Genomic DNA, 62,873 nt, shown 5'->3' with positions numbered 1-62,873 from the left:
ATTTTCAGTACAAATCGGCAATTTCATACTTTAACCCCTATTATATTTACATTAGTTTTAATACCCTGTTCAACTTGACGACTGAAGCTTTGTGTGTAATACTGAATACGACAGAGGTGCTTTTTTAAATAGGACAAGCATTTTAAAATAAAAATTCCACATTTTTTAGTTGATATCCTGTTCATCTAAGGCAACGATATGTAATGTATAACAAAACATTTTCTGTCTACGTGTCTTCATAGATCGAGATGCGATTTAAACGTACAACCGTAACCATTTACACAGTTGATGGTTTTGTATAAGGTAACAAGTGTTTCCAAAGACACTTGTCTCTTAATTAGCCAAACATTAGCGAAAGTTGATCTCGGCAAACTTTACTTAGTTAGTCCGTTTGAGACCTACTTACGTTCATTAAGTAACTTGATGAATGCGCAACTTAGGCAAGGGTGTAATTCTGTGATAATATGAACGATCCTGTGCAATTAGCTGAAGTCTCTCGTATTTATTGAGGGTAATATTTGTCATTTCTGCGAACTTTTACAAGTTCTCTAGCAACAGTGTTAGATTCATTATGTAAAAGAATATTTGAATATAACGGTTTAGCTTCTAAAAAATTGCATTAAAGTGTCGTGATTCGAAAAACCTTTAAGTGACGAAAATACCTATGAATGTATTGAAAATTTTACTATTTTATCAGACATAACATCGCTTATATTTCTATATTTCGGGGAAGATAAGGCGTAAAAGTCAATTTTATCGAAAAATATCTATAGTTTAGGCGAAGAAATTAATTCATTATTAATATCAGTAGAGCTTGTAAAAGAGTACGTTCAGAGAAGTACCTGCCACTTTCCCTATTTCTGCCGTCCAACAGTAATATGAGCATTCGTTACGTTCCGATTTTGAAGGGTAAATAAAAGTGCTGGTGAAATTACAAGCACATGTGACTTGTCAATTTTATGTCTCAGAGTGACGAGCAGTAGTCACCCTCTGATCTTGTTATTTAACACTCTGAGTAGCACTGCGATCATTATAGACGTGTCGCTTACCACCATATGCACGACTGCTTGAAAATAATAGTAATTTTGTACAAAATATGAATGAATTAATGAATGAAATTTATTTGCTTAAAATATGGTTTACAATAGGTGGTACAAGTATACATAATAAAACAGTACTCATATTTTACCGCCGTCAACATATTGGCAGCTAAACAATTCTAAAGCAAGTCCTATCACAGTAAGTTATTGCCATGTCATGAAGATGTCAAAAAATATAAATACATTTCTTATCAAATAAGTTAAGTGGTCAAATTTATTGAGAATTTTAATTGAATATAATTTTTTTTCTCTTAGCCATGACATCAGCTGACCTTTAAATCGAAGATTATTATTTATCATTTTTATATCAGAGCGTAAAGCATTATATATCCTCACACACATGGCCCCGCACTGTTTCTGGTAGTAACTTAGTTTAGTATAACTATTACAAACTAATCTGTCTGGACCCCTTACATTTATATTGTGAATGTCTCGCGTTTTTTTTTAAGTTTATTATTATTTTTTACAAAATTGGATACTTGAAAGATGTACATACAAGGCAGCGGCAAGATGTTAAGATACTTAAATAATGAGTCAACCACTAAATAAGTGCGTTTGGAGATCTCATTATCATGTGCAGAATTAGTACACTTACTTTTATTAAAGATCGATGTCGTTACGTCCGAAAGGATTTCGGAGTAAGTACAACGTACCAAGTACGCGATGACTTAAGTAATGACTTTTGTTGCGGACGCGATATTCGTATATCGTATTTCGTGGTAAACCTCCTGTTTCGTTTTCTTATGACTTCGCGTGCGTTTTACTTTATACGATTGTTTTTTTTATTCTATTAATTATCTATTCCCGTCTTTAATGAAAGTATTTTTTCGGGTATAAAAAATAGTTTATTGTATATAGTAATTTCCAATGTGTGCCGACTGCGAAAACCCAAGAACTTGAATATGGACTTTACCATTAACCATGATCCATTTTACACTATTTCCGAATGTGGTAAAATAAACACGACTCCATTTAAAAGTAATAATGAGTAATATGATATTAAGTTCATTGAACATTCTATGTGTTACTACCATGATTATCAATTATTTTTTTGTGAAATTATTCTGCCAGTTTGCTATAATTATAAATACAAAGATCGAATACAATAAAAAATCCTTCGATCTGCTGGATTCGAACCGGAGCGCCTTCAGCATATCGGACCTGACGCTCTCCCAACTAAGCTACGGAACAAACCAATAAACCTTACGCATTTTTCTATGTGCTTGTTGCGTATCTTTCTTTTTGGTTTTTACGACTTTTTTGTTATGTTTGTTACGCGATAACTCATTTGTGAACCGATTTTGATAATTCTTTTTTTATTGGACAGAGGCTACCTCAGTATTGGTCTATTTAAATTTGAAGGAAATATTCCATCTTTAGGGGTGGCAAACTAAGGGATGAATCCGGTTCCGCGCACTTTCCGGTAACCGATTTCAATAAAACTTAGCAAAAATATATGTCATTCCACAAAATTTTGCGGTCGTTTTTTTTATATAAAAAACTTACAATTATTTCAGATGCTGGTCTGGATATGGTCAGTTTGCCTCTTGACTGCAATATATCTCTACTTCCGGCAAGTTTATGGCTTCTTTAAAAAGCGAGGTGTGAAGACAACGGGAATAATTCCACCTTTCGGCACTATATGGAGCGTTTTGGCACGGCGAGAGCATATTAGTGACCAAATTATCAGGACCTATAACCAATTTTCAGACCAGAGGTAAGTACAAGCAAGGCGTAGGAAATTGTGCTTATCAAAATCTTTAGCCAGTGTGCCCTATGTTTTATTCGTCGTAGTATTAGAAATACAGCGATCATTACGTACCTAATAATTCATCAAATTATACTTTCTTAGTAAATGTTTAAAGATATCGCTCTACACGGTGATAACTCTGTGCGGTAACAAACAAAAGTCAAATACTACCAGTCCAATGCAAAACGCCGGGGCCGGGTTGAAGGTCGTTCTACCATATACAGATATAAAAATGTCAAAATAACAAATACTTAAAAGTTTATTTTTGATACATTGAAGGTAGCTTAACTTTTTAAATTAGAAATTACGACCAATATTTTATAAAGATTTCGATTGTTTAACATTACGATAGTGTGTGTTTTGGCGATAACGGTTCTTGTAGTAATCGAGGCTTAACGCCTTTCCATTGTTTGTTTATTCCATGGTAAAAAGTAATAATAATAAATAATTTTATTTGCGAAAACACAGTTTATGAAGAAATGTAAAAAATGTGAAAAATAAATATAGTTTCATTGTGGCCGGCTAAACATTAGGCATGCAAATATTGAAGGTATAATAATACATTTACTCCCATACACTTCGGCCCATATATGGCCACATATGAATTTAATAAGTCGGTCAGAATTTGAACGCGATGATTGTTATATGGGTCAATTTTAACTGTAACTGTATGTCAAAATAATATCGTATTATGAATCATGTCAATAACGTCAAATGTCAAAAGTTAGGAAATACATTTCGGGATTCATAATTTAAAAATTCCATTGAGTATAATTATAACCAGAAATAGAGACGGAATAAGGGCCATCCATCACTGGCAAGTCATGCAAATGGGCCTTATATCACTTTTAAATATCAACTCTTGTTTGCCCTGAAATCACAAGTTAGAAAGGTGAAATAGTACAGCGCCAATAATTGACCTGTGTGCACGTCCCCGTATATTCCAAAAATATTCTGTATTTATTGTAATAAAGATAATACCTCTAACAATGGGGGTTCCATTCGGTGGTGTGGGAAAAACTGCAAAATATCTAATTACAAAACAAACGGAATCACACTTCATCGGTAATTAAATATGTAATTTTTCAATTTTCGTCCATTAAAACAAAGCTCAAGTTCAACTAGTCTATTTGAAGTGAAACAATTGACAACAACCGTCAATTGTTTCGAATTCGGGCTGGCCAATCGGATCGCAGTTGTCGCAGTAATGATATGGCAGAATAGTTTTCAAACAAATTAAATTCGGAGAATGTGTAGTGCATTTTATTAATCAAGAAATATTGTTTAATTTTTTTAAAGTTAATGTATTTGTACAAGTAAAAATCATGGAGCAAAAAATGTTGTTTATGACGTTAGGAATATAGTTCTGTGAGGGTGTTAGTATTTTACAAATAACCATGAACACTCAACACTCCTAAATATAGTATGGTTTTGTCTTTTAATTAAATTTTTATTGAATTGATATTCAATTATTTTTTGTGAAATTACTCCACTAGTTTGTTAAAATTATTAATACAAAGATCGAACACTCAGAAAAAACACTCAAAAAAAATTCCTTCGATCCGGTCGGATTCGAACCGAACGTCTTCTTGTATACCGTGCCAGACGCTATACCAACTAAGCCACGGAACGAACCAACGGACCTCACGAATTTTTCTATGTGCTTGCGTCGTGTCGGCATGCATATGTTAAAAGTTAAATAAATGGTTAGATGGAATAAGAAGGGCTATCCGACTTCTCTATGACGTGTACATTTCAAATAGATAATTACCTATTAACGTGCCAATAAAATATATAACAAACAAACAGTCAACTACACTAACCCATTATGTTGTGCCTGCTATGTCACGACAAGAACATCTAGATGTTTTAAAATTAGGAAGTACCGCTTATTATACCTACGGCCTTTATTAGCCGTAATAAGACATAGGCGCCGCTTGAGTCGTATAAAGGATTAGTCACGTCTATTTTAAACTCTGTTCTAACATTGTAACGGACGTACGGTATACTCAGCTTAACACATTGCACCTTCATTTATTCGTGGCATAGAGTTCAGATTTGAGTAAAGTTTAGCGTGCTGTTAAGTATAAAGTGTAAAGGAAGTATAAAGGATAGTGTAAAGGAAGATTTTATTATAGTTAAGTTAAAAGACAAAACACTTAGAAAAAATTCCTTCGATCCGGTCGGATTCGAACCGACGTCTTCTTGCATACCGTGCTAGACGCTATACCAACTAAGCCACGGAACGAACCAACAGACCTCACGAATTTTTCTCTGTGCTTGCGTCGTGTCTTTGTATTTGGTTTTTCGACGACTTTTTAGTCGTAGCGCCATCTATGGGAAATCGATGGAAGATTTATCACCCAGTTAGTACCTTTACAGCTACCAGTCCTGGCGAGAGATGTCGCTATTCACTGTATTAATTAAATTTTTATTGAATTGATATTCAATTATTTTTTGTGAAATTACTCCACTAGTTTGTTATAATTATTATATAATTATTAATACAAAGATCGAACACTCAGAAAAAAATCCTTCAACCCGGTAGGATTCGAACCGACGTCTTCTTGCATACCGTGCTAGACGCTATACCAACAAAGCCACGGAACGAACCAACGGACCTCATGAATTTTTCTATGTGCTTGCATCGTGTCTTTGTATTTGGTTTTTCAACGACTTTTTAGTCGTAGCGCCATGAAATCAACGGATGTGCGATATCAATAAAAATTTATAATATCAATTCAATAAAAATTTTATAAATAAAACAGTTGCCAAATCAATTAACAATACTTCAAGAAATATTTTTACCGATGGCTTTGAAGAAGATCATTTATGACATATAACAATTAATAGTGATTGTTTTCATCAAAGTTTACAATCAAAAGTATAATTACATTGTGCAGTCGGTGTCTCTAATCTAAAAGGTCAAAATAATAAAAATAGTATTATCACTAGTTACGTGTTCCTCGCCACGTTATGACGTTTTTTATTATCCCGATACACGCTCCAAAAATATGGGAAGAAACCAGTAGCTGGTGACAATAATTTAGTAAAACACCACGAAATTCCTAAAACCCTTAAAACTGCTGAATCGTAATCTTCTTCTTATTTCATCATTATAATACCAAACTACACACATCTTTACAAAGCCGTCAAAAGCCATTGTAATTAAGATTGAGACATGTTAACTCTTGCGCCGTATTTGTCCGATGTAGCCCTTCAGACTTCCACAAGTTTAGGTGTTTACAAAAATCTTTGACTGGACACGACTCTGATAACGAACAGACCATCAAATGACTTAACGCTGTGTTTTCTAAGTAAAGACGTAATTTTTCATTAATTATCCAAAAGATTAAAATTTAAGACTTATGTTTTCAAATGTTTTTCATTTATACCTTGATGCAGCATAAATGTTTTAAGGTTTCCATGTGAAGAACATTAACGCATGTATGAAATGTAAAAGATATTGTTATATATCCTATATCTTCCATGAGTTTAGTGAAATTTGTCTTCACTTACGAAAGTTACTAAAAGCTTTCAATATAATATTTACAATAATAGAATTATTTTATTAGGTTCTACGGTTCGTTCCAATTAGTGAAGCCGTTGGTACAGGTGAGGGATATCGAGCTGATCAAAAATATTAGTATCAAGGACCTCGAGCATTTCCTCGACCATAACCAATTCCTCAACACAGAGATCGAACCGGTTTTTGGAAGAAATCTTTTCGCTTTAACAGGTAACGATAGTTGTGTGTAATGTTGCCGTTACTGCTGCAAATAGAACTCGACTAAATGTCTTCCCAGTTACAATTTTTTCTAAAAACATTTATTATCTCATTCTCAACTACTCGCTTATTTTGATTTAGCAGGTGAGTTGGCAATCATGTAATAAATCACAAATATCATTACGATATGAAGTAAAAGATTCAAGTGTAATCTGAAGGAGACACAATGCCACGTTGGCTTTTGGTGTCGTATAAAAGTGTACAAAAAGTATCAGCTTCAATTTGACCATCAGGACAAGAATGGAAGGACATGCGATCGACCCTCAGCCCTGCTTTCACCAGCTCCAAAATGAAAATGATGCTGCCACTGATGGTGGAGGTCGGAGATCAGATAATTGTACCGCTTGAGAAAAATATCCAGGCATCTGAACGTAAATAGATTTTGAGTATTTATACCATAAAACCAAAACATTCCGTGATGATAGACGTGCATGTTCGTGGGTGTTTGTTTCGCTATTTAATGCAATAATTGTTAGATAATTGATGGGAACAATTGACAGATAAAGAAAGTGTTACAAAAGGGTCTAATTTTTTTCGACTTTCCATACAAATTTATCGATGATTTAGCACAAAATGATATATAGCAGGTGAAAGCTGTGATAATGGTTTGACTTACCGTCTCTGAAATAGAGGCCGTTGATTTCAATCCGGGCTCGCAACTTATGTGTGAAATTTAATTGGAAATTTAACATGAGCTTTTCGGTGAACGAAAATATCGTGATGAAACGTACACGTCGACGACTTCTATGGCCTAAACCCTCGCTGGAGAGGAGACTCTTGCCCAGCAGTGGAACGTAAAAACGGGTTAATGATGATAATGATGTTTGAATTACCTGTGTTTGCGTTTTTATAGTTCCTTTTATTTACAGAAGGTTATTTGGATGTGGATGTGAAAGACCTAATGACCAGATACGCGAATGACGTAATTGCATCTTGTGCCTTTGGCCTGAAGGTGAATTCTTACGTGGACGAAAACAACCAGTTTTACGCGATGGGAAAAATCCTTTCTAATATTTCTTTGCGTCAAATTTGTTTGCTTTTCTTGGCGCTTTGTTTTCCGAAGGTCATTAGAGTGAGTATCTTTAGTCCTTCCTTAATCGTATCCCGATAATCTTTACAACGACGTATCCGAAGAATTTTTCATGAATCTTATAAAAACCACCTACAAGGACCGTGTAGTATAAACAAATGTATTATTATATAAAGATATTCATGAACATTTGTTACCTATTTTTGTTTCTATAATACAACTCCATGCAGACAAAACCGACTTCATGCAGTCGAAATCGACTGGGCGCAATCGACATTAACTGCAGGCAATTTTCGCCACGCGTTTAGCTCAGGAGCTCAGTGTAAAAGTTGACTTCGAGATGGAAGCACGGACGCTACTTCTGTTGTAATTGGAGCCAAAAACAAAAGCGAGCTATAGAGAAGGTGATTTTTATATACTGTACCCGAAATTAAGACAAGATGAAAACAAATTTTCAAGTACTTTAAAATGTCGATTGCTACATTTGATAAATTAAATGATACATTAAAAGCATCACTTTCTCATCAGAAATAAATATCCTTGTAAGAAAGTCAACTACAACTACTTTTGATCGGACTCTCGGACTATCATACACACCGACGCTCGAAGTCGATGTCTCAACTGCATGGAATTGAGTTTCAACTGCATGCATGCATAAAGTTGGTTACGACTTCACGCATTAACTGCAAAAATGCATTCAATCTGTTAGCAGCCTTAACGCTTTTCCATGAAATGACAAACGACATCACATTCCGTATATTTTGTGTTGTGTGTTTCACGTTGATGTTTACATTATTCTCCAGTGTCCATCATGGCGCTGTCGCCCGGTTTTTTATTGTGATAGGTAAATCATTATGTAGCAACCTATAAATTTCAATTATATAATAATAAAATATATATTCAATTATATTTTCAGACATTAAAATTGACTCTGTTCCCCAAGGCGGTAGAGAACTTCTACAGGACGCTGGTGACGGAAACGATGCAAACCAGGGAGTTAAAAAACATCGTTCGGCCTGACATGATACATCTGCTAATGGAAGCTAAGAAAGGTTTTCTTTATTCGCTAGTTCATCGGTATTGATAAATATAGTAACTGGTTAATTTGCCAAGCGCGTGTTTTATAACATCTGTTTGTAATAAGAGTGAGCCCGCCTATTACGTCATCTCAAATTGTGTTCGGACCGAGGCTGAGAGGCTCCGGCTGGGCATCAAATTCGACTAAGTGTGAATATTATGTACCAGCATACTGGTACAAAAATGTAATTACTCAGTACTCGTGTATTAATTTCTATGTAGTGTGTTTCTTTTTTAACTTATTGTTGCTGTTACATTTCCATGGGAATAATAAATTTTGGTTTAAGATATTTATTTCTCAAAACAATACAAATTCACTTAGCGAGAAATACAAGGTATTATAATAATTTCTACAGAGAGTCGTGTCGACAAAATATTGAAATGAAGGTATATTACGGAAAAAAGTATTTATGTGGTCTGTGAAGTATTCAAATAAAATTTCGTGTTCTAGTATAATAAGAAAAAAAACAAAAGCAGGATCGTAACCAAATACATATTTTAAATCAATTGCCATGGTGACAATAGTAATTACATAAATAAGTAAAAATATCAAATCTGCCAGAAATTCCTCATAATGTGGAAATTAAATTTATTTTACAATAATTGGAATGATTGTACTTCCTTAATATCTTTCGGTAATTTGTTGCATATTTAGCTCCTTCGTGTATTATGTTTTTCTTTCCATAATTCCGTAGTAAACCATCTAATAGGTAATTAAAAAAATTGCTGCTAGCTCCTCTACCAGCTATTCGGGTTAGTAGCAGATATGTCAGTTGAAGTATCCAGTAACAATGTTCGGACATAGCTTCCAACTCAAGTGGGCAACTCACTTGTCCCGCGTGTCTCCTCGCCTTAGACCCTCGTCTAAACCGCTATTAAGACGCGCTAGCTGCGCACGAGACGACCCGGCAACACACCACCGGAGCAGACGAACATGTCCGTGTCTGCTGCTAACACAAGAGTTCACACTCAGAGTCCGGGACGTATCACTGGCGGAGGGCTAGGCCGGACGTCCGCCGTACCCTGGTCTTATCGGGAAATCCGTAGTCTCCTCGTAACTCTATCTCTCGGCTCGGTAGACATGGAGAAAATACAAAGTGTAAAGTACAGTAAATAAAGAAAAAAGAGCTGTGATTTAAAAAAGTCATAACAAACCGCAGTCGTCGGCTAACTTATAGGAGCTAGGAAAATTAATACCAAACATATGTACAAAAAATAGGAAGATATTCAAGCTAGCTGCTAGCTACCGACTTATTAACAAAATGACAAATAATACTACGAAGAATTTTTGTTATCAATCGCGTTTGACTATTTTTACACACGTCGTACAAATTTTTTACTCTACAGGAAAATTGACGTACGATGAAAAATCAAGCCATGTCAAGGATGCTGGCTTTGCCACCGTCAAAGAATCGTCTGTTGGTCAGAAGAAAATCACCAGAGGTACGTAATATTAAAATAGGAGTAACTTTTTCTGAAATGGTGTCTGAAATTAGTGATGTAAAAGACCTCTGCTTCGGCTTCTGCAACTGCGGTAGCTCCGCACGCTTTTTCACATCTGTTTCCATTTCTGCTTTCTCAACTTTTATAACTGAACTGTTATTGGACGTTTAAAACTTTAACGATGGATCGGGCGTGGGCGCGTGCTCGCACGTTTCCGCTACTTTTCACATGGTATTTTCGTTTCTGTTTCTGTTATGACACTTTCGTTGTATCATTATCTGAAATGAATAAAACGATATTTATCATCATCATCAGCTTACATGCATCCACTGCTGGACATAAGCCTTCCCTAGAGCACGCCAACTCTCCCGGTCTTGTGCCGCCCGCATCCAGCCGCTGCCGGCCACCTTGCTAAGGTCGTCGGACCATCTTGTCGCAGAGCGTCACACACTACGTTTTCCTTGACGTGACCGCTATACCAGAACAAGTCTGCTCCATCGGCGATCAACCCTCCTGCAGACAGGAGGTAGTAAAAGATACTAATAAACTGTTTCGATGTTTTCATTCATTCAGGAGCAAAAAAATTATATTCAAAAAACAATGGCGAACTCCCATACCAATTCTTGTTGTTCCAATTTTCTTTGCACCTATAATATTATGAAAACCATGTATCAGTATAAATTCAACGAATTGGTCTTGAGTTTACTATTTGACAAATTTGAATTAAAGGTACTCCGTTTTTTAAAATTTTTATTGTATTGATATTCAATTATTTTTTGTGAAATTATTCCACTAGTTTGTTATAATTATTAATACAAAGATCGAACACTCAGAAAAAATTCCTTCGATCCGGCCGGATTCGAACCGACGTCTTCTAGCACACCATGCCAGACGCTATAATAACTAAGCCACGGAACGAACCAGCGGACCTCACGAATTTTTGTATGCGCTTGTATTTGGTTTTTCACACGAGTTTTTAATCGTAGCGCCATCTACGAGAAATCTATGAAAGTTTTATCACCCAGTTAGATATCTTAACAGCAACCGGCCATGGCGAGAGATGTCGTTACTTAGTTTGTCAAGGCAAGGACCTTTAAAGATGTTTTTTTCAAACAAATTTTTTATTATTATTCTCTTTAGTATGGTCCAACGACGACTTGTGCGCCCAAGCCATTCTGTTTTTCGCCGCTGGTTTCGAGAGCGTATCTTCTACAATGTCTTTTCTGCTGTACGAGCTGGCTATCAATCCTGATAAGCAAAAGAAGCTGTACCAGGAAATTAAAGAGAACGAGGTCAAAAACAACGGGAAATTTGACTATACTTCTATACAGAATATGATTTATATGGACATGGTGGTCTCTGGTAAGGGCATGAAGACGAACTTTCTTATTATTCTTTAAAATAATCTCAATAATAATGAACCTCGAAAGTCAACCTTAGTAACCCTTGACTTTTAAATAGGGTGTAATTACGTATTTTTCTGTAACTGAGTTTTCACTTGATTGTTTGCCTAAATATGTTTTATTTTTCAGTAATTCATTACTTAGTATGTTACCATGGACCTATAGCTTCTACAGACTGCTAATCTCGTTATACGAAATCGTAGTTGAGTATTTAATGACTATTGGGTACACCAGATGTCGCCACGAGTACCAAATAGCTATTTTTACATATAATTTGTTTTAGACTGACGAGCTGCAATTTATCAAAGATAATTTGTAACAAACAAATCAACTAGATGGCGCTAATTTTATGAAATTAGACATTCTTATGGACACTACCGCCTTCAATTTAATTTTGTTTAGGAATAGCGCCATCTACCCATGTAAGCAATGTAAGCAAGCGTTAATTTTTAAATACACAAAGCCATCTATTTGTGAAAGTTCAAAAAATAATTTTAGTTCATTACAAGGAAAAATACACTGCTTCATATTAAAGAGGAATTAATAGATATCTACGGCTATGTGTATAATATAAACTATTTTTAGGCTATTGGTTCATCGCCATCTAGATATAAGACGGGATTTTGTCCTTTTTCAGAGTTACAATCTGTAGTATGAAGATTAGCAGTCCCGTCCGAAATGACATTTTCCAGAAATAATGTTTGCTCGAATTTTCATAACCTCGAAAGTAATTTTGAGAGGAAAATGTTTTTTCCTTTAAACCTTTTTTTTTTTTTTTTTTTTTAATCCGGGGGAATCTGCTTACAGATACCCCGGCCCCGCGGGGGCAGAGCCGGGGTTATGTGGGACTGGGCTGAACCCTGAAGGGGAGCAGTCCGACCGCACTAAACCCCCGGAGTGTTCCTCCTCTCCGCTGTAGGTGGGGGTACGGGTACGCTGTTGCACTCGTCCGCGCCCCCACCAGCGGCTGGCCGCGCCCTGCGCAGCCGAACACCAGACGAGCCTTCCATCCCGGGCCCCTTTATGCTGGGCAACGAACTCCCCCGAGTCCGCTACCCAGGGGCCATGGGGGGCCAGGACAGCATCCACTCAACTGTGAAGTTCAGTGGCTGCTCCCCCAGCCCCCGCGGCGGATCTGATGACAGGCTCCGCCGCAACACCTAACGCGCTTCCGCGCGGACTCTCCGATGAGAGTCCCTCGGAGCGCCCACCACGGGCCAACCGCCCACGTTCGGCCGCGGAGGATAGGACGAGCGGCAACGACACACCGACACGTCTCTTCCCCCGCGGCCCCGCCGCCACTGCATCATTAAAAGCGGTGCAGCCCCGCTAGGGTCGCGGAGGACAGGACGAGCGGCAACGACACACCGACACGTCTCTCCCCCCGCGACCCTCCTCCTCGCGAAATCCGCGCGGTCTCCCGCTGGCCAAACGAGCCCCGCGCGGAAAGCCCTCCTCCTCGGGCCAGCCTAGCACCATCGGCCGGCCCCGTGGGTTCCTCTTAGCTTCACCGTGGGATGAAATCGACCACGGCTACTATAGCCCCCCCGCCACGACAAGGCCGGAACCCCTTCGGGGGGGTTTTCCTTTAAACCTAACTTAACCTAACCTAACCGAACCTAATCGTGTCTTTGCGATAAACATCCAACATATCCTGAAAGAACGACTGTTTGATTATAATTTGGTTTTCGGTGTAATGAAAATTCGAACAAACGTTATTTCGGAAATAAAATTCGACTTTGTGATAGGTTACCGCTGCAGCTAAGCCACCACAGTTGCAACGTCATTGTCGTGACCTACGCGCGTGACTTTTGCAGTCACAATTAGTGAACTAAAAGTTACTAACGCGCTACAAACGCGATGCTTTCGTGCCACAGTCGCACCATTGCAACGTTTCTACACGCTTTCAATTTGAAGCCGCGTATAATATAGTAAGCGCGTTATATTTCATAGCGTAAACGCTATGAATCCAAGTGTCCATAAGAAATTATTGTTATTATATAATATCAAATGGTCATGTACTTTTTGAAAAGTATGGACTTGGCAATTTTTAACTAACCGACAAATTTAATATGGCAGTCCTGTTATTATAATAAAATTTGTGACAAATTTAAAACGTTGACCAAAAGTCAGTCTAAATAGGAAAGGTAAACAATTTCTTACTAAATATTTTGTATTTCAGAAATATTAAGATTATATCCGCCCAGCATTATCTTAGATAGATGCTGTACCAATAACTACAATTTGGGCAAACCTAACGACTATGCCACTGAGGACTACATTGTAAGTGTTTAAAGGCAAACTGCCTTTATTTAATTAAACGAAATTTATTAGAAATCATAGGCATATTTTCAACTCGTCGAAAAATTCCCCTGAGAAAAAACAAGCAGAAAATTAGAATGGTTGTAATTTTTCCACCATGAAGCACTTTGTATGGAACTATAACAATAATATTATTCCAGTCATCTTTACCTGGTGTACTGTTTAAATATCGTGTACAAAAGTTCTGGCAGGCTAAGACAAAAAATAAGCAATAGCTTTTAATGGCAGTAGAACTCCTTGTGAAAGAATTCGTTAAAGGTAGCACTGCAACCTCATCTATTTCTGCCTCCAAGAGTAATGTGAACATTACTGCGTTCCGGTTTTGAATGATAAGGGTGCTGGTGAAATTACAGGCACATGTATTAGGAAGCTCCAGAAATAAAATTCCTCTCTCTGTTATTTCATTTATTAACATAAAGACTATTATGGAAACCAACCTTGAGACTCAGACATATTAACTAAAAATAACGGATAACTTATTTAAGTCGAACTTTTTCTCGACATGTTTCGAATTCGTGGCCATTTTTCGTGGCAAGTTTCCATTGAGTCACATCTTTTGATTAAGTACCACGAATTGGTTCCAAATGTGTCGAGCAAAAATTCGACTTAAATACGTAGGTTATCCGTTATTTTTAATCACGACTATTATGATTGTACAGTTTGCACAATAATATGGCACGGTAAAGTGAAATGAGAGGCACTGTCCTCTGAGACTCCAACAAACAGAATGCCGAACACTCAAGTATCACGAAGTAAGAATACCTTAGCTGTATAGTGGGAGTTTTTAGGTAGGGCTGCATTTTTGGCGCCACCAATGTATTGTGGCAATTAAAGTTGCTGTGACGCCATCAGTGAAACTTACTGGCGCTGCCAACCTAACAATATACATAAAAAGATATAACACTCACAGTGTAATAGCAGTAGTGGTCATTGTGAATCGTCCAGGGAAGTACTACCACCTTACCAATTTTTGCCGCTAAGCAGTAATGTCAGCATTACTGTGTTCCGGTTTTGAAGAGTGTAAAGGTGTTGGTGAAATTACAGGCACATAGGACTTGTCAACTTATGTCTCAGGGTGACTGGTGCAGTAGCAGTGCCCCAGATCTTTGCGTTTAACGCTCCCAGTGGCACTGCAACTGTTATGGACAGGCGTGTCACTAACGTCGCTTGATAGTATATTTAAAAAAAAAGTTTTTCGTTTGAAATTGTTGCATAGCTGCGCACTGTCAAGCAAAGACCATAAACATCTCTTATTCTTTTATTTCTAATAAAATTTTTCATTATTATTTTATTCTTCTAGATCCGCAAAGGTGAAGGTATTCAGATCCCCGTGTGGGCAATTCACCGCGATCCTCAATACTTCCCGAGGCCGGACAAGTTCGATCCTGAGCGGTTCTCTGAAGAGAACAAGTACAACATCCAGCCTTTCACTTATATGCCATTTGGACTTGGACCTAGAAATTGCATTGGTGAGATTTTTTCCTATTCATGAACATTTCGACAGCAAAAATTTGAAATGTCGTAAGGAACATTTTGTCGTAATGAAAAATGTTCTTTACCACACAAAATTCAGTACTTAATCCACGAAATTATTGTCCTTATATCAACGGTGGAAATTTGAAATGTCCTAAGAGGCATTTTGTCGTAAGGTCGTCTGTAAATTTTCACCATTCATTTTTGGCTAGCATTAACTACTCATACCTCCAGTTAAAGCTCTTGCTTAATTTACAGGTTCAAGATTTGCCCTATGTGAAGTGAAAGTAATGGCTTATCAAATCATAAACCTCTTTGAAATATCGCCATCGAACAGAACGACTATACCTCCCAAGCTGGATCCCTCTTCGCACAATATTCGCTTAAAGGGGGGTCATTGGATCCGATTTAAGACTCGGAAATAGCCGTAAATAAAAATTGCCAGAAACCAGAACTCTACGCGAACGAAGCAACATGGTGTTCGTGTAAAAATAACAATCATAGTGTTGGGCTTAAATAATTTATAAGTTTTTATTAAAAAAACCCGAACTCAAAAATGTGCTAATCCGTTTTCGCTGTGTTTTACTTTCGTTGGAATTACATCTATGTATTAAGTGTTAACGGAAAGTGGGTCAAATTCAATAAACTAGATTCAGCTTCATTCCAACAAAAAAAAAACCTTGAAATCGGTTCACGAATGTCGGAGTAATCGTGTAACACACCGCATAAAAAATACAGACAAATTGAAAACCTTCCCCTTTTTTGAAGACGTTTAAAAATTAAGTTCGTATTTAGAATCTGTGCTGTGCTTTTGTATGTACTCGACATGTAAAATGTACGACACGTAGTTTTCTTATTTCGCGCAGTACATACCTTAGAGATGTGCGCTCCGCCGCCACATCCCTAACAATTTTTTAATGCCGCCTGACGATTCTTTTAATTTTATTTTGTTAATTACAAACTTTCGTACCATTAAAATCTTCTCTCTACTCTTCTTATTAATCTAATCTAATTATACTAGATTTAAATTAAGATCGTTTTTTATTTGTATTAGTTTTGTAATGATACTATTAACTACATACATGCTAAAGGTCAATACAAACTGAAAAAAGGTTGAAAATGAATACAAAGGTTGATTTAAACAATGTATTACTGTTTTTTTAAACACCTGATGCTCACGCGTGTACGTGTAGTTTGTTGTGTAAACATAACCTTTATAATTAGTTCAATGCTTATTTTTACTTTAGTTCATTTTCGGTATAACGTAGTGAGGAAAAAGGGTTTTGGTTTTGTTAATACTAGATGGCGTTAGTAACGCTTTTTGAAGTGTATGAATCGCGTTGATAAGATTTTACCGCGCATTGTATTTACAGCATAAAGGTTTTGTTAGTTTTCGTGGTCAATTGATAAACGTGGAAATACCAGTGAACATCAGTGGAGTGTAAGGACTTTTAGGATCCAAGACTACGCCTGAAAAATAATCCGCCGCGCGCCATTGGAAAAAGAGCAATAGACGTCGCTTCCAACGATTTTACGATCGGTGCACATCTCTACTCGCTTACACACATTTAAATATTCATAATATTATTTTTTTTTAATTTATTAAGGCTTTGGCAAAGCCATCTGCCTAAACATGAAGTTTAAATATGTTTCTGTAAATATGGCCGCCACAAAGAGGATAGGCAATTTGAGGCGGCGTGCTTGGATTATGATAGATAGATAGATAGATAGATAGATAAAACGTTTATTGTCTTGCATCACACACACAACAATATAATAGAGTAAATTGATTAAGAGACACACAGAAATCAAAATTAAAACGAAAAAAAAGCATAAAAACATAATATTAACCTAATTATCAACAGCTGTGTGTGTGTGCTAAAGCAAGCCAAATAGGTCGTGGCTCAGTGCAAAATTTGCTCACGAGCAAGGCACTGATTTTCAGCCACCACCTTCGAGGGTAGCGCGTTGCGGTGCATCAAAAACAAAAACATTGTGAGGTGAATGTAGCGTGCATATGTTAGTATCACGTGAGAATTATGTACATTATAAAATATAAAAAAAAAAATAGTAACTGTAAAAAATAAAAAAATAAAAATTTGAAATATAGTAATACAAATTCATAATTGGTATAATTAAAATAAAATAATAATAATAATCAGTACTTAATATCGATGAAAGCCATTGTAACATAAAATGATAATAAATGTCTAAGAAGCAAGGGGACTTCATTCTAGAAGCTTCCGCTATGTAAAGCGTTTAGGAATACCCAGTTTTTGCCTATCAAAAATAAATTCCCTCAAATGTTTTTTAAACGTAAACTTAGTTTTAAGGAGTCTAAGCGGGGGTGGAATATTATTCCAACATTTCGTTGCTTGATAGCGGAAGCTTCCAGTAAAGGCCACAGTGCGATGAATTTGTCCCGCCAACAGAGGTCTCACGGTTCTAATAGAAAATTTTTCGTGAAAAGTGGAGAATTTTAACTTTCCATACAAGTACTCTGGTTTTTGGAACTTTATCACACCAAACAGCATACACGCGAGATGTAGATGTCTTCGCGAGTCCATATTTAACATGTTTGCATTGTTTAAATATGGCGTGATGCGGCTGCGAGGTGGGATTTTGAAGCAAAATCGACAACAAGCATTTTGTACACGTTGAATCAGGTGTTGTGTTTTACTCAACAAACGAGGACCGTAAAGTATATCTCCGTAATTAAGTTTGGAAAGGATCAGAGATTCGCAGATGGTAATACGAGCATGCTCTTGCTCACTTAAATAATTACGTATTTTGTATAATATTTTAAGACGATAAAAGCAGTTCCTAACTTGATCTAGTACGTGACTTTCAAAACGTAATTGACCATCAAGTGTAATGCCAAGATTTTTTGCCTCTGTTACTCGAGCCACATCACTACCCGCGATCTCGATATGTGGATCTCTGTCTACGATGTTGCTGATTTGCTTTTTGCTACCAAATACAATGAACTTGGACTTCATCGGGTTTAGAATTAGTGCATTACGAGCAGACCACTCAGCAACTCTCTCAAGGTCATCGTTCATACGCGTCTGCGCTTCGCATAAATTATTAGGAATCACTGATATAACTGATACAACTGAACGTCATCTGCATAACAATGATACCTACAATGCTTTATAACTCTAGGCAAATCAGCACTGTAAATGACGAACAGTAGCGGTCCCAGTAATGAACCTTGTGGCACTCCACGCTGTACCTGAAGAAAATCCGAGACCACATTGGAGCCGTCACTCACAGACAATTTGACTGCCTGCGAACGAGCACAAAAGTAACTCGCAAACCATTGTACTGCAGAACCATTCAAGCCGTAATAGGTCAATTTTGCAAGAAGCAGAGAAATATTGATACTGTCGAAAGCACGGGAGAAATCTAGCAGCGTCAATATAGTACCACGACCAGAGTCCTGTTCAGCGAGAATGTTGTCCGTCACATCCAACAAGGCCGTAATAGTGCCTCTGCCCTTACGAAATTCCGACTGAAGAACAGGAAGAACATTATTAGCTTCAACGAATTTAACTAGCTGAGAATAAACTGCCTTTTCAAGGATCTTTGACAGGAATGGCAAGATGCTTATGGGTCTCAGATCTTTAAGTTCGGTAGGATTATTGACCTTAGGAAGTGGCGTGACCAGCGCTTGCTTCCGCTGGCTAGGGACGGTACCCGTCGTGATTGATCTATTTATTATATTCGTAATAACACCTAAAGTACGAGGAAGGGTAAGCAAGATCATCTCCCTACTAATACAATCCGACCCAACAGCATTGGACTTTACACTTAAAATGTACGTAGCCACTGCAGCTTCCGTGACTGTATCCAATTTAAACAACGCCTCACCAAATCTGTCCCTCGAAAACATCTCGAACTCCGACATAGGAACTTCACTGGAACCAGGCAAATTTAGGAAGTATGCGTTAATAACGTCAGGATCGCCAAAACGTTCTGGAAGGTGATCGGTTCTACTAGGATCCACTAGAATTTTTTGTTTTAAATTCTTCCAGAACATTTTACTGCTGCAGTCCTGTGAGTTTATCAAACGATCAAAGTAGGCAGATTTCTTAGCGGAGATACTTGACACAACCAAATTTTTGAGATCCTTGTAATACCGTTTATGAACATCAGACTTAGTGCGGCGATAGTTATCAAAGGCTTTATTACGCAGGTTCATCATTTGTCTGATTGTGTCGGTAATCCAAGGTAAAGACTTATTGTGTTTTATTTTGATGGATTTGACCGGAGCATGAAAGTTAAAAAGAGACAAGACCAAATAATTAAATCCGTCAACCATACTATCCACAGTGCGAGCTGCACAGATGGACTCCCAGTCAATCAATTCTAAATCAGAGTTGAAATTATTGATGTCTAATACTAGAGAGAGGTCGGTAAGTAACGGACTTCGGGGGTGTTTTACTTTTCTTCACTAACAGATTTACAGTGATCATTGCATGACCGAACGAGCCCGTAATATTAGAAACAGTTACTTCCCGAACCTGTAAGTTTGTGCAAACAAGATCTATGAGAGTTTCAGTACCGGTTGAGAAGTGTGTGGCACCATTGACTACTTGCTGAAGCCCCATGCAACTGAAAAATTGAATTAATTTTATTGTGTTACTATGTGACTGATCAAGCATATTTATATTAAAATCCCCCAACAAAACTACATTGTCATATTTCGAAAAGTATACAAGTGTGTCCGTTAACGCATCAATAAACTTATCAATATTGACCCAATGTGGTCTATAGGCAGTTCCAATAACAATTGACTCGGGATTCCTTAAAACGGGCCGATACAGGTATTTTAGTTCGAGATTCGTATAATTTCGCGTTTTAATCTTCGATTAAGGCACAACAGCACTATCCTATTCCACTTTAAACTAGATTTCACAAAATAATTGAAAGTCAAAATAAAAACGACACTTTTCCCTCCAAAAGGTCCAGAGCGAATCTTCATAATATTATTTCATAATATTTCAGTGTGACCATAATTTAATAAATACATTTTTTAAAATTAATTCCATTCATCATACGATTCTACGAATTTTTACAAACCTTGTTGATTCTGTACACATAACTATAATGAGTTTAAAAAAAGAACGTCACATTTTTGGTAATTAAAATATCAATTAGGACGCTACTCAAACGCTACACTGTCTCCTGATTTTTTGTTTTGTAACGAATGTTTGTCTTTCGTCTAAATATATGAAGAGGCTGTATGGTGGAACCTTTGCCTACCCTAATAACTGGGTTAAAATTTATTAAAACAAAAGTTGCGTTTGTTGTCATGGATTGTTAACAGAATATACATTAAATATTGGTTGTGTTTCACAATTTTATTTATTTGTAGAAAATCTTTACATAATTAGATCTTAAAATCTCGTGTACTCGAATTTAAGAACCTTCATTATGCGACGATTATATAAAATACAATTTAAATATCATTCATACATTTATGTCTCAAAATAAACTATAATTGGACCTTTAACTAAGTACATTCAAACATTTACATATATTAATAAATAAAATTGCTTAAGAAATAGGTAAGATGGTAGCACTTCCCTGGAAAAACTTTTTTCCAAGGAGCTCTCTATAACGTCCTGCTTTTTATTATTTAAAAAGAAAAAATATAGAAGCATTGATCTTAAATAAATATACGTAATGAAATGAGGTTTATTTGCATTGAATAGGTTATTACAGAATGGTAGTTATTACATTTGAGTTCATACGTGGGGCGCACTATAAGTTTCCAGAATGAATAAGAAAAAAATACTAAAAATGGTCAGAAATGAATTTATTGTTTCTCAAAATATTCTCCGTTAGCGTTAATACACTTTTTCGTACGAATGAACCAATTTTGAAAATATTTATGCCACTCTTCCGTGACAATCTCTGAAACATATTTTTCATACTGTTCGACAGCCTCTTCAGGTGATGAAAATCGTTGACCACGTAACTGGTTCTTAATTTTTGGAAATAAATAAAAGTCACAGGGTGCCAGGTTGGGACTGTATGCGGGATGGCTCATAAGATCAACGTTGTTCACCTTCAAAAATTCATTTGTCTGTCTGACCGTGTGAGAACTGGCATTATCGTGGTGCAAGATGATACGGCGTTTACGGTTATTTTTATGGAGTTTGTCAATAACTTCCGGCAAATAAATGGTCGAGTACCAATCCTTATTCACGGTACAACAATTTTCTAAACCAACAGTAGCCACGTGTCCAGTTTTATTTAAAAAAGAAGCAATCATCCGCTTAGAGGCCTTGCCATTAGGGTCGTATTTCCAGTGCTTGAAATCATACTCAAATCTGCTCAAATCCTGACTTGAGCATTGAGTAGAGTTCTGGAATACGACCCTTAAAGTCGCAGAAAATCATACTATGAAAATTTTCACAAGTTAAATCCATGGTGATGTAGACAACCAATTTCTAAAATGACGCCATAATATAAAAACAAGTAACAGTCAGATGAAATAAACTGTATTCTACAGCGAAAGAGTTCCGTTTTCAAATGTTATAATTACTCTTTAAATATTGTTTATGTAAGTGGCCAGTTCCGGAAACTTATAGTGCGCCCTATGTATAATCAGCCATTATACAAAAGCATGCAAAATTTAATCTTCTAAGTAATCATTTACACTATAATATCCTTTTTTAACTATGTATAATTGTATACAAAAAGTTCAGTTGTCATTCTTTTAAATGTCAGATTTTTTATTTCAATTGGTAGTCTACTAAAAATTTAAAATTTTAAAATTTTTGAAGTGGTAGTTTTTGGGCATATTTTCAATGACAAGTCTGTCTGGGTTTATGTGTTATGTTTGCATTGGAAAGAATTCCTCGATTCCTAATAATTCATAAAAAAATGCAAAATCATTGCATCAGCACAACAACAAAAACGATAAATATAAGCACGCAACTTCAAAACAAACAACATAAAATACGTATTCATAATTACGGTGCAAAAAATGTTTATGATAGTCGAACAAACTCAGTGACTGTTATCATACTTGACATCACTGCTTCGCAATTTAAAGTAAGCGTTCTTTGTATGTGCTCATAGCAACAGAGTTATGTTGTTTTGACCAGAATACATTTCTTTTTATAACATCAAGTGACGGTATGAAGAAGTCGTGCGCCTGATGGTGAGCTACACTGTCATAAACATAAACAAGCCTGTCCATAACTGTTACAGTACCACTCAGAGAGTTAAGTCGCAGAGATCTAAGGGACATACGCTGACAAGTCTCATGTGCCTGTGATTTCTCCAGCACCCTTACTGTTCAAAACCGGAACGCAGTAATGCTCACATTACTGCATGCTGACAGGAGTAAGGTAGCAAGCAGTACTTCCTTAGACGAACTTTTGCACAAGGAGCTCTGCTGATGCTACACTAAATAACCGCTCACGCGATACATGCAGCCGTAGACTCATACCACATCTAGAGGTACCGGTGATGATTTTATACGGATTTATCGGATATCGAAGTTATAACAGGTAAAAGAACTACTAGTAACTACTCTAGCAAACCATAAAGTTTTTAATGCCTGGGTCTGTCATTTAAAAAAAAAACTTCAAAATACGTCACGTTATTGTTTGGGCTGGATTTGCGGTGTTTATTTATTGAAAAATACCGTAAGTAGCGTTTTTTAAGTTTACCCTGAATATAAATGTTTATAAACTATACTTTAAGGAGTAATTTCATGGTAAACGTTAGAACCACTCAAACGGAATATTATCATATTTATCCAAGTACACCAAAAATTTCATTAGTGCTTTTTAAGTGCAGGATTTGCGGTGTATTACTGCATTTTATTTGAGATGTTTTTGTTGGTAGTACGGAGGGTATTTATTTAGCAATGCAGAATAATAATTTTTATTTATAAAAACTTGTATTTAAACTGAATGCTTTTCTAATTTGCGAAACCAAAAAGGCGCCATTTTGCGGTAGGAGGAGCGCATCGCGTCAAAATTATTTATTGTCCTTTTCCACCTTAACAATATATTTCACAGGGTAATTAAACTAAGGTACATCGTAAATAAATTGCGTGGTGAAAGACTGGTGCCTAAACTATGTGGGACCTGGTATCCACCACCCCATTTCAATGATACAATATTATGATGTTGTTGAAATGAGGGTACATTGGCGTGATAATACGGAAAATACACTATTTATTTATTGTTTTGAGAAAAGTGGATGAAGGGCATGAGTGCGTGTGTGAACAAACATGGTTGGTATGAATGTAATAGTTTCTACTAAAGCTTTCACATTCTTTTGTGTTTCCCACTGAGCCTCCTTATAGTACCTGTTTTGTATACAATCCATGAAAGCGATCCTGGACATCGATCTTCCTTACTTTCTTCTTCCTATTGTATCGATGATATGTTACATTGAGATTTTGTTCAATGTGCTGCCATTTAGTGGCAATAGCTGAAAGACTGAGGCTCGTATTTCAGAACTCTACTCAATGCTCAAGTCAGGATTTGAACAGACTTGAGTATGATTTCAAGCACTGGAAATACGACCCTAATGCCATTGAGTATGATTTCGAGTGTTTTAAACCATACTCAAATCCTGACTTGAGCATTGAGTAGAGTTCTGGAATACGACCCTAAGACAACGAAAGATCAAGACCTGCAAAATTTTGTTTTTTTTCTGAAGCCCTATAGTTATGAAATTCAAAAAAATAAAAAAACATTTATCCCAAAAATTTGAAAATTGCTCAACTTTGCGCCGCCCGTTGTCTCATCAGTCGCCATCGGGCGCCTGTCGACGACGGATTTTTGTCGATTTTCTCCGCCTGTTCTTAATTTATTCATATTAATTGTCAACGCGCGTTTTGCGGGACGTGAGAGGCGGTCCCCCACACCTCACTTCGTAAAATGTAGGCTCGTGTTGAAATACCTAGCCTTAAGAGTCGATACTACGTCAGCTCGAATTTAAACTTTTCCCGTACTTAATACGGTTCATTTTGCTAGGGTCGAGTGGCAGAGACACTAGCTTTATTTCAGAATTTATTTTTTTACACACGAAATGGTACACACTTCAAAAATGTATATCATATAATACGTGTTCTATTTAGTTCAGTTGATATAAAAAAAATCATTTTTATATGTAAAGTATTAAGCGGTTTTCTTGTAAAATGTCTTGGTAAGTTTGTGTGTTTTGAGTGTGTGCGTTATATAGACTCTTACGTCTACTAGTACCTGCAAATCTTATCACTTTTGATTTCTCAAATAAATACGCTTCGTTGTTCTTTGGTTGTTTGTTCCCCTTCCTCGCGGCAAAAGCAAAGATAGTATCGACACGGCGCTCACGCCGATCGGCTGCTTGCAATACGACAAATCACGACGGAGTTATCAAATAAATTAGGGAGCTATATAATAATATCGACTTTTTTATACAAGTGTGAATTCAAACGAGTAAGGTAAGTTTTCATTTTTCGATGTTACCCAGTGGCTGTCCAGAGCTATAATCCTCAAAGATCTGATGGGCATTGCTACTACGCTCATTACCCTGAGATCTTTATTTCATAGGTAAGCTAATTGTACTTGAAATCGTCATACTGATTAAACTTTACTGCTCATTCAGAAGGCAGAATCCCTTAAGAAGAATGGCCAAGAAACTCTAGGGGTTGCTCTTCGTAAATATACATTTAAATACTTCTATCATTACAATGTTTAATTTAAACATCTTAGATCGAGAATACCTGAAAGAGCTAAACGGGACACTACCACGGATTTTTGTCATCCAAGTACGCAGAAGTTGTTTAGTTTACCTTTAGTGTAGAGTTTTTGTTTCACTATAGTTTTAAGCCTCGTAAATGGCAAATTTTGAATATCGATCGGAATCTTATTACGGAAGCGTATCCGCTCACGCGATACATGCCGCCGTAGACGCATACCACACCTAGAGGTGCCGGTGATGATTATATACCGATTTATCGGATATCGAAGTTATAACAAATAAAAGAACTAATATTAATTGCTATTTCGGTAACTACTCTAGCAAACCATAAAGTTTTTAATGCCTGGGTCTCTCAGATGTAGTGTAGAGGTAGAGTTTTTTAAGTTTACCCTGAATATAAATGTTTATAAACTATACTTTAAGGAGTAATTTCACGGTAAACGTTAGAACCACTCAAACGGAATATTATCATATTTGTCCAAGTACACCAAAAATTTCATTAGTGCTTTTTAAGTGCAGGATTTGCGGTGTATTACTGCATTTTATTTGAGATGTTTTTGTTGGTAGTACGAAGGGTATTTATTTAGCAATGCAGAATAATAATTTTTATTTATAAAAACTTGTATTTAAACTGAATGCTTTTCTAATTTGCGAAACCAAATAGCCGCCATTTTGCGGTAGGAAGGCGAATCGCGTAAGCGGGTATACATTGCCCCTTAAATGAAATTGAGACTTTATGAAGAAGACTGTCAAGAACAGCTAGTCTATTGTGTTTTAGTTTTTTGTGCCAAATTTAACAAATAAATCTATAAAAAATAGGACTTCTTAACAATAAACTCGGATTTGAAATAGTCCTAGTCCTATTGACGATTATGTGGGTTACGACAATTTGATTTTCAGTTTTTGACCCCAAAGAACGCTGTAACTTTCAAGTTAATTTGTATGAAGGTACGATTAATGCCGTCCATTTATGGTATTCTAAGAGTGATGTAAATGAATTAGAGCTCCTTAACACATTTTTAATCTATAAATGTTAACTTCTTGAAGACGTACGGAATTCAATACTGCTGTAAGAGTACTTTTTAAACCAAAGCAGGTAACATTGAAATGGTGTTAGTGAAAATCAAATGCAATTTACATGGCTTTTAAAATGTTTATTATTAAAAAGAACCGCTATTTGTGAAAAAGACTTTGGTCACAATGAGTACAATTAAACAAATCGAATTATAATATTGGAGATTTAACACAATAAAACGAAATCATTGACACTTTGTGTTACATCTTTCTTTACATCGTTCTTAGAACTGATGAATTATAAATTCCATAAAAGAATAATAATCAACAACTAATCTTACTCTTAATTAGGTATTAGTTTTTCATTTTCTGTTCTCATATTTTCAATTTTAGTTTATTGCCTGGTATCTACAAGGAAAAAGATTATCTACATGTTAAAGATTTAAAATTATTACGTGTTAGTATTAATTCAATAACAATTAAACCATCCCTATTCCTCGTCATTCATTACCTAGTAGTAATGAACGAAAATTATAAATATATAGAGACATTTTATCATGATTATAATTTAAATTAAAACCAAACTATATTCATCCATTAAGCAAACTTCAAAATCAAAAAAAAATATTAATATTAATTTTTAATTTTTAATTTTTTTTTTAATAATAAGGTACTAAGGTATAATCTTCCTTAGAATAATAACGCATAGAATGATAGTTTCATATCAAACGAACTATCACAAGTGAGGCAAAAATCAAATTCATGTAGGCTAGTTTTAGTAGTAGGTTAATTTTCGGTTTTAGTGTGTTGGCGTATTTTTGGACCTTGCCAAGGCATTTGACACAGTTTCGATTCCCATGCTTGTGAACAAGTTGTATCATATTGGTGTGAGGGGTAGTGCTCTTACGATCTTCAGGGATTTCTTATGTGGGAGAACACAACGAGTAAAAATTGGTGAACATCAAAGTACCGATGCTTCTGTTCTTTTTGGAGTTCCGCAAGGTAGCGTTGTCGGGCCAAGTCTATTCATAATCTATATAAATGACCTGTGTCATCAGTCCCTAATAAATGGCAAAATATTTACATTTGCAGATGATACAGCCTTAGTATTTCATGGAGGGACTTGGAACGAAGCTTGCCGAAATGCTGTGATAGGACTCCAAAAAGTTAGCTGCTGGCTGAGGATGAATTTTCTTACTCTAAACGTATCAAAAACAACTTTTTTACAATTTGCTCTTGACAAAGTTTAACGTACTAACGTCGACCTTAAAATCCACACCTGTGGCATACCTTGTAATTCTGACTGTACATGTACTTCTATTATTAAATCAACCAAGGTGAAATATCTAGGTGTAATGGTGGATGATAAGTTAAGATGGAGTACTCATATAGATTATATCACCTCTCGAGTCAGGAAACTCATATGGGTTTTCAAGAAGTTAAGGCATGTTAGTGATCTAAACCTGTTGCGCACAATTTATTTTGCACTGGCACAATCGGTGCTAAGTTATTGTATTGGGACTTGGGGTGGTGCTTGTAAAACTTATATAAAACAATTAGAAATAGCACAAAGATCTTTATTAAAAGTAATGACATTTAGTCCCTATCGATGTCCCACAAAAATTCTGTATGAAACGTGCAAAGTGCTCTCTGTCAGAAAAATTTATATCTTGCAAGTAATTGTAAAACACCATAAAAACACCCCTTACAATCACAAAAACTATAAAAATAAACGCACTATAAGAAATGTTTGTCCACCAATAAAATGTCGAACAACCACTGCTAGACAACAATGTCGATATATGTCCACGTGTTTATATAATAAAATAAATTCAATTCTTAATATTTACCCATTATCGACATACGAAACGAAACGTAAAGTAACGCATTTCCTTCAGGCTCTTGATTACAATCAAACTGAATTACTACTATTACGATAAAACTAGTATTAATAACACGTAAAAATAGCTCCTCCACACATCAGCGTATCAAATAATATACACACCAACACACACAAACACACACCCACACACACACACACCCACCCACACAAACACACATACACACACACAAACAAACAAACACACATAAATATGTATATACGTATATATATATTAGTAAATGTTATATTAATAGCAGATACATTAACTGCCAGAAATAAATAAGTGTCACTAATTATGAGAAGACACTGATTTCCGTAACACAGGTCTTTGAACCTAGCTCGGAAGCCAGGGCATACAATGACATGTAACTTTTCTGTTTAAATAAAGAATTTATTATTATTATTATATAAAAATATTTATATTTATATGAAACGCGTTACTTCCTTGTGGAATGTGATGTTAGTATCTATTTTATGTTTGTCTGACGTATTTTTACACTCATTTACCGCACATTTCGTCATTTTTAGCTAAAATCTTGAGCTGTTCGCGGTGCAAGTTGACCTTGAGCACTGACGGCCCGCCCGAGTAGGCCCTTTGGGAGCGCTTCAATTTGCCTCACTAAGCGTGTGCGGACTAGGTTTCTATGCGTTATTATTCTAAGAAATCTTTTAAATAGTGTCGTAATTCTTTGTCATATTCCATGAACTGCAACCCGGTTTTGATACTTTCGGGTGGTAACTGGTCAATTGAAGGTTAGGTTCGGGAACTGCAACCAGCTTCTGCATTATTGGTCTTTTTGAAAGTACACATTTTCTATCATCATTTCAGTAGATACTTTGAATAATTTTTTCTCAGGGTTTCTAATCGTGGGCGTCAGATCATAAACTTTTGTAGACTAGTTTTGAGTTGGGCTTGTTGCATATCTTTTGATGTAATGTCACGGAGCTTCTTGGTGTAGTTTTGTATCTATTTTAATATTAATTAAACTTTGTGATATGTAGTAGTAGATAGTGCTATTGGCTGTGCCAGGGTTTATGCTATCTAGAAATAAGATTTTGTGATACATGAGTTTGCAGAATATATGATTATGGTTACTGTTATGTAAAGTGAGAAAAATCTTCATGAAAAGATGGAAACGCACTACAGGTATAAACATGGCGCTGCCTTCCCCGATGGGGGAACGGCGAGAGATATATGTATGTATCCAGAAAATGGCTTGTTTGCAGTATTGTATCTAAATCCGTTTTAGTGACTTAGTGAATAATAATCACCTAAACATATTAACATACCTATATATCACAATAACTTTGAGTTTTGTAGAATTTCTCAGTCGAATAAAATCACTTTAATCATGGTGATTTGAGTGAATTTCACTATAATTTAAATGCATCGTTTTGCAAATACGTACGTAAGAATCATAAATGCAGTTTATGAGTCCTACGTAGTTCATTAATATCTGACTCTTATGGTCTGCGTAAATAAATGATATTAAATACAATAAGTAATAAAATAAAATAAGGAAAATAAATGATATTTTCAATAATAATTGAATAAATACTTTCGATTTTGCTATAAAAAACCTCGGACAACACACACAAGTACTCTCACTGCTGCATGCGTAGTCTCTAAAGATTGCTGCAAATCGCGGTGTCATTAATCGAGGGAAGGATAAAATGACGTAAGGAGTAGTTCTGTACTTGTTTATATTTGTTTTTAAATATCGTAAGTAAATGCTGTAAGTGGTACAATTTTAATATAAGGGAACGCAAAAATGCGTTAATCAGAGGCACAAAAAAAAAATTAATTACGTGTTCTTGATGTAACGCACATTTCGCAAAAACACTGGATTTTATATGGGTTAAATCGTTTTAAAATTCCTTAATCAGAAAAAAGCGTTAAAAAAGTTATGCTGTCCGGAGTTTATTTTTCATTTTAGAGACATGAGACCCAGACCAATCGAAGCAGAAAAAAAAACTTAGGAAGAATATGCGAAAAAAGCATTTTTGCAGGTATTGCGGGTTATTATTGCTTTCCAGCGACGATATATTGTTCAACAAATTTTAATGTTTAATTTTGGTATCAATAGTAATAATAAGTTGGTCGAAAGATTTTGAAATTTTCCTTGGTGCATGCATTTTTATCAACAGTATTCTGAACATATCTAATAAAGACGTCTTTAAAATTTTGCCATAGCTAAGAGAATGCAACCGCTTCGTTGTCAATCCTGATTGACTATGACCACTCGTTGCATATTATTATATAGCTCTTTCCTATATCTATGTATAGCTACAAGAGTAGACTCATGTTCACCGTAAGGTTATGTGAATAGTAAAGAGCGTCTGCGATCGGCATTTGTCGTTTTTTCGTAGTTTCTCTACTGTGAAACTTTCACTATCTCATGAGAATCGGGCCCCCAGTTTTTGTATATCTGTACTAAATAATTTCTACACCTTGTCTTTTTTACAAGTTTATTGCAAAAAAAAAGACAAAAAATACACTGATTATAATAATTATACGTGCTCATTAAATAAATATCAGCAGCTGCAATAACTTCTACGTTGTCCATGTTTCAATGCACAATGAAAACTGACAGCGCCCCCTACGTGTGAGCAGCTCCGAAAAATCCGTCTACATTGGCCGTTTGTATTGCTCTTTTGCAAACTTGTCAAATTTGTAGACTCTGTAGTCTCGCGTTGGCCTAGGCTCAACCAACATCTATTGCAGGCTTTAAACACAATGTTTATTATACAGTTTTTTTACAGATGCTGGTCTTGATATGGCTGGGTTGCCTCGTGGCTGCATTACTTCTATACTTCCGCCAAGCTTACAGTTTCTTTAAAACGCGGGGTGTAAAGACACCTCGAATCATCCCGCCTTTTGGCACGATGTACAATACTCTGACACAGCGAGAGCATATCAGTGAACAAATAACTCGGGCTTATAACGAACACTCGGGTGAAAGGTAAGTACAAAATTAACATGCTAGCATGGTCTGAGAGGCCTGCATCCAATTCAGCTCAGCCACTTTCTTTATGTTACCCTTCTAACGCATCTACAGTCTCTCTCTGGGGCGTTTTTTACGCCAATGACGCCGTTCGAGGACCGCTTTACACCTGTTAACAAGCTTGCGAAAAACGTGACCCACCCACCGCCACGTTAGGTTAGTTACGCGTTTAGTGACATCTGTGATAACAGAACCGAGAGAAGTGGCAGAAACTGAAGGAGGCCTACACCGATACGGTTGAGAACGTTTAGAAAGAAGAAGAAAGAACTAATTAGGACGTGGTATTCAGTGATGTATTAAGATAAGGTTGATTAACATTTAATGTTTGTTTAATTTAATCGATTGACAAATAAAGAAGAGTGAATGTCAGGATTTTGCAACACCAGATATTAAATTATTTCTTATGATATTAGACCATTAGTTTGTTATAATTATTAACCAAAGATCGAATATTTAGAAAAATTCAGTTGGATTCGATCCGACATCTCCCAGCAAACCGTGTCAGACGCTATGCCAACTAAGTTACGAAACGAACCACGAACGACCTCTCGAATTTTTCCAAGTGTTTGTTGCAGATCTTTGTTTTTTGTCATTTAACGACTTTCTTGCCGAGACGTCATCTGTGAGAAATCTATGAAAGTTTTTCTTCACTCAACGAGGTACTTTTACAGCAATAAAAATGTTGATGTTAATTTAAATCAAAAAAATTCACGGAGTATCCATTATCTTATCGATGACACTGAATTAGATCCTTGACGACCTATCACAATCGCTAATTACAAGTCTTATCATCAAAAGATTAACGAAGTATATCAAAATTATCTTTACAGTTAAACGAAAAAAACACCTCCAAAATTTAGACGATCTGAACATTAATTAAATTTTAATTTTTGGTTTTCAAAAGTAACATTTGGGTCAATTTCGCGATGACTGAAGGTATAAATACGTGAATTGGACGTAGTTATAATAAAAAGATCCAAGTCACAATTGGTAAGTATCGAGAAAATGGAAGTTAAAGTTTTCGAAAGTTTAAAATTTTAACTGCTGCTTGAATTCTCAACCGATCTTCATTGTTTTTTCGTCCAATTAAAGTTTTCACTATATAGTTTCACATCAATTACCAAACATTTCGTAAATTCCATAATTAAGGTAGCTTTTAAAAAAAAATAGGATTAGAACCATTTTAATTTTGTATGGCAAAAAAACTTTTGCGATTATTTTTGATTTTGCAAAAATGATCCAAAATGAGCAAAAAGTGTACATTAATTGTTTTATTTGAATTAAATGAATATAATTGCAATTTTAAGAATTTTGAGTAATCTCGGTTAATTGTCCTATGTTTTGAACAATAATAACAATACATTCCAACATAACTTTACCATTTTGTACAGTAACAAAAATTGCATACTTAACCTGGATATTTCGCGAAAAATGCAATTTTTTTACATTATTCGGACGCATTTAAATATATTTGAAAATTCTTTTTCTTTATTTTTTCTCACTAAATCGAAGACCAGTTACTTCAAGAATTAGTTTGTTTAAAAAAACTTGACTTATTTAATTATCCTAAAGTCTCAAGAAATTTTCCGACATTCGCCACCGCAAGTAATGTTTTTTCGACACTTTTTTAAATTGTGTTCTGTGCTTTATTAATTTGGGTTTTAATGATAAGATATTGTTAAATTATTAATACAATTTCAGCCACATCAACCAGAATCTTTATTTTCGAACACTTTTCGATTCTTTATACCCTTTTCTATTTGTACCTACAATTCCCAAGAACTCTGATGATGCGAATGGTCGCATTACTTTAATGGGTTTGCTTTTGTACACGTCTTCATAATATCCATAATTCTTCGATTGTGTAAAGACGTCAAACGTGTTTCAAGGCTACTTCAATTGTTCAAAAACCTGTATCACTAGGCAAAAATTTATGCCCAGGTTCCAAATAGCGATAGCGAATCGTTTTTAAGGTCAGTGTCCAGAGCCACTTTTAGCATCAATACCAATTTAATGTTCCTATTATGACCTCCTCGTGATTCACTCCATAGTATAAGGTCTTCGATGCCCACCACCAATTCGTTATTAATATGCCATAAAAGACACTAGCCAACTTTCTGTGCTTCTCTACCTGCCTCACCTTCTACTCATACATACAATAACTTGTGTTATTAGAAGCTAGGTGAATATTGGAAAAAGGCGAGGACAAATCGACTGCAATAAATATGTCGCGGGGAGGTTTATTACGTAGCATGGCGATATATCGCATGCGATAATGATAAACCTTTCGACATATTTATCGCAGTCGATTTCTCATCACCTTTTTCCAATAGTTAATATGTAACGACCTGTTTTTATTTATTATTTCTGTTCATTTCGTTTGTGGTGCTCAAATTCTACGTTGATAAAATTACCGTGCAGAGCTGTCAAAATGTTTTAAACTCAGATGTGATCTTTCCATGGTTATGTTTGGCATAGCGATATAATTTCGCGGCCATTGGTCGCGGCACACTCGGCACGAAACGAAAATTTGGAAGGTGACTTTTAAAATTTGAACGTAAGTGGAACATTCTCTCCCGATTAAAAAAATAATCAAAACGATCCAAGGTACTTTGGATCCTATTGTTTCAAAATTTTATAAAGCCAACACTATACAAGTTACATTGGTGCATTTTTGTTAAAAAAGAAACAATAAAAACAAAATTATTCAAGTTTATTTGAATCTTATTGGCCATCATATTGCATAGTTTAATATTTTTTAAGAACGATTCATACTCAAGTGGATCATGTCTATGTTGTTGAATGAGAGTCCAGGGCACCTGGATCGTTCATTAAAAATATTTCTAAGTAAATTGCGTTTTTTTTTTTCAAAATGCTACATACTTATAATTTCGCCAATATTAGAGATATCGACACGAGTCTTTCTGGCATGAAAGAACAGGCTATGGTGAATCACGTGGTATACTTAACTCATTTTGGCCCTAAGTGTGACTTGGATCTTTTTATTATAACTACGTCCAATTGTTTCTATTCGAATCGCGTTATTTATGTACGTAGATCCACCTACGATTGAAGGTATACAATTATTATTATTATTATCTTTGGAACGGAAGAAGAGAGGCAGGTGGTTTGTTTGGGTCAAATTATGGCGCCTGAGTGGCTAATTAGTTCCCAAGACATCTTACTTTATGTTTGTTTGACCTTAGTTTCAATAATAACATCTTAAAGGTATTGTTTCTCAGTAAATCTTCATTATGCATATTACGTTCGAAGACTATATCGTCCGAATAGTCTATGAAGCTTTTGATAGAACAAATAAAAATAATAGAATTGTTCTATTAGGTTCTACGGCACGTTCCAATTCGTAAAGCCGTTTCTGCAGGTGAGAGACATCGAGCTGATCAAGAACATTGGCGTCAAAGACTTCGAATATTTCCTCGACCACAACAATTTCATTAACGAAGATATTGACCCGCTTTTTGGAAGAAATCTTATCTCTTTAAAAGGTAACGTGCCTGTCATGACTCTTGATGAAGCTACGGCGATTAAGATTCTAATATATGTGTACTATCTTGCCAGATATAAACTTTTCCTAAAACACGAGGTCTTAAGTTTTCATTTTAAACTACAGCAACATAAACAACTGGCCTGTTTTGATTTGGCGGATGAATTGGCAATCGTAAAATATATATTATATTTACCATTACAATAGAATGTAAGTGTCCCAAATGTGACGAACTCGAACGAGTTCGCACAAACGGCTTTTAGATATCGAAGAAAACTGTGCAAAATATCAGCTTCAATTTTAAAATATTTGATCATCAGGTCAAGCATGGAAGGACATGCGATCGACTCTCAGCCCTGCTTTCACTAGCTCAAAAATGAAGATGATGCTACCACTGATGGTTGAAGTTGGAGATCAGATGGTTTTCTCGGTTAAGAAGAAAATCAAGGAGTCTAAACGTAAGTACAGTGCAGTTGAATGTTAGGGTGATTGGTGAGAAATAAGTAGCAGATAAGTGTTACAAAAGAACCTCATTTTTTTTTCATGAAAAAAGCTGAAACAGAAAATGAAAAGGTCGTCGAAGACGTATGGAATGATATTTTTATTAATATATTAACAAAAGTATATCAATGTCATTTCTATAGCACATCCCAAAAGTAAAATCCGATACACGTACTATAAACTCTGCTGTAACATTTGTGTTCCGATAGATCCTTTTATTTACAGAGGGTTGTTTGGATGTCGATGTCGATGTGAAAGACCTAACAACCAGATACGCGAATGATGTAATTGCATCTTGTGCTTTTGGTCTGAAAGCAAATTCTCATACCGACGAGAACAACCAGTTTTACGCAATGGGAAAAGTTGCTGCAACTTTTAGTTTCCGTCAGATACTCATGTTCTTTGTGTCCACTTCTTTTCCAATGTTCACTAAAGTGAGTACTTTGAAGCTTTCCGTTCTTACACAATAGCCCAGGCGGTCTTTTAACAACGTTTGCGATAAATTTGTCACTAACATGATCAAAATGAAGATAACCTTAATATGCGCTAAAACAAATGTAATGTAATAATACGAAATACTTTCATAGATTTCTCACAGATGGCGCTACGGCTAAAAATGTTAAAATACAAAGATCCGACAAGCAAGCACATAGAAAAACTCGTGAAGTCCGCTGGTTCGTCCCGTTGCTTAGTTGGCATAGCGTCTGCCACGGTTTGCTAGAAGACGTCGGTTCGAATCCGGCCAGATCGAGGAATTTTTTCTGAGTGTTCGATCTTTGTATTAATAATGTAATTATTATATAAAATTATTGATAATTTTCATATCTCAGAATATAAATTCTGTTCCGTAGGTTATATTTTTAGTTGATATATATCAAAGAAAATAATTAAGAATCTAAAATATTACAATCACCTAAAGGTGTTATGGCCTTTCCATCCTCGAACCTGCAAGATGTGGATGATCTTCCTAATGGAGTATTTCCTTCGCGCATTCCATGTTATTGGAGTATACATGGAGTTCTTCAAAAAGCGAGTCATAAGCTGGCAACGTATATCAGCTCATCTGATGTTGCAAATATCTATGGACCACGATGGCCACCACCCGGCTCGTCTACGTCACGTCGTCACGTGACTCGTCTGCTCTTTGCGTCCAACTTTAAAAAAAAACAATACTGCAACTTTGATAAATTATTCCCTAGAGATAAAAATCTAAATAAATTTGTTATCACTTTTTATGTCGCAAACACAAATTAGTCATTCCCTGGGGTCGTTTATGTTTTACGTTGATGATTACATAATAGTCGAATGTTTACTAAGTGGACCTGTTCATCTAACGGTTTGTCGAATTGCTTTACATTGAATATGTTAACTTTGGTAGATAAATCATTCATTTAATGTATTTAATTATGTCTATAGATATTCCCGTTTACCCTATTCCCGAAGTCGGTGCAGAACTTCTTTAGGACGCTGGTGGCGGAAACAATGCAAACCAGGGAGCTCAAAAAGATCATTCGGCCTGACATGATACATCTGCTAATGGAAGCTAAGAAAGGTAATATTTTCTGCCTAGGGTATTTCAGCGGTTTTGGTGCGCCTATAACTTGTGATCTGTGATCATCGTCTTCCTATTGTGTCGATGGTGATTTCTGAAAGGATTTACCAATCGACGTAAGGCTCTCGCCGAGTGTTGCCCAGGGTGTGCCATAGGTATAGGAAAGGAATGGTATATCATGCGGGGAGGTTCCTTTAGTGCACCTCAGTGGTGATGATTGGTGGTGATTAATGATAATTAATAAACAGCAGTGACAGTGTTAGAGGATCAAAGAAACGTAGTCAAAAAGAACTTCGAAAATATATGAGAACCTAGAAGAAACTGAAGAGTTTACAGCTACCTTGATCGATATATGAATATTGCAGCAATGTTGCGACAAATTTTTGCTATCAATCGTAATTGCTTGACTATGTTTACTCATATCAGTAGGTTTTCCGCATAAAACAGAGATAAACGATACAAAAGTAGTTTATCGCTTGATAAAATCCAAAATGACATCATAAAAGAACTTCCGAAAAAAAATTATCCTGCTGAATTTAAGTCAAAATTTGAAGTTCTTGGATCGGTGCGGCAGTATCTAGTACACGGGTATAAACTTGGCCCTTTTCGTTTAATTAGGTCCATAACTTTAAAGACACCTTGTATAATAATAAAGTATAAAGTTAAGTGCTTAACTCTTACCTTTATATTTTGTGATATACATTTACAAGGTGGTTTGTAAATTGGGTTGCAACAAAAAGCAGTAATTGTACGTGCTGTTTTGTTTTTTTTTTCAAAAGAGGGATCTTTTGATTAGCTAGGCTCTTTAATAAAACCTTCAAACCTCCTTTATAACTGATATAATTATAAGGTAGATCCACTTCCCACGTTTTAAAATGGAAGACAGTAAAATATGTTATTATTACTATTAATACTTTATCAACAATTGTTTGTTTTTGAGTCAAATCTAATAAATCCAGAAGTCAATTTCGTAATAAACTTTTTGTCACTTGAAGAGGACGTTTTAAAACGTTTTAAAAGCAATACTAGAAGCTGATAAATTAGTTATACTCTAGAGCAAAATTTAACTTTATTACTATTAATACTACTACAATGATACATAAAAAAGTTAAAAAAGTGGCTTAAAATAAATGGGTGTGTTGCAGAAAAGATAACAGCCTCAGCAAATTGCTGGTTTTCAGGTTTCACCTAGTATATAATTTAGAACTACGAGTGACGTATATTTGTTGCTGTAGACACCGTAGTATGCAGTTTCTAATTAAATATATGATTAAAAAAGCACCTCACTCACAGCAATTATACACTATTATTTTATTGACTGTCTCCGTGGCCGAACGGTTACCATGCCGGACTGCCACGCGGAGGTCCCAGGTTCGATTCCCGGGCCGGGAGAAATATTTCTCTCGTCAGTTTGGGTGTAATTTGTGGTTGTCTATGTGTGTGTCCATAGCACCCGGGACACAGGATTACCTAGTGCGGGGCTATGTTGAGTGTGTGCGTTGCTATTATTATTATTATATATAGAAATTCCAGTTTTTTTTATACCAAACTACAAATGATACACGCACGACCATGCAGCAAAAAGTGTAAAAAACATTTCACTACATATATATATAGAATAGAACTAGCAGAGAATGAAATTTAATTAAATATTATTAATAATAATGTTATAATGTTTTTATTTATTATAATATTAACCTATCCGAACCTACTTAATTTAAAAGATTTCCAATTACACATACCATGCAAAATGGACTTGTGTGTTTGTTGTTCCGGGTTTGCGTTTTCGAGAAGTCCATTTGTGAAAGAGAGGTCTCCTCCAATTTACTCCAAAGTAGTCAGACACGCACATGATATAAAGTAATAGATATCTAAGGTTAAAAGAAATTGACAATATCGAAAATACGTATCAGTGAATGTATGTCAGTTTTGGCACTAGATTAAAAGTAGTTTAAAAGTGGAAACCAATATCGCACATCCGGTACATATATTAAACTGCAAATTGAATCACTATGTCAATAGTGTAAATTACTCTTAAAAACTTAGACTGCTTTAACATATTTTTTTACTATTTCAGGAAAATTGACCTATGATGAGAAATCAAGCCAAGACAATGATGCCGGCTTTGCTACTGTCGAAGAATCATCCGTTGGCATGAAACAAATCAACAGAGGTACGTCACGTTAAAACAGGGACAATTCACAGCTCTGAAATTTAATAATTTATATTAGTTAACTTAGACAATGTTGCAAATCAGTAACATAAAAATCATCAAAAGAAACTAATACACTGATGGTGTTCCTTACAAACTTACAAATGTACACATCGCCGAGTATATAACAGAAATAGAGACCTAATAGAGAAAACTGTTCTGCCACATCATTACGGTGACAACTGCGCTCCGATTGGCCAGCTCGAATCGGAAACAATTGCCGGGTATCGTCAATTATTTCATTTCAAATCGTCCGTTTAAGTCATTGACTTACAATTATGTGGACGTCAGGTCCGCGCTAAAAAGTGTCCGAACTTAGAGGGCGTTAAAATCGTATACAGAGCATCATTCACGCTTTAGTCTTCGTTTGTTCGACTGACAGCGATGCAAGCAAAATTAGACAGTACTGCGATGACATTACAATTTAAATTCAACGTTTTAGCTTTTTCATATTTCTTTACATGTCACGACATTTAAATAGGTTGACTTGGGACATTTTTTTTGTGGTTTTTGTATTAGACCCGTCGTCCATTTATTTGTAAGTCAATGGTTTAAGTTGAGTATTGCTATAATGGACGAAAATTGAAAAATTACACATTTAATATTTAATTACCGATGAAATGTGATTCCGTTTATTTTATAATTAGAGGTTTTGCTGTTTTCCCCTCACCACCGAATGGAATAGCCCTTTGTTAGAGTTATTATCTTTATTCCAATAAATACAGAATATTTTTGGAATATACGGAGACGTACACATAGGTCAGTTGTTGGCGCTGCACTATTTCAGTCTTCTAATTTGTGATTTCAGCGCAAACGAGAATTGTTATTTAAAAGTGATGTAAGGCCTATTTGCCTGATAAGTTGCCAGTAATGGATGGCCCTTATTTTTTCTCTATTTTTGGTTATGTACACTTATAGGTAATGTAGAGTTCTTAGGTTTTCGCGACTGATGCACATTGGAAACAAAAATATTATTTCGGTTGTGACTAAAGTTCGCACTTTAAAAAGTTCAAAAGTTGGATTTTTTTAAATTAAATTGATACTTCAGAGCAAACAAGGCGTAAAAGCCAAACTAGAAAGGCGAGAGTAAAATATTTTTTATTAACGTTTTGACTCCTTTTTAGTTTTTATTACAATAAATACAGTTACCTGTTACAACGAGGACCCTGATACATAAGTTGACAAGTCATGTGCCTGCAATTTCACCAGCACCCTTATCCATCAAAACCGGAACGCAGTAATGCTCACATTACTGCTTGGCAGCAGAGATAGGTAAGGTGTTAGTACTTCCATGGACGAACTCTTTCACAAGGTGCTGTACTGCTAATAATAATTAATTAATTTCTTCGACTAAATCGATAGCTCTTTTTTGACAAAATTTGCTTTTACGCCTTGTCTTCCCCGAAGTATAGAAATATAAGCGATTTTATATTCGATAAAATAGTTAAGTCTCCAATATATAGGTATTTTCATCATTATAAAGGCTTCTCGAATGTTTAACGCATTTATTCAGAAGCTACAACGTGATGTCCAAATTTTGTATTACAAGGGCACAATTAACCTAATATTCTGTAGCGAGAGAACTTGTAAAAGTTAACAAGTATTACAATATGAAAATACTTTCATCCAATCTTCGTAAGGCCTCCCATAGTTTGTGTCTCTCACGATCTTGCGCGTGTGGCTTACGCCTGGGTCGGAGAGCGTCACAACGCTTCATTATCCCTCCTTATTTGTCATTCAGTTTTAACTTTAGTCGATAGATAGATAGATATATCATCATTGCAACTCGCATGGAATTTTAATCGTTTGTTTTTTTAAAATAATTGTTATAGCCTCAGTACAATCCTAAACCTACGCCCTGGCGATAGCTGTAGATTTTTTTTTTCCTATAGCAACAGATACTTCCAGTTAGTAAAAGTATAAACCTCTTAATACATGTCAAAAGTGAACGTAGACAGCATAAGCTGGTACCTTATTGAGGAACATTAGCAATATATAACGTGTTACCAAGTAATATATTACTTTAGAAAGACGACAAAGGTTTTACAAATGAAAGAACCTCCTCATACAAAAGTGTTACTACGTAACACAAGATTTTATGAAATACAAATAACTCTGATCTCTCTATATTAAACTCTACAATTATAATAATTATTATATGGATTCATTATTTTGTTGATACTGCTTTTCTTTATTAACATATTTTATAATTTAAAGCAATTTAATAAATAAATAAATATAAATAAATAACGCACACACTCAACATAGCCCCGCACTAGGGAAACCCTGTGTCGCGGGTGCCATGGACACACACATAGACAACCACAAATTACACTCAAACTCACGAGAGAAACAATTGTAGGCCATACTACTATTTCTCCCGGCCCGGGAATCGAACCTGGGACCTCTGCGTGGCAGTCCGGCATGGTAACCGTTTGGCCACGGAGGCAGTTAAATATAATAATACTTTTGTTACTTAATTTTTCTTTATTAATTTTTAAGTTTCATAACTTGTTGGTCTAAGTATATTTTTAAGACGTAGCTACGCCCTTATGGACACTGTTAATTAATTTTATTATCATGTTCGCTAATAAATAAAAACTTGTATACTGAATACTTTTTTCTCCAGTATGGTCCGACGACGATTTGTGTGCTCAAGCCATCCTGTTCTTCATAGCTGGTTTCGAGACTGTATCTTCTACAATGTCGTTTTTGCTGTACGAGCTGGCTATCAACCCTGACGTGCAAGAGAAACTGTACCAAGAAATAAGAGAGAACGAGATAAAAAATAATGGGAAATTTGACTACAATTCTATACAGAATATGGCTTATATGGACATGGTTGTATCAGGTAAGTGCACGAAGATGAACTTTGTTTTTGTTCTTTTTATGCAAGTATAACGAAAACTCTTGACTCTTCTTCTTCTTTTTGCTTAATGGCGCTACCCTTTAGATTTCGAAAACTAACTTAACGTAACTTTAAGAGCTTCTGTGGACTCTGCTATTTAGTGTGACACAATGTGATATAAAAATACTTTCTTAATAAATTTTGATGCTGCAGAGCTGTTGAATTACCTGAAAGGGACAGAAAACAATATATATAGACAAATGTTAGCACGTATTTTAGGCAGGACAAACAAATTATAATCTTATATTATTGCTGGTTATATAATCACAAAGGATATTGAAGGGAGTCGTGTCAACATGACTTAAAATCGTATTAAAATTTGTGTTTTTGGGAATGAATGAGGGGAAGGTATCGTACAAAGAGACGAGGTACTTGCTAAAGTCGAAAAAAATATGATCCGGAGTTTCTTCGTCCAGCCCTCATTCGCAGAGCGAGCTGTATCGTACCCTAATTTTAGCTAAGTGAACTGGGGTACTCGAGTGGTCGAGCCTTAGTCTAGATAAATGGTGGATACCTAGTTGATTAAACCTGATTATTAGCTGCAGTAACAACTCAGGACAATGCACGTTTCGTCGAACGCACTATCCGATTACTCTCATAATTGTAGAATTATATTTTTCTGCAATTTCTATTGAAATAAGATTTCAATTAAGGATTCTTTCCTATACAATATTAGATAATTTTGTGACATAAGTTGTACTTTGGTACACAATTTGTAGAAAAACTGAACCTACTTTCCTGAAAATGTTGGACTAGCCTATTTTTAATGAAACAGTCGCCACTGAATGTGGCATTTTTGTTTTTAAAATAAAATACTATTCTCGACAACTTCAAAAGATCAAACGACATTTCATCAAACACAGGAAACGGAAAAGAATCTAATGTTTGAACTACTTCTAACCAAATGTTTTGTTTTTCAGAAACCTTAAGGTTATATCCGCCCGGCACTTTTATAGATAGGTACTGTAACAAGGATTACAATTTGGGCAAACCTAATGACAAAGCTACCGAGGACTACATTGTAAGTATTAAAATATAAACCTTATTTAATATACACATATTCAAATTGTCAATGCATTTTGAATTCTTTACTAATCGAAAAACTGACTACCAGGGAAGGACCGCTGCATTTTTTCCCACATAAAATATTTTTTATACAATTTTTGTAGTGTCGTAAAAAAGTCGAGTTCGGGAGTCCACACTTATAAACTGGACTCAATTTTGCACGGATCAGTGGCCTAAAAGACTTACAAATTTGAGTCCAGTCGAGTCATCGTAGTACGGACTCCAATCGTAAACTTAGGTTTACGACTCGCGTTCTTTGTAAACTGGCTGGAGTTCGAACTCTTCAAAGACTTCTACTCTACAAAGTCTCGAGTACGACAATCAAAATTCAATTTTACTGAACAACTATTACTATTAATACCTAATTGTAACACAATCATTATACTACAGTTTAACACACCACATCACAACACCGCTCAGTAGATCTTTATCATACTCGAGTTCGACTCGTTGAATAAATTTATTATGCATTAAATTTATTACATTTATACATTTATAAATTGATTTATTAGCCCGTCGGTCAGCGCGTTGGCACAGTTGTTTGCGACTTGTGAGGCGTATGCTGTCACCCATGACCTAGAGTATAATCCGAAGAAAAGCGAGGCTATGGTATTTAAGGCGGGTAAAATAAACCATACTAAGTATATTCCTCCTATTGTGTTGAATAATACTCCGTTGAAGGACGTAGACAGGGTCAAATATCTTGGTCATATTCTCACGAATGATCTGAACGATGATCAGGATATCGAAAGGGAACGTAGGGCGTTAGCGGTTCGGAGTAATATGCTTGCCCGCAGGTTTGCTCGATTCTCATATGAAGTTAAAATAACGATATTTAAAGCCTACAGCCAATCTTTCTACTCGAGTAGCCTGTGGGTGAGGTATACGAAAGTGCGCGTTCAATATAACAACTCGTTTAGAGGTTGATAGGATTGCCAAAAAGGTGCAGTGCCTCGGCCATATTTGCGGAAGCTCACACGGACAGCTTCCAGGCCGTAATACGGAAAAAGATTGCTTCGCTGTTGAGTCGCGTGAGGCAAAGTCCCAACAGCATTCTAAGTGCAATATCGGGAAGTTTTTACTGTCTAATAGTAAAATTCTGGATAGAGGAAACTAAGGGTGTAGCCCAATTTATAGTGTAGTTATAAATTAAGTCTGCACTGTATTATACTAACATTGCTTTTTAATTTCTCGTACTAACATACTATGGATATTTTTAATAGTCCGAAATAAACAATTATTATTATAAACAGCTTACACACACTCGAGCACTAATGTCGAACTCGAGTCTGTTCGGAAACTCGATAGGCTCCTAAATACAGCACCGAACAGCGGAGTCTCGGTCTTTATGGGTCAAGTTTTGTGAATTGGAGTCTAGTTCCAAAACGTAGACTCCTATACTACAGTTTAACACACCACACCACAATACCGCTCAGTAGATGCTTACCAGACTCAAGCTCAACTCGTTGCATAAACAAAGTCGAACTCGGGCCCAAGCACTAATGTTGAACTCGAGTCTATTCGGAAACTCGATAGACTCATAATACATCGAACAGTGGAGTCTCTGTCTTTATGAGTCGAGTCTTGTGAATTGGTGTCTAGTCCTAAAACGTAGACTCCCGGACTCAAGTTTTCTTCAACACTTATTTGTATCAATAATATTATTCCAGGCATCTTTATATGATGTATTGTAAACGTCTTATACGAATGTAATGGCAGACTAAAATTAAACTTTACTCAGAGAGATTTAGTTTTGATTTTCTATTTTTATTTGATTTCTTTACGTATATTACTCCAAATTCAGATAAATATAATTTGCTTAATCCGATCTTCGCTTATAACGTTGGAATATACGGAATGAGATGTACTTAGTGCTTGCGTACTAGATTGACCTTTTGAGTGTTATTTAATTTTTCTTTTTCTAAGGTGCGCAAAGGCGACGGCATCCATATACCCTTGTGGGCGATACACCGCGACCCTCAATACTTCCCGAGACCCAACAAGTTCGATCCTGAGCGGTTCTCTGAAGAAAACAAGCACAAGATCCAGCCTTTCACGTATATTCCATTTGGACTTGGACCTAGAAATTGTATTGGTGAGAATATGTCGTATTTTTTTTATATCTGACTCCAAAAACCAACGATTGCTTCACATTGAAAAGATCGACATTTTGAACCGTGTGTTCCTGTATGGCGCTTTGCACCCACGATTTTAATTTCTCAGTCAGGTTCACGCATAGACACAACATAGCTTTTTTTTGCGGGACAAAACCTTTGTAGATACCCCCGAGTTCAAGTTATGTGGGGACTCACCCCCCATACTGGGGGCCTACCCCACTAAAACCCTCCCGGGTTTACCTCTCGCCGGTTGAATCGGCACCGTGGGATCAGTGAACATTCACCATGACAAGACAGTTGTGTCAGACTCATATGTTGATATGTGACCCCCCGTGGACTTTGTTGATCTTTTGGCTCTGAGTACACAAATGTGGAGAAATGTGTTAAACAAACCTAATCTCTACCCTGTAAGCCGTAAAATTCATTTTGCCTTCCTGATCGCGTCATTAGTGAATAAATTGGTAAGCAAATTTTTACGTCAATTTGATCTTTAACGTAATAGTATATGTATACAGTTTTTTCAATCAACTTCTTATTGAATATTATCAGAAAAATCTTGCTGAAATAATCCCGTGTGCAGCGCGACATAACTGTCACGTGAATTGTCACAGCTACCCCAGCAATCGACTCAGTTGAGCAGTAGGCCTGTACCTATCCTATCTTAAAAACTGCCTCTGTATTATTTCTGCCGCCAAGCAGTAATGTGAACTAATGCGTTTCAGTTTTGAAATGTACATCCTCAAATACACCTACAAAGGGCATCTTCAAATTAGAGGCTTATAGAAGCGCAACTGACTTGACTGCGTGACTGCGCATCCAGATATTGTATGAAAATTAGTAGTGACGCGAGTGTCTCGCCACGGCAACGCTATAAGCGACTAATTTAAAGATTTGATGAACACTTACCACAGCACCCGTCACCCTGAGACATGAGTTGACAAGTCCCATGTGCCTATAATTTCACCAGCACCCTTACCCTTCCAAACCGGAACGCAGTAATGCTTACATCAGTAATGCTCAGAAATAGGTAAAGTGGCAGTACTTTCTTGGACGAAATCTTTCACAGGAGCTCTACTGCTATTAATAAGCTATCGTTAACTACTCATACCTCCAGTTACTAATCTTGCTTAATTTGCAGGTTCTAGATTCGCCCTCTGCGAAGTGAAAGTAATGGCATATCAACTCTTAAAAGCCGTCGAAATGTCGCCATCGGACAAAACGGTTATACCTCTCAAGATGGACCCCTCCTCGTTCAACATTCGCATAAAGGGGGGTCATTGGATCCGATTTAAGGCTAGGAAAGAGGTGACAAAAATGTGAACTCCACGCAATATATTATAATATTCATGTAGTTACAGAGATTCTGTTTTTTTAAATTTTATTTCGTATTTAGAAGCTGTAATAGTGTGTGCATTTGATATAAACTGGACGCTAAAATTCTGTGGATTATGGTAAAGTGTACATGTAGTTATTCTTTCTTGGTTTATGCAATGCACATACTTACTTACACATATACGTTCACATTACATTCATTATTTTATTTTATTATTTAATAAAGATTTTAAAGAGCCACAAATGCACAAAATATTATGACATTAGTTTATTCATCATCATCATCATAATGTCAGCTGGAAGACGTCCAGTGCTGAATATAGGCCTCCCCCAAAGATTTCCAGACCAGCCGATCGGACGCGACGTGCACCCATCGGTTACCCACCGCCCTTACCAGGTCATCCGTTCATCTAGTAGGGGCCGTCCACTGAACGCCGTCCGGTTCGTGGTCTCCATTCAAGCCCCTCTCTGCCCCAACGGCCGTCAGTTCTACGAGCTTTGTGCCCTGCCCACTGCCATTTCAACTTGCTAATCCTGCCAGCTATGTCGGTGACTTTCGTTCTTCTACGGATCTCCTCATTTCTGAATCGATCACGTAGAGAAATGCCGAGCATTGCTCGCTCCATTGCTCATTGCGTGACTTTGAGCTTTTTTATAAGGCCCATTGTAAGTGACCACGTTTCAGAGCCGTAGGTCATCGCTGGCAACACGCACTGCTGAAAGACTTTTGTCTTCAAAGACTGCGGTATTGCGGACGAGAAAACGTCCCGGAGCTTCCCAAAAGCTGCCCAACCGAGTCAGATTCGACAATTGACCTCTTTCTCGTAGTTGGCCTTGCCTAATTGGACGGTATGTCCGAGGTAGACATACTCGTCAACAACTTCGAGAGCAGCAGTTCCCACTGTTATAGGGGTGGGTACGACATGGACATTCGACATAAGTTTCGTCTTGTCCATGTTCATTTTTAGACCCACCTGCCGGGAAACTCTATTGAGGTCACCGAGCATGGTGCTAATCTCTTCCAACCTTTCTGTCATAACCACGATATCGTCAGCAAATCGATGTTGATGCCGAGTCCTTTCCAGTTCTGTAACTTGTAGGCATCTTCCAATGCAGTGGTGAACAGTTTCGGAGAAATGACGTCTCCCTGTGGCACTCCTCTTTGCAATTGGATAGGCCTTGTGCACTGGTCCTGGAGTCGAACTGACATAGTGGCGTTTCTGTACAAACACTTCAACACTTCGATATATCGATAGCCAATATGGCACCGTTGTAGAGACTGTAGCACCGCCCAAATCTCGATCGAATCAAAGGCTTTCTCATAGTCCACAAACGCTAAGCATAATGTCAGGTTACACTCCTCGATCTTCTGTATAACCTGCCGCAGCGTGTGGATGTGGTCTATGGTACTGAAGCCCTTTCGGAAACCGGTTTGTTCAGGGGGCTGGAAGTCACCGAATCTGCACGCGAGACGGTTCGTGATGACTCGTGAAAACAACATATAAACGTGGCTTTAAAAGCGAGGTGGGCCTGTAATTCTTCAATAGAGGGTTATCTGCCCTTTTGAAGAAGAGTATCACCACGCCTCTATTCCACGCTTCTGGCGTAGAACCATCGAGCAAGACTGAATTAAAGAGCCTAGTAACACCGGTACTAAGAGTCCTTCAGAGATTAATTGATTGTGTCTTGTGATTCAAGGGGTATTAAATAAATACACTGTGGAACAGATTCCCTTCCCACATCCAGTCTTGCCTATGGATCGCTTCGTTCAAGAAAAAGTTGACAGCGTACTTTGTAGCTGAACTCTCCTTGCAATCATTTCATGTTATTTACACCTATCCGCAAAACTGAAATGTGAAAAGGTTATACTTGACTGAAATTATTTTTATTAGATAATAAATTTCACTGCGTCTCTTCGCTTTAAAATTTATTTGAAGAAATTCCTGTAATTCCAAAATTTGTATTATAATTGAAATTCGTTGAATTTTGTAAATATTTTGTGTTTAATTATTCTTTTACTTGTATGTTTTGTTTACTACTTATTACTGTGTAGTGACGATCATGTTATTTACTGACATTATATTTTAGGTCGGAAAATTGTAATATTAATAGATATTATGAAATAAAATATTTTTTTTATTGATTCACATCTTAAATTATATAATTTTTTTAACGCCTATACTGTCCCACTGCTGGGCAAAGGTCTCCGTCCCCCCTCTCCACAACTCTCTGTTTTGCGCCACCAAGGTCCAGTTTGTAGGTGCGCGTCTAGCTCGTCTCTCCATATTATATTTATAATAAATGTATTTTCTCTATGACGCTATGTGACGGCACGAACAAGTCATGCGCCTGGTGGTAAGCGACACACCATGCAGTACCACTTACAGCTTTAAATCAGCAGAGATCTTAGGGGCATTGCCACTGCGCCCGTCATCCTGAGACATAACTTGACCAGTCCCAAGTGCCTATAATTTCACCAGCATCCTCTTACACTTCAAAACCAGCACGCATTAATGCTCATAGTCCTGCTTGGTGGCAGAAATGGGTAAGGTACCCATTAAAAAAGAAGAAGAAGGGAAGTACTGACTTCCCTGGACGAACTCTTTCACAAGTTCACTCTACTTCTACTAAAACGCTTATAGAACGCTCGTAGAAACGCTAAAGATGGGTTGTTTCCGAATGCGGAAATGTTCTCGGAAACGTAGCGGGAATGACTCCTAAATGCGAAATTTACACAAAAAGTTGATGTTTTTGGTACCTTGTCGTTTCTTTTTCATATGACGAAAATAATCTGTAGGTACTTAGGTTGACTGACACATTTTATTGGTAATCAATACCAGAGAAAACCAGTTTCGTGAAAATGTCTTAATTTCCTTAAATATTATGGAAAGTTTCCAGAAATTTCTTCAAAAACTTTCCAGAATATATCGGTTATGTAAAAAAAATATGGTTGTCATTACCTATAACGTAATTCTTTTTTAATGTTAACAATGACAATAAAAATGAGTTTTAACAAAAAAATCAACTTTTTAAGTAAATATCGCGTTTAGGAAACATTTCTGCAATGTTTTCTACAATATTTCCGCGTCCGGAAACATTATCGGAAATTGTTCATCTTTAAGAGTAGAATGCGCTCCGGCTACATGGAATGACGATCTGCGAAAGGTTGCTGGCAAACAATGGTTGTGACAAGCGGAAGACCCGGCACAGTGACACATATTAAAGGAGGTATATGTTCAGCATTGGAATGGACCAACGATGACGATGTCCTGAATTTTAAAATAACAAGTTTGTGCATATTGAGTGCGATATTGAAACTCATTACAATAAATAATAGTTTTAAGATCATATTCGTCACGATATGCACTATTATTTCGAAGACTCACTTGAACTTAATAGACGTGCAGAAGCATCCATCAAAAGACATCTTATAATAATATTTCGTTGACTAATAAGTAAGATAGGTACGTATCTAAATAAATTCATTTTTAGTAACAGCAAATAGTTCATTTTTAGCGAATATTCGGAAAGCATGCCCAGTGTGACAAATACCGCACATGAAACGAACGTTCGACCCACTCCTACTAATCATCAATTAAAATTGATCAAGTTAAAATAATAATCACAATAAATTTTTACTATTCTGGAAAGTTTCCATAATATTTGTGGAAATTTAAGAAATTTTAAGATACTTTTACGAAAATAATAGTATAATAATTTATTTATTTTCTCTCAACATGCAAGGCGAATTATATAAATATTACTGGCTAGTTAGTTTTTAACATAAAACCTTGTTTGCACAGGCATAAAAATGCCTGTATTACAGGTCATCAGGTCCCCAGTCCGCGAAGTGTAAAAAGATAAAGACACGACAACAAGCACATAGAAAAATTTATTAGGTCCGCTGGTTCGTTCTGTGGCATAGAGTCTGCCACGGTATGCTAGAAGACGTCGGTTCGAAGGCCGGATCGAAGGAATTTTTTCTGAGTGTTCGATCTTTGTATTAATAATTATAACAAACTAGTGGAGTAATTTCACAAAAATAATTGAATATTAATTCAATAAAAATTTAATTAAATTACTACAATTTTTTGCAAGGATGACAATTTAGATACAATTTCATAAAAGAAAACTGAAAATAGAAATTTCTCCCCATCCCGAAATTATTCCACCGCCCTCGAATTCTCAATTTGGGCTCACCGTGTAACAGTTTCTAGGTCAGTTTTTGCCTACGTTTTCGAGTAATAATGGGTTTTAACCCATTTAAAGGGCACTTGCCCATCTCTGGTTTTAATTTCGATGTTTTAATTTGTAAATATACGACGTTCTTTTTTTTATTTCAGTTCAGTGTTGGACAACACAAATTTTGGTTCAGAACTAAAAAGAGCACCTTTTTGATATTATGGTTTATGAAATTAGAATTGACAGGTGGAGTAGAAAAAAGTATAAACATTTTGAGATGTTTGTTTCTACGATTAAATTACTTTCTTACTTATTACGATAGATTATTATCTGCAACCTCTATTATTATAACACTGAATATATTTTCTTGTACATCTATCAGCATTTCTAATGCAACTTGATCTCCTGGGGAAGTTGACTCTGCGTAAGTCACTTTAATGCCCTGTGAATATTGAGTGGCTTCTTCTGTTGATTCTTCATCTCCGATAATGCCACTAGATGTAATTGATATTGTTGAATCGGTGTATTTACAGTCTTTGTAATACATTATACATGACGGTGTTCATAATCTTGATCGCGTGGATATTTTTAATATTGTCATCATTGAATGAATCATATGATCGAATGAATGAAAGAAAAGATGTTAAGTGTCTTTTATTTGAGTATGCCTGTGTGACTAAGGGTAGTCGTTAATGTTAAAATATCAGCTGCAATATATCTTGCATTATTCCTATCTTGTTTCGGTGACAGTGTTTTCGTTAATTTCATTGTCAAGATTTTTAAAGTTGTCATCATTTTAACAATATTAGGTAGTGATGAGTTAAAAATAACAAGAAACATGTAGATAACTGCTAAAGACAGTTTAGCCAGGGGATAATACTTGTCTTGACGCTCTCAAGGAGGCAATATGCTCCGATGACAGAGCTTTATCGGTCAGCTTTAGGCTGCGGTTCCACCAGAGATGTGCGAGTTAGTTACGCGGTGCGAGGTTGTGTAGCAACGCTGTGAAACGATGTGACGGTTTCCACTAAAGCTGTGCGAGGTAGCTAGGCGGTACGAGCATGCGTAGTGAAGCTGTAAAGGGGTGTGTAGCTGAACGGTGCGAGAATGATTAGCGGAGTCTTTTGGAGGAAAAGTGTGGTGTATTGGGGTGAGCGGAGGCAACGGCGAGCTTGCTCGCTTACCTCGCACACATTTCGACATAGATTTTCGAGGTTTTAAGCGAGGTAATTAATACCCATAACGTACAAAGCGAAAATAGGTCTGAGCTTAAGTATGTTTAACTTTGCGTACTGTTGGCACACGTGTTACACAAACTAAGCACGTCTACTGTACTTATTTTTTTGTGGTTTTCACATAACTAATATATCTTGAGTTGGAAAGTGGATAGTAACAAATCTTTATAATAGAAGGCACTTGCTCTTGCTTCTGCTTAGGTTCTCAAATTTGTAGTAAAGCGCGCTTTGTCAAAACGTTATTGATACGAGCTTTGATATTCTCTACTGTCTGCATGGAGTGGAAGCTTGAACAATTTTGGCGTCTTCGAGAAAGACGAAAGGATTGCTGAGATGCTGAGAATTTGGTCTGCTAAACGAACCAATGCAAATATCCTATCGTTTCGAATTAAAATCTGACCATAATGCCTCCAATGCACTTTTTTATAATTGCAAGTAATGGTGTCCAGACACCACGTAAGTTCGTAAGTTTGGAAAAATAGGATGAAAGCTTGGCATGCTCTTGACTATATCATCATTTATGATGCCATAAATAATGGACTATATGTATCAAGGATAAATAATATTCATGTTAATCACTATTTCAAATCTTTATTTAGCATTTTTTTAAAATAAATGGACATGTATTAATTGCGTTGTCATGAATGTATACGAGTAATTGTATGCAAAGCCAACATAAATACTATTACGTGCAATAACTCTTTACCATAATTCTTCGATTTTCACGAAGAGTTTACGACAAATGCATACATAACCATAGATTTTAATTACGAACTTAAACAAAAAAAAAACAATAATTGATGAATTAAGATTTTATAGTCTGTCCTTTTTGAAGATGGGTTAAAATGACAGTTCATTGCGTAAAAATGTTGCCAGTTGCGAGCAGCTAGTGATTGCAGTCGATAAATATCCTATCGACTACCGACTGAATATTGGTCACGCTTTTGGAATAAACAGCCAAACTTGTTTAATTTGAATCTTCCTCGACCCATTATTCATCCAATTACCGAGCACAAGTTCATTTGAATAAATTTTTGTAAGTTCATACATACATACACTGTATTTAGAAATATGTTTATAAAAAATGCAAAGAGGAAACATATTTGAAAGTTTTTCATTTTAGTTCAATATATTTATAACCAAATCCGGCTATTTTTGTTAAAATGTACATGAATAAAAATTGAACTTGATATTAGTAGGCCAACTGTCAAAATAAGAATCAAGAAGGAAAAAATAACGCAATTAGTAATTATTTGAACGTCTTAACATTCACAATTCAGTCGTGTTTGGCAAAATTCTTCTTACACAATCTGTTTATGAAATTATCGACAACAAGTACATAATTATACAAAATTTTGTGAAATCTGGCAACCCTACAAATGTCATAATCTTCAGTCTTCAAAAAGGATCGACTATACATTCATTTACACCTGATTCCTAGCTTTAAATCGGAGCCAATTACCCCCCTTCAAACGAATGTTGATCGAGGACGGATTCAGCTTTGGAGGTATAATAGTCTTGTCCGATGGCGAAATTTCGATGGCGTTTAAGAGTTGATATACCATTACTTTCACTTCGCAGAGGGCGAATCTTGATCCTGTAAATTAAGCAATAGTTATTGTATACTGAAAGTGATATTATATTGTTGTTCCGCTGATGTGTAAGGATAATTAGAGGCTTTAATTAGAGCCAATTAGAAGTGTAGCCTACTTAGTACTTAAATATATATATACATATTTACATTTCTACATATTTACTGAACATACGTAAACTGTGCACTTTATATCTACACAACTATAAATTTGTGTCGTACAATGAAAACGCGCAACGCGATGAGCGAGCCGGACCAGTTTCTATTGTTTAGAACACGCAGTGTGCGCGTGCACTTCCGACGCGCATTCGTAACCAGTCGCTTTTGAATCAACTCTCGCGACGCCCGTATCGCCTGTTCACCGCGTACATGTACATCGCGTATATGTTTCGTGATCGTGTGTATACCGCGTATAAGTTCTGTGTCGTAGTTTACTCATTCTTCCGTACTCCTTCTTTTCTGTGTATCTTAGCTGTAAACCTGTGTGAACTTCCTATCTTTGTGGTGTAAAAAATAAACTAAATTAATAATATTTGGACTCCGTTCTTTCGTGCTTTTACTCCAGTTCAAGATAGTTATCACCCGATTGCGGCCGACTCCTTACAGAAGTTTTGAATACCGTCAGAAAACGCTAGCTACAGTACTTTGGTCATATAACGCGCAATGATAAATGTGACCTGGACCCCGATTCAGAACTCTTCGATATTTTAACCGAATCGTTCGATTGGACATCGTTCTCGAATCGATGGGCGCTTTCCGAGCTATTCAGAACATTCGAGTTAAAGGTTCGATTCGGATACGATAGAGTTATCCAACAGGCTTTACGGAGTTAGGCGGTGAAATAGGTTATAAGAAAAATTAAAATCCTTTTATATACATTTTTAACACTCTAAAGGCGTAAGGAATGCATTAGTCTTGCATCCAAAAAAATTAATAAAATTGAATAAAACCCAAACTTTATTTACAATAATAAGAGATTTCCATATTACATTCTTGCTTTTTAAACAATAGGACAATCTGTAACTTTCATTCCAAAACTGTGTTCTGAATAACGTTTGTAGCCTTTGCCGGTTGAGAAGTTCGAATAATCGTTAGGGTGTGACGTCACTTCGGTTCAGTCTCGAATACGTCAGTTTGACGTTCGATTCGGGTATTGTGAATAATAATCTCAGTACAGAGTACTAAAAAAACCGACCTCAAAAGTATGCGGAATTACGTCTATTTGCTAAGTTTTATTGAAATATCTCCTAGTTCGCCACTATACAGGACTTGACACTGGATAATAATAATTGGTTCTCACTACTCAAAGTATATTGAGAGAAAAACGCCTTCAATTGGAGAAATAGCAAAATCAACCATTAAAGTAATTGCTCCTAAAGTAATGTTAGGCGCTATTTATGAAAATGAATCTTGATGCGTGAACAGCCACCCTTCGAGGTGGATGATTTTCTTCAAAATGAAATGGGACCACTATGGTACTCCTTTCCAACAAAAAAAGAATCATGAAAATCGGTTCACAAATACCGGAGTTATCGCGTAACAAAAAAAAAGGAAAAAAAAGAACATACAGTCGAATTCCGAACCTCCTCCTTTTTTGAAGTCGGTTAAAAATGAAAAGAAATCGGTCGACAACTGAGTTATCGTAAGGTTCTGAATCAACCCCCTCATCCGATTAATCATGCAAGGAAAAATCCAGGGAAAACGACCACCTGGAAGAACGCATACTTTGTGCGCGGACATGGTTGAACCTGAGCACAAGATCCTTGTTCTGTGCTGTGTCTAAAATACTGATATGAGATCTCCTCAAGGAAAAAAAGTATTGGGCTCGGGTTCACATTTTTTTCTCAAAGGTGATCCATATCTAGTTGCGGCTGTTTAATCAACTCAATCTTAATCAACTTTTTTTTTCCTAATTATGTGCAGTTACTTTATTAATAGATTAGAAAAAAATAAACTACGATACAACCTTTTTAAAGGCGTGTTCCTAACCCTGATTTAAATAGTGCGTTACAAATCGTGACGTAATACCATTGGCATTGCAAAAACAGTGTATGTCAGAGATAGAATTCTTTGCAGAGTTTGTGAAGATCCCCTTCATAGACCCCAAAAGACCCTTACTCGAAGTGTGTTGGTTGGGTTTAAAATAGTAATGAATAATGGAAGGAAAATCATTGCAATATGCCAATGGTATTATGTTATAAAGATTTTTGTTTTTTCTAAAGTTTATTCTTTTTTACCAAGATTCAATTTTTTTTCCATTTATTTGTTTTCATTTCCTAGTAACACATGTTTGTCGAGTGATTCAAGCTGGATTTTGTGTTCTTGTAAATTTTCGAACTTACAGGAAATGTTATTTTTATTACTTTGTTGTAATCAACGTTTAAACTGCATTAGTCTTGCAAGTATTTTTGCTTTGTCGCAATAACTAAAATAATATATTTTGTTTAAATTTGAATTTTTCCAGAAAGGTTCAATAACTCTGCATTAAGTCGACTTTAAAATATATTAATTTAGTTGCTGCTTTGTCTAATTTTTTTAATATTCTGACTTTTTTTGTACATCTAAGTGTGGCAGTGTGTATATTATATGCGTGACAGTGGCTATTTACGTCACACTTGCAGTACGCAGTGCTATCGGCACGCTACATGAAGTCCAAAACCGCCGTAAGTATGCCGAACGGTGTGCGTTACGTCGGGCGGCGGCGTGGCGTGACAAAATCATAAGACCACGAATTCAAAATGTCATTTGAGCACACTATATACCATTTCACGGAGATAGGAGACATCTTACCGATACAATTCCTAGGTCCAAGTCCAAACGGCATATAGGTGAAAGGCTGGATTTTGTGTTTGTTCTCTTCAGAGAACCTCTCAGGGTCGAACTTGTTCGGGTTCGGATAGTACTTAGGGTCACGGTGGAACCCGGCCACGGGGATCTGAATAGCTTCGCCTTTTCGGATCTAGATGGATACAATAGCAATGTATATTTTATATTTGGAAGAAAATATCAAGGGAAGTTTATATTACGCACTTTATGTAAGAAAGCCACACCTGCAAAGCGATTCATTTTCAAGAGGTTAAATGACTGTACGAACGAAATTTGTCAATACCTTTTTATGCCTATGTACATTGACCTACCAACAAACTTATCTGGGACAGTTAATATAGGATCCATTTATTGTTTCATATAACTTTGGCTCTAAATATCTCAAACATTGTCACGTACTTGTCGAACGGTAAATTCATAAGAAAATAAAATATAATTTTTTTATCACTGGTACTACCCAAAGAAATTATCGTTCGAACATTATAAATAACTGGCAATAGTTCAATGCTGGCAATACAACAATTATATATATGGCAATTTCTATGCTTCAAATGGTAGGTATCAAGCTATCAGGATTATTGTAATCATTAATACAAAAATCAAACACTCAGAAAATTCCTTCGATCCGGTCGGATTCGAACCGACGTCTTCTTGCATACCGTGCCAGATGCTATACCAACTAAGCCACGGAACAAACCAATGGACCCAACGAATTTTTCTATATCCTTGCGTCGTGTCTTTGTATTTGGTTTTTCAACGACTTCTTAGTCGTAGGATTATTTAAATAATAATCTGAGTACCGAGAACTCAAAATTATGTAATTTTTATATTTGCCAACTTTTATTGAAATCGGTTACCGGAAAGTGTGCGAAACCGGGTTCATCCCCTAGTTTGCCACCCTTAGAGTTGGAATATTTTTTTTAAATTTAAATAGGACCACTACTGAGGTATACTCTATTTCCAATAAAAAAGTTGACTGAATTTATACATAAAAAAACCATACTGTCGAATTTAGCACCTCCTCCCTTTTTTTGAAATCTGTTAAAAATAGGTCGAATCGTCTTTTGCAACTTTGCATACCAACCAGAATCTTATTATAGATTCCGGTAATGATTGATGAAGAGACAAGCACGAGATATTTCGATATTCTGTACATACATTTGTTCATGCAACCACTGCGCCAGATCATAAACTTAGAAATTATTTCAATCATAATTGCTTTGTCTACAGGAACATTAGCACGACAACTTGAAAAAAAATCGCTATTTGATACCTGATGTACGACCACTAGCTGAAATTTTATCAAAAACATCCTGAATCAACGGTCAACGATGCCTGGAAAAAGTTATTGCCTTGAACATCAGAGGTTTTACTTGGCAATAGTGCAGCAGCTACTGACTGAGGAAACTTAGCAAATGAGCAAAGTGTACAAAATACTTACAACGTAGTCGTCTGAGGCTTGTTCATTAGGTTTGCCTATGTTGTAGTCTTTGTTACAGTATCTGTCCAGAAAAACGCTAGGCGGCCATAACCTCAAAGTTTCTGAAGTAGAAAATATAATTTTTATGGCACATCAAACGTTCCATATTTTGCAGATAATTTTTATTAACACGAAAACTTTCGTAAAACTAACAACTGTTTTGCCCTTCTTCATCATCATCAACCTATTCATACGTCCCACTGCTGGGCACTGGTCACATGTTTTCCGAGAGGTGCGACCCTCCTCGACATGCAGGTTTCATTACGATGTTTTGGTTCACCGAAAAGCTCATGGTAAATTTCAAATTAAACTCCGCACAGAGATATCTGTTTTAATGAGATTAAAAATTTAAGTGATAAAGAGAAACTTAGTGGTGCGAACCCGCAATCGAACCCACGGCCCCTGCTCGAGAAGTGGTAGGTCAAACCACGGCGTTTTTGTCCCTCAGTGAGTTTTTTCTATGACATCAAGCGACGAGGTTGGTAAGCGACACACCTACCCATAACAACAGTTACAGTGCCACTCAGGTAAAAAGACCGTAAAGATCTGAGGATGACTGCCATTGCGGCTGTCATCTTGTGACAAAATTGACACGTTCCATGTGTCTGTAATTTCACCACCACCTTACCCTTCAAAACCAAAACGCGGTGTCTAATGCTCACATTACCGGTTGGCGGCAGAAATATGTAAGGTGGCAGTAGTTCCCTGGATGAACTCTTTCACAAGGAGCTCTATTGTTATGAAATAGCTGACGCAAATATTTACAGCAATTAATGAATTTTCGTACTGATTTTTAATTTATCGATAAGGTTTGCCATATTAAAAGATTTCGGGTTTTGTTACAAATAGCCCTTCAAACTTCATGTCGTACATAACCTTAGGGTTTTAGTAGCTATTCAGTGTCAAAAAAAAAATTAAAATACCCAACTATACCTTATTGAAAAACTAATGCCGCACACCAAGATTGACTTTTGGTAAATTGCCGTTTTTGCAAAAAATATGACAGAAAGTTTAACTTCATGTTATTATCTTTACCTGAAACAACCATGTCCATATAAACCATATTCTGAATAGAATTATAGTCAAATTTTCCATTGTTTTTGGCCTCGTTTTCTTTGATTTCTTGGTACAATCTCTCTTGTATGTCAGGGTTGATAGCCAGCTCATACAGCATAATGGACAAGGTAGAGGATACGGTTTCGAAGCCGGCTATGAAGAATAAGATGGCTTGGGCACAAAGGTCATCGTCAGACCACGCTGAAATAAAATTATTACTATTATTAGTATAACAATCGAGTTTAAATCTACTTCATTTTCATCACATGACTGAACTTGTTCTCTAGCCAATGAGTTCAATTTATTGCATCTGACAAATACGATTTAAATACTACATTGTGTTCGAAAATTAAAATATTTTTTGTAAGTTAGTAAAACAGGTAATTCATTCAAATCATTTACTAAAATAAATTGATTTAAAATTATAAAATCGAAACCAGAGTGTCATCTGAAACAGTTTACGCGTAGTTCGGACACGTATAATTTAAAGAGCTGTGTCATGAAACTGTTTAGGGTTATTTTCAGGTTAATTTTCGCTACCTAATTTCCGTGACCATTTTTGTTATTTCAGTATTCTAGAATATTATCGCGAAGTATTATTTAATATTCTAGCGTAGTACTATGAAATATTATTTAATATACACGGAAACTTAAAAAATAAAATTCCGTGATTAGGAGCTGTAACGCCAGATAGTATTCTGATGCCGTTACAGAAGTCCCTTCTGTTGATTGCATTAAAATTTTATTTATTTGATTAAAATTGTATTTATTTTTATTTGACAAACCCCTATTGATTCGCTTCTGGCCAATGGATGATTCCTCTACTGTCGCGAAACCGGTATCCTTGTCCTGGCTTGATTTTTCGTCATGAGTTAATTTTCCTATGGAGTTAAAATAACATGTGAATAAATAATTACTATTGCGCTCCTCACAATCTACTCAGATTTGAGAAGAACTCGTATATATTTCTGTTACTCTAGACAAACTGTCAATGTTTGCACTGTTACCTTTTCCAAAATATAATTTCATCACGAATATTTGCCACTTGTAATAATGATTAGAGGACAAAACCTACAGTCGCAGCTGGTAGGTCAGTAATGTATAAAATAAATAATAAAGGGTCCAAGAGACTACCCTGTGGAACACCAGACTTGTTATGTTGTGTTATAAATTGATTGATTATTATGATCACATATTGCATTCACTTTATCACAATGAATTCCATTCTTAAAATAAGTTATGCATGGTATATTATGAAAATGTAACAAAATTAATTATATAGGCTGTATATTTGAAAGTGAGACATATTCATGCACGTCATAGTAAATCATGTTGCAACTTAACATGGACTAAAATAAAATTAGGATATGAGATAGAACAAAAAATAAATCACAAATTTGTTTTGGAGTGTACATGGGAATAAACCGATTCCCTTTACGCTTGATTTCGAGTGCATTGGGAATACTCCCAAGCGAGCGCCGAGTGAGACAGCAACAGTAACAATGATTTCACATCTCTCTCTCACCTACTCATTTATGTTATGATGAAAAAGCTGTTATCGAAATGATTACGTTTTAGCTTATGTTAATTATTTTTTACTTATGAACTATCATTGAAATTATTTACGTACTAAAAAAGATCATTAACTTATTTTTAATAAGAATTGAGGTTTTTGGCGTAGTTAAGAATGTGAAATCAAATTATTTGCCATGATTGATGTTTTAGTTATTTACACTTACGTGGTGCGGAGAAAGTGTTCAAAAAGTCCCCCGTTTTCCACAATGCATAGTCTAGCACGTCGTAGTAAATTTTGTTTTAAATTGATCAACACAAACACATTTTATCTCACAGTATAAATGCTGAGATAATCCTCTCATGCAACAACTTCGACACTGTTCACCTCCTCCGCGTAAACTCCAATTTGGGAACATTTCAATAGCTCGCCTCACACTGTCACCACTTACTGCGTAAAGTCGCACCATCTCAGTCAATTCGACGTTAGAATAAATATCCATTTTGCAAGCGAGGGGCGCATTCGCCACCGGCGCAGTCTTCGGGCGAGCGGAAGTACAAATAATTTACATGTCTTCGCTAGGCCCAGGTCGCCCGTGCGCTGTCTCTGCAAACAGTGCCGACCTGTGCTTTGTTTTTTCGCCACCATGCCGCCGCGCCTCTCGCCGTTGCGTCGGTCGGAGCAATAATAGTGGTGTGCATAGGTTTCGATAAGTAATGTTATTCACAAGTAGTAGTCGATAAAAAAAAATAAAAAATAAATATTTGTAAAGTTTTAACTTCATTAGTTTATTATTTTTTTTGGGTTCAAAGTCAGAAATATAACGCACTCTATAAGTATGTCTCACTTTCAAATATACACCCTGTATACTACACCCAGAAATTCAACAAATAAGCCTTTCATAATACCTTTCTTAGCTTCCATTAGCAGATGTATCATGTCAGGTCGAACGATCTGTTTGAGGTCCCTGTTTTGCATCGTTTCCGTCACCAGAGTCCTGAAAAAGATCTCTGTCGCCGGCGGGAATATAGTCAAATGAAATATCTGAAAATTTAATTAATAAATATAACACTTGAAAGAAATAGGTATTTATATAACGATGAGTCCACCTAAATTAACATCTTCTGTGTAAAGAAAATCGGCAAAGTTAGTGATTCTACTTTTCAGCACAAAGTTAACAATATTACTGTGGGTACCCCCTCAAATTGTAAAAATATATCAGCTATAAATACTGAGAGTTATTCATACACACAATACAAAAAAGTGTAAATATCAATGGCCCAAAATCAAACTAAGATACATGCAGCAACGATTAAAGTATGAGAATTACCATTAAATAAAACTTATTTCATTTCAAAATGGCCTTTGAAATGAAATAAGTTTTTTTTGCAGAAATTTTTAAAAATGTAATAAAATATTACAGCATATGCCGCAGGCGCGCTATAGCCGCGCGTATATATTGCACATTTTGATAGGAGAATTTTGTTTTTTGTCTTTACTTTTTTTTTACAAAATTCGGGGAGCGTAATATTAATAAATAAATATTGCTGTTTACAACAAAACAGAATCTGACCAAAAAATAAAGTTGGCGAGGTGTTCATAGGATGTATCGAGATGGTAACTTTATTGACCTTTTAGTGCAAGTATAAGGGGGCTTTCACATTTTAATTTAAGTGTTATTAGATAAATAAGGCACAAACGTTAGATATGTTATCATACGGGAACATTAAAAATACTCACTTCAGCCAGCTTTGGAAAAAAATTAAATACGAAAGCCATGAGTATCTGACGGATATTAACGTTTATAGTGTTCTTCCCCATCACGTAAAACTGGTTGTCCTTGTCCGTAAAAGAATCTATTTTCAGGCCAAAGGCGCAAGATGCTATTACATCATTCGTGTACCTGGACGTTAAGTCACTCATATCGACATCCAAATATCCCTCTGTAAATAAAAGGAACTTAAACAGAAATACCAAAATACGATAAATTTTGAATTGCAACGATTGTCTGTCAGTACTTTTGCATCGATTACCTTTCCTGATTTGTATGCATAGCGAAAAAACAAAGAGAAACCAGCACGTCAAAGAAAGTTTTTTTTTTAATAAACGATAAATCTTAAAAGTCCCCTTACGTTCAGCTTCCTTGATTTTTTTCTTAAATGAAAGGATCATCTGCTCTCCAACTTCCACCATCTCTGGCAGCATCATCTTCATTTTGGAGCTAGTAAAAACAGGACTGAGGGTCGATCGCATGTCCTTCCATTCCTTACCTGATAACCAAGAGTTTTAAAATTGACGATTTCAGAGAGTTTACCTAACCGCTCACGCGATACATGCAGCCGTAGACGCATACCACACCTAGAGGTGCCGGTGATGATTTTATACCGATTTATCGGATATCGAAGTTATAACAGGTAAAATAACTAATATTAATTGCTATTTCGGTAACTACTCTAGCAAACCATAAAGTTTTTAATGCCTGGGTCTGTCATTTAAAAAAAATAAACAACTTCAAAAATACGTCACGACAATCGTGTGTGTTATTGTTTGGGCTGGTAATTTCGGTGTTTATTTATTGAAAACATACCGTAAGTAGCGTTTTTTAAGTTTACCCTGAATATAAATGTTTATATACTATACTTTAAGGAGTAATTTTATGGTAAACGTTAGAACCACTCAAACGGAATATTATCATATTTACCCAAAAAGTACACCAAAAATTTCATTAGTGCTTTTTAAGTGTAGGATTTGCGGTGTATTACTGCATTTCATTTGAGATGTTTTTGCTGGTA

The 62,873-nt window shown here is 36.0% G+C and overlaps 5 protein-coding genes across 6 annotated transcripts in view; 3 read left to right on the top strand and 2 right to left on the bottom strand.

Moving 5' to 3' along the window:
* The window catches only part of LOC113228883 (cytochrome P450 9e2-like), a 50,884-nt gene extending 49,513 nt beyond the window's left edge, over window positions 1-1,371 (top strand). The window contains exon 8 of the mRNA XM_026462306.1: window positions 1,356-1,371. Coding sequence (XP_026318091.1) covers window positions 1,356-1,371 — 16 coding nt within the window. The remainder of the gene's footprint in view (window positions 1-1,355) is intronic.
* Window positions 1,372-2,617: 1,246 nt separating this feature from the next.
* On the top strand, window positions 2,618-15,931 carry LOC113228880 (cytochrome P450 9e2-like). The gene is made up of 10 exons (XM_026462304.1): window positions 2,618-2,817; window positions 6,426-6,589; window positions 6,871-7,008; window positions 7,507-7,709; window positions 8,584-8,719; window positions 10,092-10,187; window positions 11,328-11,549; window positions 13,773-13,873; window positions 15,213-15,381; window positions 15,644-15,931. The coding sequence occupies exons 1-10, from the start codon at window positions 2,618-2,620 to the stop codon at window positions 15,808-15,810; spliced, it is 1,596 nt and encodes a 531-aa protein (XP_026318089.1). The 3' UTR covers window positions 15,811-15,931.
* Window positions 15,932-17,740: 1,809 nt separating this feature from the next.
* Window positions 17,741-19,592, bottom strand: LOC113228882. Its single transcript, XM_026462305.1, has 3 exons — window positions 18,621-19,592; window positions 18,286-18,453; window positions 17,741-17,830 (listed from the first exon to the last, which is right to left on the bottom strand). The coding sequence occupies exons 1-3, from the start codon at window positions 19,590-19,592 to the stop codon at window positions 17,741-17,743; spliced, it is 1,230 nt and encodes a 409-aa protein (XP_026318090.1).
* A 5,099-nt stretch (window positions 19,593-24,691) lies between these two features.
* Window positions 24,692-47,777, top strand: LOC113228874 (cytochrome P450 9e2-like). 2 transcript variants are annotated; one of them, XM_026462296.1, is made up of 11 exons: window positions 24,692-24,845; window positions 30,765-30,964; window positions 34,349-34,512; window positions 34,832-34,969; window positions 35,238-35,446; window positions 36,429-36,564; window positions 38,642-38,737; window positions 41,406-41,627; window positions 42,605-42,705; window positions 44,676-44,844; window positions 46,005-46,186. In XM_026462296.1, the coding sequence occupies exons 2-11, from the start codon at window positions 30,765-30,767 to the stop codon at window positions 46,184-46,186; spliced, it is 1,617 nt and encodes a 538-aa protein (XP_026318081.1). In that variant the 5' UTR covers window positions 24,692-24,845. The 2 variants fall into 2 exon arrangements, with proteins under 2 accessions (XP_026318081.1, XP_026318083.1); XM_026462298.1 differs by lacking the exon at window positions 24,692-24,845 and having other exon boundaries at window positions 46,005-47,777.
* A 5,006-nt stretch (window positions 47,778-52,783) lies between these two features.
* LOC113228879 (cytochrome P450 9e2-like) overlaps window positions 52,784-62,873 on the bottom strand; it is a 16,200-nt gene continuing 6,110 nt past the window's right edge. The window contains exons 4-11 of the mRNA XM_026462303.1: window positions 62,214-62,351; window positions 61,822-62,024; window positions 60,990-61,125; window positions 59,354-59,449; window positions 58,548-58,769; window positions 57,474-57,574; window positions 55,997-56,165; window positions 52,784-53,212 (exon numbers count right to left, since the gene is read on the bottom strand). Of these exons, the coding sequence (XP_026318088.1) occupies window positions 53,040-53,212; window positions 55,997-56,165; window positions 57,474-57,574; window positions 58,548-58,769; window positions 59,354-59,449; window positions 60,990-61,125; window positions 61,822-62,024; window positions 62,214-62,351 (1,238 nt within the window). The 3' untranslated portion in view covers window positions 52,784-53,039. The remainder of the gene's footprint in view (window positions 53,213-55,996; window positions 56,166-57,473; window positions 57,575-58,547; window positions 58,770-59,353; window positions 59,450-60,989; window positions 61,126-61,821; window positions 62,025-62,213; window positions 62,352-62,873) is intronic.

This window comes from Hyposmocoma kahamanoa, unplaced genomic scaffold (genome assembly GCF_003589595.1).
Source record: "Hyposmocoma kahamanoa isolate Upper Pololo Valley unplaced genomic scaffold, ASM358959v1 260, whole genome shotgun sequence".
In the NCBI taxonomy this organism is placed as follows: Eukaryota; Metazoa; Arthropoda; class Insecta; order Lepidoptera; family Cosmopterigidae; genus Hyposmocoma; species Hyposmocoma kahamanoa.
The sequence above is the reverse complement of the archived record's forward strand: the minus strand, read 5'-3'. Positions and strand labels throughout refer to the sequence as shown.

Excerpts from the sequence above, each read along its gene's own strand:
- LOC113228880 (XM_026462304.1), top strand. The coding sequence starts at position 2,618 with ATGCTGGTCTGGATATGGTCAGTTTGCCTCTTGACTGCAATATATCTC. Across the intron at positions 7,710-8,583 it reads GTTTTCCGAAGGTCATTAGA|ACATTAAAATTGACTCTGTT; the intron begins GTGAGTATCTTT and ends TTATATTTTCAG. Across the intron at positions 11,550-13,772 it reads TATGGACATGGTGGTCTCTG|AAATATTAAGATTATATCCG; the intron begins GTAAGGGCATGA and ends TTTGTATTTCAG.
- LOC113228882 (XM_026462305.1), bottom strand. The coding sequence starts at position 19,592 with ATGATGAACCTGCGTAATAAAGCCTTTGATAACTATCGCCGCACTAAG. Across the intron at positions 18,454-18,620 it reads TGGTCTCGGATTTTCTTCAG|ACGCGTATGAACGATGACCT; the intron begins GTACAGCGTGGA and ends TGCGAAGCGCAG. Across the intron at positions 17,831-18,285 it reads CGGGTAGTGATGTGGCTCGA|AACCGTGAGACCTCTGTTGG; the intron begins GTAACAGAGGCA and ends ATTTTCTATTAG.
- LOC113228874 (XM_026462298.1), top strand. The coding sequence starts at position 30,765 with ATGCTGGTCTTGATATGGCTGGGTTGCCTCGTGGCTGCATTACTTCTA. Across the intron at positions 34,970-35,237 it reads GAAAATCAAGGAGTCTAAAC|AGGGTTGTTTGGATGTCGAT; the intron begins GTAAGTACAGTG and ends TTTTATTTACAG. Across the intron at positions 41,628-42,604 it reads TATGGACATGGTTGTATCAG|AAACCTTAAGGTTATATCCG; the intron begins GTAAGTGCACGA and ends TTTGTTTTTCAG.